At 39.0% G+C, this 72,089-nt stretch overlaps 2 protein-coding genes across 2 annotated transcripts; both read left to right on the plus strand.

Annotated features, from left to right (window-relative positions):
* The first annotated feature begins 208 nt into the window (after window positions 1–208).
* pglyrp6 (peptidoglycan recognition protein 6) lies at window positions 209–9,369 on the plus strand. Its single transcript, XM_059348355.1, has 5 exons — window positions 209–278; window positions 2,784–3,596; window positions 4,702–4,912; window positions 5,919–6,213; window positions 9,139–9,369. Exons 1-5 carry the CDS (start codon window positions 209–211, stop codon window positions 9,157–9,159), a joined length of 1,410 nt encoding a protein of 469 aa, XP_059204338.1. The 3' UTR covers window positions 9,160–9,369.
* Window positions 9,370–10,929: 1,560 nt separating this feature from the next.
* wizb (WIZ zinc finger b) lies at window positions 10,930–55,379 on the plus strand. Its single transcript, XM_059347910.1, has 17 exons — window positions 10,930–11,379; window positions 11,900–12,075; window positions 12,159–12,354; window positions 13,027–13,102; window positions 15,412–15,551; window positions 15,655–17,283; window positions 19,839–20,282; window positions 24,149–24,562; window positions 27,748–27,894; window positions 29,808–30,368; window positions 33,581–34,030; window positions 35,897–36,394; window positions 37,328–37,897; window positions 38,657–38,868; window positions 44,068–44,386; window positions 47,492–47,648; window positions 51,189–55,379. The coding sequence occupies exons 2-17, from the start codon at window positions 11,971–11,973 to the stop codon at window positions 51,559–51,561; spliced, it is 6,291 nt and encodes a 2,096-aa protein (XP_059203893.1). The 5' UTR covers window positions 10,930–11,379; window positions 11,900–11,970; the 3' UTR covers window positions 51,562–55,379.
* The last annotated feature ends 16,710 nt before the right edge of the window (window positions 55,380–72,089 follow it).

Genomic DNA, 72,089 nt, shown 5'->3' on the forward strand with positions numbered 1-72,089 from the left:
CGGTAAGGACAACCAACTCTACACTGACCACACTGCAGGTGCCAGTTTCCCACATTACTCAGTGGGCCACACCAACATACTGAACGCAGGCGTATCTGTATGTCAACAGCAGTTACATAAGCAGCCACTTATTCCGCACGTGAACATGAATATAAATGACAGAGACAATTGAGCAGCAGACAGTTGAAGCTCGGAGCTGAAGGTGTTCATGATGGAGAAAAGCTACTGGAAACAGACCCTTGTCCTGGTTTTTGTGTTGATCAGCACATATGCAGAAGGTAAAGATATTTGTTCATGTTTTCACCCTTTTTTTAGATATAATGGCAGCATGTGCACTGTAAAAAAAAAAAAAAAAAACTGTTGTTTTTATAGTAAAAAAACAGCAGCTGTGGTTGCCAGAACTTTACTGTAATAAATATGGTGCAACTTTTTTTTAATATTACAGTAAAATGATATTAGCACTGTTGATTTCACGTTTAAGAGTGCCATTTTATTCCATTTTTTACTGTATAAATAGAAGGCTTTTCCATCAAAAGAAACGCTGTTCTGCCATATAATTGACAAGAAAATACTTTATTAATGCTGCATAAATTTAAGATTTTACCATTTAATATTACAGTATATTTCTGTTAGAGGTGTTTAGTACATTTAACAGCTAGAAAAGGGATTTTACAAAAAATAAATGCAAAAATTACAGTGATGGCTTTTATATATATATATATATATATATATATATTACAGTATATTGCCAGTGTATTTTACAGTCGAGTAATGCATTTTTTTAAAAACTGTAAAATATATATATATATATATATATATATTAATTTACAGTGTTTCATTGTTACTGAAACTGAATTAACCCATTTATCATTTTACGGTCTTCTACTGTCATGGTTTAGCAGTTTTCCACTGTAAAATCTACAGACATTTTTTACAGTGTGCATTGAGATTATTTGGAAGACAAAACCTTTTTCTTTTACATAAATATGTAGCTAAGATTGCTTACTGTGTGTCTACTTGACTGCTTATTTTACTCTCAAAATAGCCAAAATATTGACTCATTTGTCCATGTATGAGCTCATAAATACATGATCTACAGCTTAAATCTCAGCTTGAATCCGTACTCATTCTTGTTATGACAACAAGAGTGTGGAGCCTCTGTGGGGCCCCTTCCCCTTTAATAAGCCGATTGTCACACCTGTACAAACAGAGAAATTACTGAGTAAACACATGCACCCATAGAGGTTATTACGGTTACATTTACAATATATTTGATGCTGAAACACGACAAGCAAAATAAGGTAAAACTTTAAGATATCACCATGAAACTTCACTACTTCATTATTTGCATTCAGAACATTATTTCTTGTATTACAGGTTTTCTGGAAATGTATGTTTAGATATGGAAATGACACAGTATCTTGAATTAAATATGTGGTTCTTTGTAGATCCTAACCAATATAAAACACTTTTAACTGTTCACAAAATTCACAAACACACATTTATATCTGTAAATGATATGCTATAAAGAATTTCTGTGACATTAAAATGTATTAAATAAGGGGAAAATACATTTGTAGTGAATTATATGGAATTTGCACTGATATAAGTAAAGTAAGGATAATGCAAAGTTACTCCAAGGCTGTTTCCTTTGACAAATAACTTTATTAAACATTTAACATTATTAAACATTCTACATACAATGTATTACATTGTCAACCCATTCTAGAAATCAAAACTAAAAAACAAGAATAAATAAAAATAAAATAAATGGGTAAATAAACATAGACGTTTACAACTGCAATTCCCCCCCAAAAAATGGAACGTTGTATTTATAAAATAAAAACAGAATGCATTAAATGAGTGTATATATTTATAAAAAACAAAAGTTTATCAGTTTGATCATTTGTCTCTGAGGTTGGTGAAGGTTGCAAAGAATTTGCAAATCAATGCATTGTGTTTTTAAGAATCAGGGTCATATATTGTAACATAAATGTAGAAAGCAGATGCCAAAATATTGGCTGATCCAATGGCAAACAATAAGACCAAATAGGGATCATGTCTAAATTTGATTATTTATTTATTTTACAGAAATAAGATTAAGATTTCCCACAACAGGGAAATTTCAAGAGTTACAGCAGCAAAGTGGATATCAAAAACAATAAATAGTAAACAGCAGTATAAACTAGACATATAAGCAAATAAACAAGTAATAAATATAATAAAGTCTAAAAATGTACAATATAAACAAGTACAATAATCTGGCAATCTGGCAACCACAGCTGCGTTTTTTTCCCCCATATATTTCTTTATTGGGTTGTCAGGACATAATACATATTCAATCAGTAAGGGTACAATTCACCCCCCCCCCCCCCCCCCCCCTTTTAGAACCCTCCACCCCCAACTAGAGAGTCACATTCACATTAAATCAGCAAAAAACAATAAATAGTAATGATAATGAGCAAATACAACTCTCTCCCCCTCAAAGAAAAACAGGAGGGGTGAACAGTGGCCAAATAAACAATAACCAAAAAAAGAAAAAGGAAGAATATAAAACAAACAAACAAACAAACAAACAAACAAACAAATAAAGAAAGGGGACATTTAGAGGAGGGATCCAGAATGCTTGGAAAAAACAAACAAAAACTAGCTATAACAATTTGCATATGTTGTGCCTAGAGTTTGACCACCAAATCAGCTGCAAACAACAGTTTTGTTTTCCAGTGTGTGGAGCTGAAGATATGGACTCTAATCTGAATGACAAACGTGTTTCCTGTCTCCAGCTTCCTTTTCCCGGCACATGGATGACTTCATCAGGGTGGTGAAGCAGGTGGAGGCAGGGGCCCCAGGGGCCCAGCCTGTAGCTGTGCTGAGGAGGCTGCGCAGGACTGCGGGCCTTAACGATTCTTTCATTCAGCACTTTCTTGGTAATGCAGACTCTGGTGGTCCTCAAATGCACGCTGGCCTCTCAGTGCACATTAAGAAGGCGGTGCATCATAGAGTGACTGGAGATAATAAAGAGGAGGGTGTGGTTCTGACGTCTGATGGCACCACTGTGGCCCTCACCCCGCTCCTCCTGGGCATCGAAGCCGGCCTCCTCTCCAAGACCCCGGGCCGTGTCCGAGGCCTGTACCGCCTCACGCTGGCTAAAGACCTGCACAGCTCTCCTCTGCCCCCACACCTGGGACCTGACGGCTGCTGGGACAGCCTCACCCGTCCTCAGGTCTTCACCCTGCTGGACGGCCCCTCTGTGCTCACCACGGCCCAGGTCAACGGAGCCATGGACGGCGTGGTCCTCGGCTTGGAGCTCTCTGCTGAGTCCAGACGTCCTCTCAGGCTCAGCAGCCTGCTGACAGAGTACTACTGCCACCAGCTGGACGCCAGGGGGCTGGACGCTGCCCCCCGCCTCATCAGCAGACGCCGCAGGGACAACTTCAGAGGGCTGGTGGCCCCCCCGCTGCTGGTCAGACAGGTGGTGAAGGCCGTGGAGCTGCAGCGGAGACTGAAGGGACGCTCGAAGATGGACGTGAAGGAGAAGCAGAACCTGACGGCTGCTGTGAAAGAAGGAATGAAACAGTTTGTCCACGTGTACATGGGTAGGTTCAGAGACAACGGGCCGCGGTTAGACATGTCTCTGTTTTTGTGTCTCTTTGTGGTTAACTTGTCTCTCTTTATGTCATTCAAATTCAAATCTTTTAAATCTTTTTGTGGTTGTTTTGTGTCTTTTTGTGGTTGTTTTGTCCTTTTTTCTTAGTTGTGGGTCTCTTTGGAGGTGTTTTGCATTTTATGTCATTGTTTTGATCTCTTTAAAATCTTTTTTTGTCCCTCTGTGGTCATTTTGCCCCCCCGTGTGTCAATTTTGTGTCTCATTGTGGCCATTCGTCCCTTTTTGTGTCTCATTGTGGTAATTTTGTCCCTCTTTGTGTCAATTTTGTGTCTCGTTGTGGTCATTTTGACATCTCTTTGTAGTTGTTTTGTGTCTCTTTGTGGTTAACTTGTCTCTCTATATGTAAATTTTGTCTCTCGTTGTGGTAATTTTGTCCCCATTTGTGTCAATTTTGTGTCCTTTTTGTGTTCATTTTGCATCTCTTTATAATTGTTTTGTGTCTCTTTGGGGATGTTTTGGCCTTTTTTTTCTTAGTTGTGGGTTGTGGGTTTCTCTTTGCAGTAATCGTTTCAATCCTTTTGTTTTTCTGTGGTTGTTTTGTGCTTCTTTGTTGTCGTGAGTCTCTTTGCAGCTGTTTTGCGAGTGTTGTGATTGTTTTGGTCTCTTTCAAGTCTTTTTGTGTCTCTTTATTGTCATTTTGCATCTCTTTGTAGTTGTTTTGTGTATCTTTGTGGTTGTTTTGCCCCCATTCATAGTCGTTGTTACTATATTTGTGTCTCTTGAGCAGCTGTTTCACACCTCAATGTCTCTTTGCGGTCATTATCAATCACTTTGTAATTGTTTTGTGTCTCTTTGTGCTCATTTTGCCCCGTTTTAATTTTGAATCTCTTTGCAGCTGTTCTGCTGTTGGTTTTGCATCTCGTTGTTTTGGTTTCTTTACAGTCCTTTTTTGTCTAACAATAACAATAACAATTCAAACCAAAGTAAAAAAATTCTCTCTGCCTTTCAAACTCGGGACAATAAAGTCTGCACACCCTGTACTGAATTCACTTTACATTACTGAGCAGCTCTTGTCTCTTGTTAACCTGTTTCAGAGTGCCCACCCATCATACCTCGCTGCATGTGGGGTGCAAAGCCGTACAAAGGAACCCCCACCAACCTGTCTCTTCCTCTCTCCTTCATGTACATCCACCACACTCACAGCCCGGGAAAACCCTGCCTGACCTTTGAGCAGTGCTCTGCAGACATGCGCTCCATGCAGCGCTTCCACCAGGAGGACAGAGGCTGGGACGACATAGGATACAGGTACTAGTAGGGATGGGAAGAATTCATCCATGATCCATTAATGGTCGTTAAGAATTTGGTCCATCACATAGTATTTTTAATTGATCTGTGTATTTTTTAAATTTAAGTTTATCTATAACTGCTTATCAGAACTCCCTGAACTGAAACACGCTGACCGTTCGGTTTTTTGGCCGTACGTTAATAATCCAATGAGCTGAGAATTAAGTTGGATAAAGCTTTAGTTTGCAAACTGAAAGTTGCAATAACCTCATAGATCGTTTGGACTAGCAACTTATTAAGCCCATATTTATGTTTATTGTTGGGTGGTGACCAAGGTTATTATAGTCAATGAAAACTAACGAAATAACGAAAACTAGAATTGAAAAAACATTTTCGTTAACTGAAATAAAAACAAAAACGAGTTTTTAAAAAAAAAAACAATAACTAACTGAAACTGTATTTTGTGGTTACAAAACTAACTAAAACTAACTAAAATTATAGTGAAAATGTTCTTCGTTTTCGTCTTTGTCAACTTTTCTCATACGTAAACCTTTTTGGTTGATATGAAATCTATTTCATCTATCTGGTTTTATGACTTAATAAACTTATTGGGGCTGAGATGGATCAGACAAAGGAAATAAAGATTAAACCATAAACATTTATTGTAACTTTTTTAAATCTGACACCCAACAAATACCCCATTACAAAAAAACCTCAAACTAACACTAAAACTAATAAAAACTAAACTAAAACTAAGCATTTCCAAAAAACAAAAAATCATCTCAGATGAGTTAGTTTTACGATCGACAGGAAGTCTCTTTTCATCCTTTCAAAATAAAAGCGTATGTTATCAAAACAGGCTTTTAGCGATTAATCGATTAACTGATAAACATTATAGATAATGGAGTTGGCAGGTTTCTTCCCTCGGTACGAGCAGTGAGACTTTCAGTCTCATGTTAAATATTCTGCACATATGAGGAATTTAGCACCAAACTTACAAATGTCTAAGCTTTTTTGCTCTCCTAAGCTTTGTGGCAGGTTCTGACGGGCACATGTATGAGGGCCGAGGCTGGCTCTGGCAGGGGGCCCACACCCTGGGACACAACTCCATAGGCTACGGGGTTTCCTTCATCGGAGACTACGCCACCCATCTGCCCTCCCAGCATTCCATGGGGCTGGTGAGAGATCAGCTGGCGTCCTGCGCTGTCGGCGGGGGGAGACTGGTAGCCAACTTCACCCTGCAGGGGCACAGACAGGTGGTGAACACTTCCTGCCCCGGTGAAGCTCTCTATAATGAGATCAGGAGCTGGGAACACTTTGGGGTGAGCTGATCTCTTTAAACTGCCCTTAATACCCTGATGCAAGACTGTACAGCCATTTTTCCTCAGGGTGTGATATCCCTCAAAACCTCTCTTTACCCTCCTGTTTGGACATGTCATGACAGACAGGGTAGGGCTTATGATTGCAAGAACACCTTGGTATTTGTAGCAGCACTCTATTTTGTTTTCCACATTACCACACTGATGGTTCTTGCAGTATTTCTGGCATAAAGTTCTCTTTGTTGAATAGTATGTGTAAATACAGTATTCAAGGACTGCACTCGACAGAAAAATGACCCCATAGGTTGTTTGGACTAGTAGCTTATTACGCCCATATTTATGTTTATTGTTGGGTGGTGACCAAGGTTATTATAGTTAACGAAAAATAACAAACTAAAGAAAACTAGAATTCTATTTTTTTTAACTAAATAAAATTATAGTGAAAATGTCCTTCGTTTTTTCGTTTTTTCATACATATACCTTTTTGGTTGATATGAAATCTATTTCATCTATCTGGTTTTATGACTTAATTAACTCATTGGGGCTGAGATGGATCAGACAAAGGAAATAAAGGAACATTTATTGTGACCTTATTGAATCTGGCACCCAACAAATACCCCATTATAAAAAAACTAAAACTAATAAAAACTAAATTAAAACAAAGCATTTTCCAAAAATTAAAAACTAATTAAAACTAGCAAACAAACTCTAAAAATGTGTTAAAACTAACTACATTTTAAAAACAAAAATTGACAACGAAATTAAAACTAAAACAAATGAAAAAAACAAATCTATTATAACCCTGGTGTTGACCTCGTCACCACTATTAGTAATTATAACAGGAGTAAAGGAGGAAGTCAGGTGATGTATAAAGAGCAACAAAGTGCACACAGATTGGATTTCGGGGTTGATGGAGGGTCTAACAAACACAGGACTTTGACCCAGAAGACAGCAGTTTGTGTCCTGTGTGAAACCAAAAGTCAGTGCTGAATTATGGTATTTTATGTTTTTTTTGCAATCATACACTACAGGCCAAAAGTTTGGAAGCAACTTAAATTTTCTGTTCATAATGGCTTTCGTAAAAACCAGTATAGATTCTTTGGATTTTTAGATGTGTTTACTACATGATCAGACTTTACCTTTATTGAATTGAACAATTTTCCTTAATTTACCTTTAGGTATACATTAATGTTACCAGACTATTACTGAATAAATGTAAACAAAAGAAAATAAGTTCTAGGGTTGAGAAGATGTGGAAGCGTCACAACTTCAGTGCAAAAGTAAAAAAAAACAAATCACAGTTTCCATTTTTCACTTTAGCTCTTTGGATTTTGAGAGTTTGGATACAGAAACCCCAATAAATCTCAACTGTGTTCATATCTCTGACAAAAGAAACAAGAGAACAGATTTATACATTAAGGAAAGAAGGATACACAAAGTCTAAGCAATAAAAAACCAAATACCTGATAATTAGAGTAAAATGCGTTCTAATAAGTGACTCTTTATATAATAACCATGTTTATTTTGTTGCAAAGTATAGCAATGATGATCTTTTTTTGTACAAATGTGATCTTGCTTCCAAACTTTTGGCCTGTAGTGTATATATAAGAGCACTACATCATGTAGTTAAACAATGATTTTCCCTAAACCTAACCAGGTAGTTTTGGTGCCTTAACCTAATCAACAAACATTATACACATGTTTAAAACTGTGACTGTTTAGATTTGATTATGTGTTGATCTCCGACACGGCACTAATTTAGGAAACTCTGCTGTGAAACATATTAAAGAGTACAAAAAAAATCTATTGTGTTAGGATCTTGAAGGACTTGTGGTAATTTGCATATCATCTTGAGGTGCTTGTACCTTAATTGAGTATTTCATGTTCAGTGGCGGTTCTAGACCAGTTTTACTGTGGGGGCCAAGGAGGGGCCAGTGTTTAATCAGAGGGCACATTAAAAAACAGCAAATATGATTTTTAAGCATTCAAATCATTTATTTTAGCTTATTTAAGAATCTCATTTAAGTATATTTTGAAGATACAAATATATCGATTGAAACAATGACACTCACCAACAATAACCATTATTTTTGTACGACAATGACATTTCTCATTTTTGTGCACAATTACTTCTTTTATTTTGAAAGTGCAGTACAGTGAGAATTTTTTTTTTTATATATACACACACAAGCTTTTATTGCACAATTAAACTATTATACAATATACACATTCTGGGTTCCTTTTGTGTACAATTAGATTTTGTTTGATCAAAAAATAGGTAAGAATTGTTCCGTCGTCTATCATTATAAATTGATAATTTTATTATTAATTTGACACAGGGGGCACAGCAGGGGCCAAGGGCTTCTTAACAGGGGCAGTGGCCCCTGTAGGCCCCTGTGTAGAACCGCCACTGTTCATGTTTTTGTTACATTATACTTCTACTCCAACACAATTAAAGTGGAAATGTTGTATGTTTTTACTTTCCCGATTGTTGTTGTTAAAGTTGTTAGTTTCACCAAAGAGAGATTTTCACTCAGAACTTCTCAGATGGATTCAGATTTAAACCTCAAAGAGGTCAATTTCTCCAGTGCAAATTCAAAAGCAAAGATTTGTCCAACGTCCAAGTTTTTCTTTCTAACACCATTAATCAATTAATTAATCTTACGGCCCCTAGGCTGGGAACCACTGGAGTAAAATATCTAACTGCATATAACATATATAAAACTGGCTCCAGCTACAACAGTAACATGCTGTTTACACATTGATGAATCAGTATAAACAATCTAATTAGGTCATATATGATAATATCAATCAAAGAGTCCATTTTATTGCAGATTTAGTGAGTTTGGTCATTTTGCTGAACATACTGTATTTAACTTAAACTGCTTCACTTCTTTTATCTCACATTTCATATTTCCTTCCTTTTAGGAGGTCAAGAAAAGAACATGATCTACTCGACAAGAAGAGTCTTGAAATAAACCGAAACATAACATAATAAATATTTGTTGAATTTTTATGTTCGGGTTGCAGCCACTTTCTTTAAACACTGTGTTGCATGAAGTTATTTATGTATTACAAAAACAATAGAAACAGTGGATGAATAGAAGCAAATGCATGCACATTAAAAAGGTCCTGTAAGGTAAATGAAACATGGATTTTCATGCTGATACTTTATACTTTTACTTAACCGTCCTGTGTGTTCGTTTTTTCAGCAACAGCAATAACCTGGAGCATGTTTAATTATACAAAAGTGTCAAAAACTAAAAAATCCCAATAAACACTGTTTATATTTCATTATTAACTCCATTACTAACCATTTAAATCAATATTTAGTGCAATGGTGTTCTTTTCCTGTCACAGATCATGGTTCAATGATGATAACTCACTCTTTTTTCATAAAACAAAGGCATGTTATAACTTTTTTATGTATATTGGAAATACCTACATATAAAATATGATGGTTTTACATGGCATTGATTTTTTGGAAAATTTTATGTGTCACTTACATTTTTTCTTTTTATGGAAAAATACTTTACATTTTTTTTCTTTTTTAGATTTTTAAACTTTGAAATGGGCCAATTTGACCCACAACATAAGAGGAGGGTTAAAGTAAAATTTTGCAATAAATTAATTTCATCATTCAGTATTCCAGGTTTTCCTCAAATAACTTGTTTTTGATCATCATACATCCTAATATCTTGTTTTCATTTCTTACTTTTTGGATAAAACCCCTTTTTGTATCACTACGCTTCTAATGTACAAGGACATTTTTGACCCATGTGTGTAAACTTGATGTAATAATACAAAAACTATTTTTCTTCATAAAGTATGAAAGGAAAAATGGATATAATGATCTGTTGTAATAAAAAAAAGAAAAGAAGATATTCAAACACACAGCCAGCATGAAATAAAATGGGTTGTGCATTAAAAGGTGTTAATATGTTGTCGCCAATTCACTAATCACCAATTTAAAACCTCACAAAGAAGACACAAATATTAACTATCCTATTTTGTTAAATTGGTGTTTTTTCAATGGAAATTATTATTTGGTGGCTCTAATAAGTCTCAAATGTTAAAATATGTGATTTTCCAATGTAATCTGGTGGTTCTAACAACTCTTTAAAAGTTAAACCTTAAAAATAAGACAAACATAGTTACACATATACTCAAATTATTAATTTAGTGTATCACTTTTTGTATCACTACGCTTCTCATGAACAAAAACTATTATATATATTGATATATTGATCTGTTGTAATAAAAAAAGAAAGATACTCAAACACACAGCCAGCATTAAATAACATGGGAAATGAATTCTGGTCATTTTTGACCCATGTTGTGCATTAGAGGGTGTTTATATGTTGGGCATCAAAGGGTTAAAAACACCAAAGTTGCCCTTAATAAGACAACATGCAGTTCCATCTCAGGCCGGTGGGGGGCGCCAAACGACCATGTAATAACCAGTAGTAAAGCGTTTATTGATTTGCAACATTAAGGGAATTTTATTACACAAACTAATGACAAACACAATCCAGCGGCCTTTACCTCAAAGTGAGGGATACTTCTGCGGAGTGTTTTATATTTATTATTTATTATAGAAGTCATTATCGGGCCCAAACTGCTGCTAACTGTAACTAAACTGCCACAATTGACAATTAACGCTTACCTGTTTCCATGGTTTCCATAAAATAACGTATGGCATAAATAAACGTCATCACAGTGATGCGTTAACACCGTCCAGTCTGGTATTCATCGCAGAATAAAATGTCATCAGGAATAAAACGCGTTGAAGGAGAAATCTTTCCACATATCAGCGTCACATTGTCGAAATGTGAATAAAAGCTCCGCGCTCGTCAAAGTTCAACTTATTCAACTTGACTCTGGTGTTTTACTCTCAACTCTTCCCGTCACCCTCCCCGTCGACGTTACGTACGCTGCCGTGGCGTGCCTGCAAGCCAAATAACATGGAGTCCTCTGTCTGGCATCTTCAAGGGATCCATGCAAAAACCTGAGCGGCGATTTAGGACAGCAAGTTAGTCCGTGGGAGCAGTGAAAGCCTCTCTCCAGCATCGTGTCGGGGCTTAAAAGCTTCAGCTCCGTCCTCAAACTATGACGAAGGGTGCTTGAACAGCCAGGATTCACTGCGACCCGCAAACCAGGCCGATTTCTGTGAGTATTTGCACTAAAAAAAACTGCACCTTATGGGCGTTTGGGCTTTAAAAAAGCATTGTGCGCGGATGCATTGTTGTTCTAGTCACCTGACAGCGACTGGATCGATACCAGCCAAGTCCTCTGAGGCACCAGACTCCAACCCGTGGGACACCTTGATGTACCCGGGCATTTTCCTGCTTTTTGAGAGGGGCAGCAGGGGAGGACATGGGCCTGAATAGAAAGGCCACTTATTTATGTAACCATTTGAGCGCCCTGGTTCATTCTTTAAGACCAGACATATTGTGAAAATAGGTCAGACAGTCCGAAAACTGCAGCTGGAGGACAGCCAAGGCACGACAGATTCTGCAGATCTGTTACTTTAATATTGTCTCATATGATTTTTGATTTTTCCATACAATGTGCAGGGTGTTATAAAATATTTAGTGTGTGCAGTTAGTGGTGACAGAGTTGGCTGTGAGTAAAAATGATGAAACTTTAAGAAACTTTTATTTTGTTAAGTGTGTTTTCATGTTTCCAGAAGAAGAGGAGGCTGCACAATGTAGGGAGGCTGGTCACCAGTGGGACTCCATACTGTTCTCTGGGGGGACCATGGAGCCAGAAGGGCGACCCCTATCCCCAGGGACCAGTTATGGGCCCCCACCCAACTCGGCACAAAACCCTGTCACCCCCACCCTCATCAACTGCACCTTACAGGTAAATCATTATAAACCTCATCATCGTCATCACGGTCATTTTCATCATCTAACAATAACATTTCTGTGCTTTTTATCATCCAGTCCTCATGTTCTCCAAATGTGAGAGATGGCCTGATGTCTGCCAAATGGGGCCCTGATGGGGATGAGGGCCCCAAGCAGACCGAAGGCTCCCAGCCAAGTGCAGACGCAGGGAGGAGCGCACAGAGGAGATTCAGGTCCTCAGCCTTTCCTTCCTCCCTCAGCTGGGACTCTGACTCTGAGAAAGAAACACTAGATGGTAACACATGGCTTAATAATGTGTCTAAAAACAAGATAACAACACTAAATCTGAGGGAAATGATCTTGCTGCATGGACAGATAATTTCACTTGACAAGATTTCTTAAATTAAGATTATTAAATCTAGAAATAAGCATGTTGAACGCTTTTAATAAGAAATTAACTCTTAAACAAGATCAATTATCTAACACTTCTAAATCTAAAGTTTTTTTTTTATCTTGGTAAGAACCAAATAATTGTCAGGTCACTCTGCTCGGGCCAGTTCATCGCTGCTTGCAGCTTTAATTGATCTTGTTTTAAGAGTTATTTTTATTTTAAGCGTACAACATGCTTATTTCTAGATTAAATAATCTTAATTTAAGAAATCTTGTAAAGTAAAAATATCTGTCCGTGCAGCAAGATAATTTCCCTCAGATTTAGTGCTTTTATCTTGTTTTAGACACACCTTTTTTGCAGTGTGCACAGTAGTGATTACAAAAAGTAGTGAATCTAGCTAATATATGATGCCATCAGTGTACCTATCATTGTTGTCCCCTTATTGTTTTCAGTGTTATGCATGTAGTCAGAAGTCTCTCAGTCAGTATGCACTGTATCTTTGACTGTGGACTGTAGCTGTTGAGCTGTGAAGTCATGTTCCTGTGGTTGTGTGTTTTGTGTGCTGCTATGTGTCAGAGGAGGAGCTACAGCACTTTTCTAACCCTCATGGTCTGGCTGCTCACAGCCCAGGATCTCCTTCTTCTGGACTCAGGTGAGGAGGAGGTGCAGGAGGAAGGGTAGAGAGTTGTTTGGTGGTGAAAAAATACAGAGATCATGAAGGCAGATAATCAGGATTTTAGAAATATTGAGGCCATGTGCCTCTTGTCTCTTGCTAAGCTAAGCTAACTGCATTAAAGGTTCTATGTGTAACTTTTTTCATACATGAATCACTTTGTATTGCCAGCAGATTGTAAGATAATTTATAAACTGAGACATGGCCCCATCTTGCTCGGTTGTAGTTTTTTTTTCAACCTTTTTGAGTTGCGACCCCACCAAAACCGCGACCACTGACCAGCATAAACATCTGTTTTTGCTTGCTCTTTGTGAATGCCCTGATTAATAAAATATGCTTTGTTTATGGTGGAGTTTAGTTTTAATAGCTAGCACTTGGCATTGTCCAGTGTTTTCCAGGTCCTTTTTCTCTCCCCCTGACCTTCTGGGACAGCACCCTGCTCTGTGTTGGACCTCGTGACTTACAAGTTTAGCACTGAATTTTACACATGAAAGCTGCCAAATGCACATAAATGGAGTGCACTTATATAGCACTTTTATCCAAAGCGCTTTACACTAAACACTACGCCCTATTCACCCATTCACACACACATTCATACTGGTGGCCGAGGCTACCAGGGCACACTGGTGCCACCTGCCACCATTGGGAATTCATTCACACACCGATGAACGCAGCATCGGGAGCAATTTGGGGTTCAGTATCTTGCTCAAGGGTACTTCAACATGTAGGCTGCCACGGTCAGGGATCGAACCTCCGTCCTTCCAATCAGTATGTGACCGATCTACCAACTGAATCACAGCCGCCACATTGTGCTGTGAAAAAGAAAACATTTCCCAATGTAAAATATGTTACCCTATTTTGAATTTGTTTTGATTTTATTTTTCTCCACAACCATCTGGCTACCCCCAGATTATCTTGCAACCCCCTTTGGGATCCCAACTCCCAATTTGTGAACCACGATGAATGGGATGTTGATGCATGTTACCTTGTGTGCATGCCTCTCTTCAGCTTCTTTACAGCGTGCAACAGTAGCTAACGTTTGCTTAGAAATGGAGTCAACAAACAACCGGCACCCACCCAGTGTCCACACATGCCTGCCTTCCTTTACATACATTCTGCAGCAACGGCTTGTCGCAACTTGAATTCAACCAGTGCAAAATCCAGCACTGAGGGTCTTAGATCCAGCACTGAGGGTCTTAGACCCAGCGCTGCTGCTGTGACTCCAGGTCCTGGGTTTTGTGCTGGCTGAATTTGAGTTTGCTACAGCCGCTAACTGAAGCTCCATCTTTGCACCGTAGGTGCGTTTCCATTTGGATAAGATGTAGCCGCTGGGAAAGTTTCAGGCCAAGCCCTCTCAAATGGCCATTCACTTGGCGTGTCTCCATTACAAAAAAGGGCCCCAGCGGGATTTATGAGACTCCGGAGGTGACATATGGTTTTAAATCGTTGCGTAATCGCTTAGCGAAAGTTTCGACCGCGACGTCAGATACGCAACGGATTTAACACAGGAGACGCACCAAACGTAAACAATAAGGAAGGACAGGCGGAGATGGAGCTTGATGTGTTTCTTGTCGCTGTGTTCATGCACATGGCGACGATGATTATGGATGAGAGGAGACGAATCCTCGAAGAGCAGTTCGATAGGAATGAAAGGGACACATCCCGCTTAGCGTTCAATCCAATCAGCAACCAGGCTTTTTTCAGGGGAGAATAAATAAATAAATAAATAAATAAATGGCTGGTCAAACGGCCATGGAATTCAGCTAGCACAAAACCCTAGCGCCTCAAATACGTATATAACAAGGATTTTCTAAAAGTTACATATAGAACCTTTAACACTTCTTAGCTGACTGTAATTATTGCTTTACTAACTGAACTCTATGCGTACTGCTGAAGTCCAAATTAGACCCATGTATTGCATTCAGACCCATAAAATACAGCGTTACTGTTTCATTTGCCAACTTGAAGGTCTAAATGCTGTTTCAAGTTATTTTCCACGCTGCAAGGAAATAAATTATGGGGGAGAAAAACATAATCCTGTATTTTCTTTTTTATTTAGTGGGCTTGAAAGTCTTCAAATTCAAATATACTGAGTCTACGAATACTGGAGTCAGCATAAAACTCCCCCAGTTTGCTAAAACCCACATAAACGGACATAACCTTAGTGTGAGAATAAGGAATAAGAGCTTGCACATGGTCTGTGTAATGTTGACTTGTTTTAGGCAGAGATGCTGCGTTAACTTGTTCAAATATGTCATGTAATGCTTTTGCTTTCCGATGCTGTCCAGACTTGATAGTGAAGATGACCAAGAATCTGCAAAACTGCAGCACTTGCAGAGCGAGACTGACTCATCTACCCCTGTGGAGGGGCACAATGAGAGCACAAAGACAGAAGAGCCAAATACATCTCAGCTTGGCCCAACAGACTGTAAGCACCATAAGGAAGAAACCAAATCCTCCTGCACACTTGATATCTTTCTTTTTATCTTAAGGCTCCTTCCATTCATAATTCCTCTGTTTTCTTTTCACAGTGTCAGACAGCAAAGTGTGGAATGTATCCGAGGGAGCCGAGCTGTTTCTGTCCAAAATAAAACCAAAGGATGGTTGCCAAATGGAGGAGGAGGCGGATAATAAGGAGGAAGAGAAGAGGCCCAAGGGAAAAGAAACTAAGGAGCCTGAGAGAGATGTGTACACCTTCCCTGGAGACTCAGACCCCGAGAGTCCCCCTCCTGCCCCCTGGGCTCATTGCACATTCATTCAGCGGTGCAGAAAGAAGAGGGTGCTGCTCAGGCCCTTCTCCGGACTTGGCACCTTGAAGCGCACATTGCCTGAGACTGGCAAGCGGGCCAGAGGGAGTCCTCAAAAATTAAAAACAACAGGGACGGCACAGTCGAATCCATGTGGAGGGGTGTATGACTTTGAGGAAGTCAGCTTTGGAGAGGCAGCGGTGGAAGAACCGATAAAGTTCAGAGAGAGAGAAGGGAAAAGCGACAAAGAAGAAAGGGGGCGAGAGCCAGGCAAAGAAATCTTCACCTGCGTGGAATGTAGCATTTACTTTAAAAAGCAGGTCCACCTGCAGGAGCACATAGTTGAGCACTGTCAGAGTGGTGCAGGGTGTGGAAGGCGGTTAGGAAAGGGTGGCCGTTTCCGCTGTATGGAGTGTGGATGGAACTTGCCGAATCGGCTTGCACTGGCCGAACACCACAGAAGGCACCAGGAATCCCGTCTGAAGATTTTGGAGGAGATTGAGAAACTGAATGAAAACGGGAAGGCAAGAGAAATTGAGAAGCTTGACAGTAAGATGGTGAAGCATACAAGCTCAGACCCAGCTATTATGCAAGATCCAAGCCCAGCCTCGATTCCAGGCAAAATGTCAGACCCAGAAATAGTCACAACTCCACCTCTTTCCCCAGCCCCAGTTTCAACACCAGATGCAGACCCAGCAGTTATTGACTCAACTCCTCAGAATTCAGTTCGAACTCAGGCTCAGGCCCGAGCTGCGCCTGCCTGCCGCCGACGCTTCGTCTGCACCAAGTGTAACTTTAGCACAAGAACCCCCCAGGCACTGGCTAATCACAGCAAGACTCACAACAGAAAAAAAACCAACATCCGGGCTGACTCTCCGCCCCCTGGTTCACCATCATGTTCGCTAGCCTGTGGTCACTGTGCCTTCCTGACCTCCAGTCAAAGTGTAATGAGGGAACACCAGAAACTTGTTCACCCGGGACAGGCCTCCATCGGTGGGGTGCAGGATGAGGAGACTGGCCAACATTCAAGGTCTAATTCGGGTGCTCAAATTTCAAAGCCCACCCTGGATTCTGAGCGTCTCTCTGGGTCTGGATCTGGATCCTCTCCCAATGCAAATCAAGGCAAAAGCCAGCAAGGAGTCACTGCCTCTGAGGACAGCACAATGCCAGAAAACGCTGCGGCAAGGCCCACCAGCCAGGTGGTCTTTAAGTGCGGTGGGAACAGGAGATTCAGCAGGAGAGGGAAGACTTGGACTGATCTGGCCAAGTTTCTGGATGATGACAAGCTGACTGGCAGTGAAGAAGAAGAGCAGGATGAAGAGCAGAGCACAGAGATTGATACTGAGTGTTCTCAAAAAGACACCGACTCACCTGTTGGAGTGAAACCACACACCAGAGCACGATCTAACACAGGTGAGACTCGGTGTCAGATCAAAGACTATAATGCTGAGGTTAATATCAAATCAAAATCAAAATTACTTTATTCATCCCCAAGGGGAAATTCAGTTAGTCTGGTAGAATCTCTTGAAGAATGAGACAGCCTGATGGCTGTAGGAGCGATATATCACACAAGTCACATATGATCCAACGTATTATAATGAATGTGTCCGTATTATTCCTACAAATTTGAATGCACCTATGAAATATGTGTGACAATCGCTTTTTTATTATTTTCTTAGGTGTCAGCACCAAAACTACTTGTTTAAGGTTCATAATTCTACTTCCAGCAAAACTTTTGTTATAAATGTAATATGTAATGTAAAAGGTGTTGCTAGTCCCAGCAAACCTAGAGAAAATTAACACGCAATTCCCCACAACTCTATTGAGCATTAAAGCGATTTTAAAATGAAAAAAATGTCACTTTACGACCTGCAACTTTTCAACTTTTCCTGTTTTGGTGGACTCATTATTGTGTTGTTTTTAGAAGGCAGCTTTTTTTCAGCACAAAAGCTATAACAAATCTACTGTACGTTTTCTGCCCAGCACCAAACAGCTGGCAGTAAAAGTTAGAGACTAGCTGGTGAATATAGAATAGCATTTAGCAGCTAAAAAGCCAGATTTGGTGAAGACCGAAAAGGAGCTTCAAGTTAATATAATAATATGGACTTGAATTTGCTAGGAGGACTGAACACGACTCCAGTTGACTGTTTGCAAAAGCTCCGCCCCCTTAGTTATTGTTGCTATGCCTTACAAGCTTCCAGGACTGTCATCAGCAATGGAGCGGACTGGCAATGTTTTTGGAGTAATACCTCCGCAAGGTAGGCTGCCCATTCACAAAATGCAACAAAGACTAAAATAGGTTGATAATGGCCTGTTGGGATTTTATGTTCAACACTGATATATACAGTACAGGGCTGTACATTTACTTTTTTTTGCTTATAGCACTGGTGCTACAGAGGTTAGATAGTTTTGTAGCACAATCCACAAAATCTCTATCACTGGAATGTAACTATAGTGACAAAGGTTCAAGTTCAAAGTTCAATTTATTGCCATATAGTGTAAAACACAATTGGAATTCTTTATAGCCAGTCATGCATGGATGTGGTTGACAGACAAGACATTTAAGACAAGACATGATATGACAAGATAACAGTGCAATGGGATTGAAAGGTGCTGTAAGTAATAATAGTGATAAGGCAGGAAGGACACAAGGATGGTACAAAACAAACAAAACAAGCAAACCACAACATACAGAGAGGCTACAGCGGCCATGGACGGCGCCATCTTTGCACATGCGCACGAGCCAGGAACAACTAAAGTATCGTAACCATTTGGTCCGTATATTTCAAGTTCATGTCTTCAAAAAACACCTCATCTGTAGGCTACACTCTAGAAAACATGTAAAATAAGATGTCACTGGTGTTAAGATGGTAAATCATCCATAGCACAGACTGATATAGCATGTGCTATAGGCTACATCTGTAATTTTACTGTACTTTGACTTATTGCGAAGGACTGAATAAATATGGAACCGGACCCGGTGTGTTGATAACGACGGTTGAAAATGGTAATTTCCCCCGAAAAAATCAGCAGCCCCCATTGTTTTACAGCGAGGAGATGAAAGTGACTGATCCATTAAAACGGTAGCGCTAGGCTAATTCACCGGCATTAGCGTTCTTTTGCCGACTCTGCTAAACCCAAGGCTAACGTACACGGCTAAAACAATATACAGTTTGAAGATTAGACGTTAGACTCTAGCTTCACACCACTTCATTAATGGGAAACACAACATGATAATTTATATTAGTAGACAATGTGAAGACACTAGCTATTAGCACTGTACAGCCCTGCATTATGTTAAGTTCCTAACAACATTGCTAGCTAGCTTAGCATGCTAATTTTACACACGGTGTTAACATTAGTTTGTTGGACGAGTTATACAATAGTAGTGGTAAGAATACTAGTTGACAGTTAATTTTGTAAAGACAGGACTCATTTAATTACTTAATATACTGTTTAACTGTTTACAGATTTAATTTTGAAAAATCTAATCACTTTAAATGTATCATATATTTTATCATAGTGGAGTAGAAGTAAAAAGTAACATAAAATGGAAATACTCAAGTGAAGTACCTCAAAATTGTACTTAAGTACAGTACTTGAGTTTCCATGTACTGGTTACAGCGCATGTAAACAAATAAACTAATAACTAATAATATGTCTTGCCCTGTTGCACTTTGTAGCGATGTTGTTGCTGTTGCTTTGCTTGTTGAGGGATACTAATATTTAACTTGATGAGTAAAATGTCATTATTATAAATAGGACAAATTTGGTTATTGGTCAATATCAAAAAAAAAAAACCAAGTTGAAATCGTAGCTTTGACACATTTTATTAAGTAACTTGACTCAGACGGACTTTATCTTGTCAAAGGAACCCTACTGGAGCTCTGACCTAAAAAGGTAAGCATACTGTTTAAGTTTATATAGGATTTGTCTGTTTATTCAGAATGGATTTTTTTTCTTTATAGATGACTGCCCAGCACAGCAGAGTGCTACATCATCGCTCCCTTCTGAGAAGTGTGTGAAGGACGAAGACAAGCTGGAAGTGGAGAAAGATGGAAAGGTTTTCTTTTTGAGGAGGAGGAGCAACCGGGTTACTGCTGCTTCTGCAGAAATTGACAGTGACGATGACGACGACGACATTGACGAGGAATGTGTGCGACGTTTCCTGTCAGAGGGCATCTTGGATGAAGACCCAGATGAGATTGATGGGGACTCGGAAGCGCTCAAGAGTGTGGAGAGGAAATGCCCCTACTGCCCTGATCGATTTCATAATGGCATCGGGCTTGCCAACCATGTGAGAGGCCACCTAAACCGTGTGGGCGTCAGCTACAATGTGCGTCACTTCATATCTCCTGAGGAAGTCAATGCTATTGAGAAGAAGTTCTCATATCAGAAGAAGAAGAAAAAAGGTCAGTGTCCTGTTGTATATTTTTCTTTAGGCTGTGTAGATGTTGTCTGAGATACAAAAGCTCAGGCATTTTTAATATATGTTTGAGACAATGACCCTTGTATACAGAATCCATAGAATATATTAGCTATCCAATAGTTGCCACTGTTTAAGCTTTAAATTACCTTTCTGATGGCCAACACTTTATTTGAACTGCTTTCAGAATTGGTTATTCCAACATAAAGCAGTGATTCCCAACCTGGTGAAGGGTCAGAACGTAAATCGGGGGTTGTTAGATTAGATGATAAGAAAAAAGATAGATAGATTACGGTGACCCTGAAGTGCAAACCACACCAGCAATTCACACAACACACAAGCAATTCACACAACACGCCAGCAACTCACACAACACGCCAGCAATTCACACAACACACCAGCAATTCGCCACAACACGCCAGCAATTCGCCGCAACGCACCAGCAATTCACCACAACGCGCCAGCAATTTGCCACAATGCACCAGCAATTCACCACAATGCACCAGCAATTCGCCACAACACTCCAGCAATTCAGCTCAATGCACCAGCAATTCACCACAACGCACCAGCAATTCACCACAACGCACAAGCAATTCACCACAACGCACCAGCAGTTCGCCACAACGCGCCAGCAATTCACCACAACGCGCCAGCAATTCATCAAAACGGAAAGGGTAGGTACATATTGGACACTGATCCTCCTCCTGATTGGTTCCTGCCGTCATTCGCTTCTCCATAGTCAAACCAGCCGCCCCTATATTTATATGTAGTGCGCCCGTATTGTGATATTTATGGTAAATTCATTAAGCTTGTTCGGAGAGAGCTGATATGAAGGATAAACACTTTACTGTCATTCTTTCTCACTTTGCAGTCTAAAACTCTTACCTGCAGAGAGGAGATGAAGTATTAACTTTACATGGACACTCCACGTGACATAATGAAATTGCGACGCGCCGAAAATGTATTTGTTGTGTCGGCGTTTTGATGAATTTCTGGTGTGTTGTAGTGAAATGCTGGCAAGTTGTGGTGAAATGCTGGCGCGTTGTGGTGAAATGCTGGCGGGTTGTGGTGAAATGCTGGAGTGTTGTGGCGAATTGCTGGCGCGTTGTGGCGAATTGCTGGCGCGTTGTGGTGAAATGCTGGCGCGTTGTGGCGAATTGTTGGCGCGTTGTGGTGAATTGCTGGAGTGTTGTGGCGAATTGCTGGCGTGTTGTGTGAATTCCTGGCGTGTTGTGTGAATTGCTGGTGTGTTGTGTGAATTGCTGGTGTGTTTTGCACTTCAGGGCCACCGTAATAGATAGATAGATAGATAGATAGATAGATAGATAGATAGATAGACAGACAGACAGACAGACAGACAGACAGACAGACAAAAATGAATGCGTTAAAAAAATTTACGCATTTTAATCACACTTATTTTTGCACCGTGGAACATTTCTCACTGGATGAGTTTCAGGTGGACCGATTATACTGGAGCACCAACTAGCGTTCATGAGGTCAGACAACAACAAACCACAGTGAACATGAACGAAGAAGCTGATGAGAGCGCTTTGGTTGGCCCCGTGGATGATGGGACATTTTGTTACAAAAAACCAATGGATGGAAGCGTTGATAAGAGCATGGTTGTGTTGCTATGCAACAAGGAATTTGCATATCACCGCAGCACATCGAGCCTCAAGTATCACCTCAATGCAAAACATATAGCAGCTAGCGTGGACGCTAATGTGGTATTCAACGGTATACTTAAAATCCATATGAAAAAATACTTAATACTTCTCACTGTTCTCAGGTCAAATATTTAAATGAGATTAAAATGCGATTAATTAATTACAAAGCCTCTAATTAATTAGATTAATTTTTTTAATCAAGTCCCGGCCCTAATAAATACACATAGGTAATAAATAAATACACTAGCAAAACACTTGCTAGTGTATTTGGGCAACATTAATGTGTGCACCAAATTTGATGGCGGTCCATCCGATGTTTGTGGAAACATTTCAGCGAAACTCAGGATTCATGCAGGATTCATCCTCTGGGGACCATGACTGTCAGTAAAAAAGTGAATATCAATTCATGCAATACTTGTTGACATATTTCAGTCAGGACCAAACCCTTTCACCAGCTGACCAGCGTTTTCTCATGATGTTTTGTATGATAACATAAAAAAATCTATGCAAGACGGTTCCTATGATATTGTACAAAATAACGTTTTTGTACCATTGTATAAAGTGAGGACAACCCAAAGTTTCACAACCCAAAGTTTAGTCCGTTTTAATTTAACTCTGGTGCGGTTAAATCCTTGTTACGGTTTGTTTGGTTGCATCTGAACGCTCCAATCGTACTCTGGTGTGCACCAAAACAAGCGGTCTGAGACCACTTACAGAGAGTGTCTCAGTCTGTTTCCAAATGGACCCTAGTGTGGTTTGATTGCACTTTGAACATAATCCGACCCATTTAAAGGAAATGAACCAAAACACAGTGGATTGTGGGCGACCTGCGTGTGAGATGTACACAGATAATATTATAAAGATGAATTTGTGTCCTTCAGTTTCACTCTGTAGGCTACCATTGAGCTAAAGCTAATTTGTCATTGCAGAATTATCAACATATTGCTCAAAATGATTTAATATTTACCTTCAGGAGCATCAAGGCTCTCCTTCTCTGATTATACAGCTGTCTGATCGCTGCATGTTGTAAATAATGGATCAACATTATCAACATTATTGACGACCCGGAGCCTTACCAGGAGCTCGTTCTGAGCGTTTCTCTCCAAATTGGTTTGGTCGGAACACCAAAACAAATTACGGAACAATTAAAGGTACTCGGTTTGCACTCGGTTCCAGGTTGCTTTGTTTACAATTTTCACCGCCAACTTTTGAACCAAGGAGTCTAAGGCCAAACAGTTTAGGAGCATGCCACAGCTGTCATTTACACACTGCAAGAAAGCTGTGTCTAAAAACAAAATAAAAACGCTAAATCTGAGGGGAATTATCTTGCTGCCAAGATTTATTAAATTAAAATTGTTAAATCTAGAAATAAGCATGTTGAACACTTAAAATTAGAAATTAACTCTTAAAACAAGATAAATTATCGAACACTTCTAAATCTGAAGTTTTTTTTTATCTTGGTAAGAACCAAATAATTGTCAGGTCACTCTGCTCGGGCCAGTTCATCGCTGCTTGCAGCTTTAATTTATCTTGTTTTAAGAGTTAATTTCTTATTTTAAGTGTACAACATGCTTATTTCTAGATTTAATAATCTTAATTTAAGAAATCTTGTCAAGTGAAATGATCTTCCCATGCAGCAAGATCATTTCCCTCAGATTTAGTGTTTTTATCTTGTTTTTAGACACACCTTTTATGCAGTTTGCATGTTAAATATGAAACGACCAACAGCAGCTGACTTTTTCCCAAATGTTGAACGTTTCCTCTTAAAGGCACACTATGCAGGAAATTATCGCTCACTGTTTATAAACACATATTCAACCCTTCTCTCCGGGTCAGTGGAAGTCAAAGCAAACCCCAGATTCACTCTTGATGGAAATGAGCTTTGTCTGCCTGCCGTGTTTCCTCGCTGTATTTGCATTTTTTTGTTGATGTTGCCGCTATTTTTGTAGCTCTGTGCTTTGCTATTTAGTAGATAATTATCCAAAATGTGTCATAATACACTGCATAACTACATCATGATACTGATGCGTAAATATTCAGAAATCATGCTTTGTTGCCTGGTGCAAATTCCACGGCTTACCTCTTTGCATTGACACACCTTTTTTGCGGGGCAGTTCTAAAGTATCCTACCGCCCATTCGGTCACATGTCTAAACGTCCACTTGTGTTGCCTGTGCTCTCCACAGTTGCCAACTTTGACCCGGACACATTCAGCGTGATGCACTGTGAGTTCTGCAGTGCTGGCTTCGACACCCGGGCCGGCCTGTCCAGCCACGCCCGGGCCCACCTCCGTGACTTTGGCATCACCAACTGGGACGTTACCATCTCACCAATCCACATCCTGAGGGAGTTGTTCTCCAGCAGGCCCGATCTTGTAATCCCCACAGCTCCCCCTCGGAGCCCCGGCTCTTCACAGGAGGAGGGCGAGGAGGAGGAAGAGGAGGAGGAGGAGGAGGAGGAGAGGGAAACAGAGGACGAAGGGGAAGGAATCATTGAGGTAAAGCTAGAGGGGGAGACAAGTGAAAGGATGCTGAGTGATGCTCTGCCTTCACCTTCTCCTCAACACTGCAAGAAGGAGGACGGTGCAGAAGAGTGTGAAGGTGAGTTTTTGTTTTTTATCCATCCTTAAAGTATGAGACAAAGGGCCCCTGGGCTCAGACCTCTAAAAAGGACCCACTATTTCTCCTACATAGGAGCAAATCAAAAGCTTTGTTGTGATTTGGCTCACTTTGTAATCATTTTGCATCTCTTTTGTCTCTGTGGTGTTTTTGTCCTGTAGTCATTTTGTGTCTATTTTATATTTTTGTGTCTGGTTGTGGTTGTTTTGCCCCATTTTGGGTTATTTTATGTCTTTTTGTCATCGTTTTGTGTCTCTCTGGTCTTTGAGTGTCTCTTTGTGGTCATTTAATGTCTCTTTGAGATCATTTTGTGTCTCTTTGTGGTCATTTAATGTCTCTTTGAGATCATTTTGTGTCTCTTTGTGGTTGTTTTGCCACACTTTAGAGTCATTTTATGTTTTTTTGTAATCATTTTGTGTCTCTCTCTGGTCTTTGAGTGTCTCGTTGAGGTCTTTTTGTGTCTCTTTGTGATAATTTAGTGTCTCTTGTAGGTCTTTTTGTGTCTCTTTGTGATAATTTAGTGTCTGTTTGAGGTCTTTTTGTGTCTCTTTGTGATAATTTAGTGTCTCTTTGAGGTCTTTTTGTGTCTCTTTGTGGTTGTTTTACCACACTTAAGAGTTATTTTATGTTTTTTTTTAAATAATTTTGTGTCTCTCTCTGGTCTTTGAGTTTCTCTTTGTGGTCATTTAATGTCTCGTTGAGGTCTTTTTGTGTCTCTTTGTGATAATTTAGTGTCTCTGTGGTCATTCAATGTCTACTTGAAGTCGTCTTGTGTATCTCTGTGTTCATTTTGTGTCTCTCTGAGGTCTCTTTGTGGTTGTTTTGCCCCTTCTGTAGTTATATTGTGTTCCCTTGTAGTTACTCTGCATCTCGGTTGTATTATTTTATTTCTTGGTTGGTATGTGTCTCTTCAAGTGACATTTTACAAGTGAAGGCCAGGGGGTCCTGACACTTTAGACCGCTGGACCTGGCCCCTGGCCATTCTGTTGCTTGTTTCTGTGTTTTGATAGTTACCACCGGAGATCTGGCACTTTGAATACTAAAGGGTGTACAGACTTCAGTAGTGATACCTGGAGGGATGGAGAGGAATGTTACAAATCCATAAAGCAGTGGAGAAATATGAGTTTAGATGCTGTTACTGTTGTTTTAAAGGCATCTGTTTGTTTGCTTTTTACTGGGAAAAGGGGACTGCCTGACCTGGGTGACACCGCTGTGCATTGTGTGAAGTGTTTTTATCAGGATGGTGGCTGTCGAGAAAATCAGCCCTAACAGAGTGTGTGTGTGTGTGTGTGTGTGTGTGTGTGTGTGTATGTGTGAGAAGGAGAGAGAGAGAGAGAGAGAGAGAGAGGGAGAGAGAGAGAGGAGGAGAGAGAGAGAAGGAGAGAAAGAGAAGGAGAGAGAAGGAGAGAAAGAGAAGGAGAGAGAGAGGGAGGAGGGGAGAGAAGGAGAAGGAAAGAGAGAGAGAAAAGGGAAGAGAGAGAGAGAGAAGTAGAGAGAGAGGAGAGATTTTTGATTGATTTGATTTAGCAAAAAACACTTTATTAACATATTTTCGATAACTTTTTAAAGATATGTTAAAAAAAATAAAGTGCAATATGCAATTGATAAAAATAAATAAATAAATAATTTATATGTTTAGTTCATGTTTAGAGAGAGAGAGAGAGAGAGAGAGAGAGAGAGAGAGAGAGTCCCTGATGCCCGCGGTTGATGTGGCACTCGGTGCATTTATCCCAACCTCCGCCTCCACTCGATTGGTCACGCCTTAGCTTAGCGGTGCATATGGGGGCAAAATGGCTGCTTCCACCTCCCCGTAGACCCAAACAATAGCGGAAAACTGTCTGGCTTCAGCTGCCGGAGTCCGATGCACTGCGGTTGCGGACCGGTGAGTACCGCGCGCTGTAATTCCCGTGCACCGCGTGCCCTCGGATCACACGGCGGCGGAGCACCGCGCGCCTCCCGCCGCATCTTGTGTCACATCGTAGCAGACAACAGCCATTAAAACTCTTCATCATGTGAGACTATGTAAAGAAAAATCAATGTCGCGCAGCAGCCATGCAGGTAGCCAGTGACATGCATGTCAAAAGCTCATAAAGCGGGTCATTGTTATTGTTTCGGGTGTTCCCGTTTTGCACGCGTGGATAAATAGTGATGATTTTGGTTGTTGTGATTTTGTTGTTCCAGTTTTTCTTAATGTCTGAGGGGTTTTTATTGTGCCCGTCTGGGATGACGTCCAGTATTTTCAATGCTGCAGGATCTCTAAAATTACCTACAGTTGCCCAATCCTCGCCATTTTACTTTGCTTTGATTTTTGATAGAGGACACGCTGTGCTTTCAAGTGCACCCATTAATGCATGTTTTTATAATAAACTAAGAGGGAGATTGCTCAGGAAACATGGTAACTTTATGGAGTCAAAGCAGCGATAGCCAGTAATCTTATTACAACTTATCCGGATCAACGAAGTATAATCGAAGTATCACTTTTACTTCAAGTGTCGGGTTGCTCGGTGTCACTCTGCCTCAATGGATACAAAGTCAACTTAGCGGTTTGCTACTTTGTTCCGTTTTTATAAATAGCCGGCTGATTATTGTCTTCATTATAATAGATGGTGTTATAACGCTGCGCTCCGAGGTGTCACATCGCTCTTTTACAGTCAAGAGATGAACTGACAAGCGCAGAGCCGCCCACCAGACAAAAAGCATTGTCTGTCTCCACGTCTCTTTTGATTTACCGATTTGTCGCAGAAAATGGCACTTTTGTCCCAGGAATGCCTGACTGCGGGGAACCAAGACTGCCATGTTTGTTTCATACAGTAGTGCATTTATACTTTTTTTTATGACAGGGCTTCATTATTGAATTATTTTCATGTGCATCTCCTTACAGAATATGTTATACTGCGCTGTTATTACAAGGACTGATAAATTATAGGCAATGAGCTCACAAGACTGACTAGTTTTTTTTCTGTCAGCCTGCGTCTTTTATTTATTCTCAAAGCACTTAAAGATACATTTATGTGCTTTCAAAGGCTGACTTATTCCAAAAGCATGGGAATAAATATCCGATTTATCAGACATAATTATATATTTTTAAGATGATTTATTATCACAGTCACTTATAATTAACATGGCATTTTTTTTACACTTACATGAACACTGGCTGTGTGTTTTAGGTGAGGAGGAGGAAGCAGCTGAGGAAGAGGATGAGGAGGAGCTACAGCGTCCAGCTCTGGATGCTCTGAGCTCAAGCCCCGGGAAAACAGGGCTGTGCAGCGCAGACTCCCACAGCCTCTCTCCTGGGGAGGATGCAGACTCCAAGGGTGAGGGAGGAAAAAGGGACTGCTGACCCCCAGAGTGTTGACAGGGGATTGGATTTGCTACAGCAGAGCCTTATCATAGCTGTCAGTGGGGAAAATTGTAAAACTGACCTTAGGTCTGCCTTTAAGAGTGGCGACGCTACTTCAGAGAGGGCTGTCCCCTGGGAAACCCTCAGAGGTAGACAGATGTATTTAGGAGCTAATGAGAGCACCTCTAACACTGGCAGACTGAGTGAGGATGTAGACGGGGAGGCTAAGTGAGGTGACATGTCCCCTGGGATATCTGCGGCCTCTGAAAGAAGACGAGCCACCTGCTGTCGCTTGGCAAACTTTGCGTTAATGCTGCGCTTGGAGAGTCATGAAAGAATACATGAATCCTGAACAATTCTGCCCACTTAATGTGGTGGGCGGGGGGGCTTTAAGGGGAGATAGAAGGTCAACAGTAGATGCACACAGAAGTGGTGTACGTCATCAGATTAATTTGAGATGCAGCCCAGCATGTGTGTCAACTCTAGGCATACATCTGAAATCTATTTTAGTTAATTAATCAATTTGAGGGGCGCCCCAGTGGCACACCTGGTAGAGGTGTCGCATGTCTTCCCCTCTGTCTCCCCTTTTCACTCTGTCTCTATCAATAAAGCCCAAAAATGGCCAAAAAATATCTTTAAAAAAAATTAATCAATTTAAATACTTAGATATAATATGGTGGTGTAGTGGTTAGCATTCTTGCCTCACAGCAAGAGGGTCGCTGGTTCAACTCCGGCTGGTTCGACTCTGTGTGGACTTTGGGAGTTTGCATGTTGTCAGCGTTGGTTCACACCAGGTTCTCCAGCTTCCTCCCACAGTCCAAAAACATGCAGCTCTAAATTGCCCGTAGGAGTGAATGAGAGCATGATTGTCTGTCTCTATAGTCTGGAGACCTGTCCAGGGTGTACCTCGCCTCTTGCCCAATGTCAGCTGGGATTGGCTCCAGACCCCCACAACCTGGATGCGGATAAGCGGTTAAAGATAATGAATTAATTAATATCTTTGTATTATTTTATAGGATTTTTTTAGTTGATACTATTTGTTACACAGGTTCGGTGCTAAATTGAACCTCTTTTCTCTCTCCTCTGACTGCTCCAGGTCTCTGGTTTGTGGTTGTAAAGTCTAATTGTAATTGGAGGTCACAGCAGGTCATTTGAAACTATAAAGTTAAAAAAAAGCTTTCATTACAATGAAATGGCTACTATGGGTACTAACTTCATCATACATGAATACAGTTGTTCTCATTGATTCCACAAGAGTCTCGGCTTTCCAGTCATTCCCAATTTATGTGGAAATATTCAAATAAATTAGGTGAAAATAACACATTTGTACTGCCTGAGAAAAACAGCATTGTGTTGGGATAAATGGGGCGTGTCTGTAAGGTGGAGACCAAGGTTATTATAGTTAACGAAAACTAACAAAATAACGAAAACTAGAATTGAAAAAACATTTTCGTTAACTGAAATAAAAATAAAAGCGAGAGTTTTTTTGAAAAACGATAACTAACTGAAACTGTATTTTGTGGTTACAAAACTAACTAAACGTATGTAGGCAAAATGTATTGCGACCTCTTTGAATCTGGCACCCAAAAAATACCCCATTACAAAAAACTAAACACTAAAACTAATAAAAACGAAACTAAACCTAAGCATTTTCCCCAAAAAATAAAAAATAACTAAAACTAGCAAACTCACTGTAAAAACTCATTAAAACGAACTAAAATTGAAAACAAAAACTGACAACGAAATTAAAACTAATGAAAAATCCCAAACTATTATAACCTTGGTGGAGACTCATGGTAATAGTTACTTTGAAACATTTATTACATGTATATGATGAGGCTTATTTATAAACTCTTACCACTGTTCTTGCCTCTTTTGCCTCTGCAGTCCACAACTTGAAGTGTGAGGTGTGCGGAGCTCAGTTTGAGACGAGGCGAGGACTGTCCTGCCACGCCCGCTCCCACTTGCGCCAGCTGGGCATCACAGTTTCAGAGAGCAGCGGCACGCCCATCGACCTCCTCCACCGAATCGCCAAGGAACGCAACATAGACAGCCAAATAAGCTCATCTCTTCTGGAGCCCCTCTCTGCCAAGAACTCCTCACCGTCTGTTCCTCAGAAAGATGAGGAATTAGAAGACATGGACTTAGACGAGAAACCCATCCCTCTCTCCATCCTGGCCAAAGCAGCCAAAGCAGTGCCACCCTCTTCCTCCTCCACGCCTACACCTTCTCCTGGTGCCTCTCCAGCTCCGCCTCATTCTGGCTCCCCTCCCTCAGTAGTGAGGAAAGCCCCCATTTCCTCTCTGCTGCCTGTGTCTTCCCCCTTGCGCTCACCCGAGCACAAGTCTGGGGGAATGAAAGGCTTGATCTCTAACCTCTCTGCCCCGGCCACCGTCACATCCAAACCCCTCTGGGCGCCGCAGGAGAATGACGCTCCTCTCAACCTCAGTAAGTGTCTCTCACACTATTGTAGAACTGCTCAATGTTCCTGTGAGTCTTGGTTTAGTTATTAGACAGGCTGGTTACAGATACCGTACTTCAATACTTTTATTCACCAACTGAATTGCCTCCATGGAGTACCAAAAATGCCTAAGCCAATTATAAGTTGTAATAACTGATAGAGGTGTGAATCAGCAGAGGCTCCATGATACCAATGTATCCTGATACTTGAGTTACGAAATGATATTATTGATTTTTTTAATTATTTTTTTTACGGTTTAAGAACATATACATTCACAGCTGGCTGTGGCTCCGTTGGTAGAGCGGCCACCCACCGATCGGAGGGTTGGTGGTTTGATCCCTGTCCATGGAAGCCTACATGTTGAAATATCCTTGAGCAAGATACTGAACCCCAAATTGCTCCTGATGCTGCGTTCATCGGTGTGAGAATGAATTCCCAATGGTGGCAGGTGGCACAATTTAGGGTAGCCTCTGCCACCAGTATGAATGTGTGTGAGAAAGGGTGAATGAGCACAGTCTGTTGTGTAAAGCGCTTTGAGTGGTCACAAAGTGACTAGAAAAGCGCTATATAAGTGCAGGTCCATTTACCATTTACCACTTACAAACATACATATAGACAAACATTGGGAACATGAGGTCAGGAGAGGACAAAAACATAGAAACAATATATGCACATACCTATTTGTTCATATGCATATACATGCAATTACACACAGCATGTGGTACAATTGCTTGAGTGGAATATTTGCAACGTTCGTTAATGGGCTAAAAAAAAGGTCAATTTTTCCCAATGTCTTTCCCCCACAGTCTTTTGTAGCCTCAGGTTATAGGTAGCCTGATATTATTAAGTTTGAAGCATTTTGTGATATTGCGATAAATATATTGCGATTTAACTGTTTTTGTGTCCACAAAATTACATTCAATCAAGAATTATTTTTGCCAAATAAGATAAAATTCTCAGTCTATTCATCTCACTTCAGTCTTTTTATTTCTCCACAATGAGAGTCAAACCCACAGACTGACCAACAAAGTATTCAGTCAAAGAATTGGCGGTTCTACAGGACCAATTCAATTTAATCCAAGAAGTAAATGTTCAAAAGGGGCTGTGAATTGTGCAAATAAAGTGTAAATTACAACTAAAGCAAATTGAGTCTGTTTTTTAGTTACCTATAGTAATGATAGTGGTCAAAATTACGTGAAATCGCAATTTTTCGGTAAAAAAAAATGCTTTTTATAAAAATGTAAGGCCAAGGAACGCTAACCCCTCTGCTTCTGCTGCCCACCTGCCTAAGACCTCTAAAAACCCAGGGAAAACCCTGAAACTGAACTGAACTGAACTGATATCAAACATGTATAGACGACAACAACTGCAGCATTTTATCAAACTTTCCTCAACTTAAGCTTTTTTTGAATGAAGCATAAAAAGGCCGAACTTTGCAGCGTTATTTTGAAGACTTCCCGACACAATATCCTGACGTATAGATTCATTAGATCTTCTAGTTTCATATGATACCAGTATCACCAGTGTATTGCTAAAATTGAGCCCACTATGGCCTCAAGAATAAGAAAAGGTGAAAATACTAACGGCCCGCCGACGCTAAATATCGATTCTTGGCGGCCATGAATCAATATAATATTGCCACGCAAAATATTGCGATACTATGCTGTATTGATTTCTTTCACCCACCTCTAGTAACTGAGGAATAAATCTTATCATTGTCAGTGAGCCAATGAGTTATCAGAATGCTGCTGTTAGACTGTTGTAGAGTCGTAGAGGCATGCAGGAAAAACACTGGAAACAGAACTTGTGTGTGTGTGTGTGTGTTGTTGACCACAGTACGTGTTGCATTGGTGTAAGGGATCTGGAAAGTAAAAGTAGAGATTTGTACCCTAATGTTATATTTGCCCGTGGACAAAATGAGCACCAGGCTTTCTTTTAGAAGATCTCTAATTTTACTGCAGCGGGGAGACAGTCTGCCTCGCTCAGTCCTGGTTCTGGCTCTGGTTCTTCTGTGCCTCCTTTCCCTCCAGCAGTCCTGGCAAAACGGCGTGGGCCTCCAGCAGCCTGCCCCCCGCTGAGCTCTCCACCTTCCATCAGAGCTGGATCTGGTTCTGTCCACTGTGGGCTGGTCACTGCTGGAGGCCCCGCTGGAGTCTGAGCTAAGAGACTTTGTCTGGTTTTGTCAGAATATCACCTGGCAGCATTGTGGCAGGCATTAAGAATAACTATACAGAAATAGCCCATATTATCGCTGATCTCAGTGCTTATGTGGGTCACATAGAGGCAGAAATATTAAATTAACCCTTTACTGGGCAAATAACCATATTTGGTAACATCAGCGGACATCCAAAATAGGGTCCCCATGCCTCGCCATGGATTTCTCCAGCTATTCAGTGAAGATCAGGCTACGTCACAGATACATCGCATCTGACCAATCAGTACAATAATGATAATATAATAATAATAATAACTCAATTGACCCTAAATTGCAACATAAAAATGAAACATTTTATCCAGTGCTTTTATCCAAAGCGCTTTACAATACACACTATGCTCATTCACACACACATTCATACTGGTCAAGGCTACCAGGGCACACTGGTGCCACCATTGGGAATTCATTCACACACCGATGAACGCAGCATCGGGAGTAATTTGGGGTTCAGTATCTTGCTCAAGGATACTTCGACATGTAGGCTGACATGGTCGAACCTCCAATCTACTGGTTACTGGACGAACGCTCTACCAACTGAGCCGCAGCCTAGGTACTTTGTGTTGAAAGGACAAGGCTGGAATTAGTCTATATTTTTCATATTGTTGGAAAATACATTAAAAAGACCAAAACCAACAATGCATACTGGCCTCTTAGTATTCAGTCTTAATATTCTGTCACTTTTCTACCCCATTTATGACTCTCAGCTACTTTACTCCTACTGAAGATAGAAATATGGAGTGCACTTATATAGTGCACTCCATATTTCTATGGGGGCGAAAAAAGTCACAAAAGTAAAAGTCTTGAAATGTCCTCTATAACACTTTAGGGTTGGAATTTTCTAATTCTAAGTATTTTATCGAGTGCCCCATAAAGGGTTAAGGACAAGTTTAAATGGTCATGTTGTTGATTTGATAAAACTGGTATCAAGGTAGTATCAACTTTTTGCAGGATACCCAGCACTTGTTATTTCTCCTTCATGTGCAGCGCTGGAGGTGGACCCCAACAAGGACATCGTTTGTCAGCTGTGTGGAGCCTGGTTTGAGACTCGGAAAGGCTTATCGAGCCACGCACGAGCCCACCTGCGGCACTTTGGGGTGGAGTACTCTGAATCCAAGGGCTCTCCCATCGACCTCCTGAACCAGCTCATCGACACCGACGACTTCAAGCACAAAGCCAGTGCACTGCAGCTGGACAGCCACGAGGAGCCACGGGGCCTCATGACCACGCTCTCCTCCCAGAAGCAGTCCCTGCTGAGCCTCTCCTCCTCTGCCTCCTCCTCCCTCCTCTATAAGGTGACCACAGCTGGAGGTGGGTCCACATCCAAAGCTACCTCTTCCTCCGCCTCCTTACTTGGCCCGCCTGCCAAGCGTCTCAAGTCCTCTTCCATGCGGGTCTTCCGCCTCAGCAGCGGGGAGCTCATGGCCCTACCACACAGTGAGTGCTGTTCACAGGATTGATTCAACACTTGAGGCTAAATCCTTTACATGAAGTGGGCATTACCTATCAAGGTTATAATAGTTTTGGATTTTTCTTCAGTTTTAGTTTTTGTTTCGTTGTGAATTTTTGTTTTCAAATTCAATTAGTTTTAGTTTGTTTTAGAGTGAGTTTGCTAGTTTTAGTTTAGTTTTTAGTTTTGGAAAATTCTTAGTTTTTGTTTAGTTTTAGTGTTAGTGTTTTAGTTTTTATTTGTAATGGGGTATTTCTTGGGTGCCAGATTCAAAGAGGTCATAATACATTTTGCCTTTATTTCCTTTGGTTTATCCATCTCAGCCCCAATAACGTTATTAACTCTTACAGTTCCCAGTGTTTTGAATTTTGGTTGGCATTTTCACTATAATTTTAGTTAGTTTTAGTTAGTTTTGTAACCACAAAATACAGTTTCAGTTAGTTATTTAAAAAAAAAAAACTTTTTAATTTTTTATTTAATAAAATTCAATAAAATTGAGGCAACAGATTGCATGCAATATTATTAATTAAATATAAAGTTGAGTTAATAACAACTAACTAAAATAACAATAGGAAGTGACTGTCAATTAAAATATTATATTTAATGTGGTCAAAATAAGTAGATTCTATCTCAAACATTTTTCTATTAAAGTTACTGAAACAACTGCCTCAAAATCAAGGACGCATTTATATTTAATACATTTTATCAAATATAAATTACATATATTTAATAATAATATTATTACAGTGAATATTTAATATTTTTAAATTTATGAGAAAAAAATCTCAAATTAACGGTATAAAAAGTTACAAATTTGTGAGAAAAAAATCCCATTAACGGTAAAAAAAGTTACAAATTTGTGGAAAAAAAAATCTCAAATTTGTGACCAAAAAATCTCAAATAAATGGTTGACGAGATTAAAGTGGCAAATCTACGAGAAAAAAAAAAGTGCAGATTTATGAGATTTAAAGTGGTGAATGAAGTGAAATAAGTAGATTCTATCTCAAACATTTTTCTATTAAAGTTACTTAAACAACTGCCTCAATATCAAGGACGCATTTATATTTAATACATTTTATCAAAGTAAAATGAAATGACTAAAGAATTATTTATTACAGTGTATCGGTCCCAAAAAACCTGACCATCTCTAATACTAATATATGTAATGCTCTTTTTGTTTAACCCATTTAGGCCTAACGCCTGGAAAAAATGCCTGTAAAACCTTTGGGCGATTTTAAAATAAGCCCCTAAAACCTGAAGTTTTTTTTAGTAATTGTTTGTTTTTTTTGGTAATTCTGCGTCTTTTTTGATAATTTTGTGTCCTTTTTGGTAATTTTGTGTCTTTTTATGGTAATTCTGCGTCTTTTTTTGGTTATTCTGTGTCTTTTTTGGTAATTCTGTGTCTTTTTTAATAATTTTGTGTCTTTTTTAATAATTCTGTGTCTTTTTTAATAATTTTGTGTCTGTTTTAATAATTTTGTGTCTGTTTTAATAATTTTGTGTCTTTTTTGGGTAATTCCGTGTCTTTTTTTGGTAATCCTGTCTTTTTTTGGTAATTCTGTGTCTGTTTTAATAATTTTGTGTCTTTTTTAGGTAATTCTGTGTCTTTTTTAAATAATTTTGTGTCTTTTATTGGTAATTCTGTGTCCTTTTTGGCCATTTTGTGTCTTTTTTTGGTGATGATTTCAAAGTTCTGGAAAAGTCCCATGTTGCATTGCAACACTCCCACATGTATTCTGATGCATATCATTGGCCAAGAGACCGAAAATAGGACGAAAAAAAACTCAAAATATTACAAAACGACGTATCAGCTTTCCCGGCTTTAATGGGTTAACGCATCTCTAATCTTTTAGGTGAACCTCCAAAGGAAATAGGCTGCGAGTTCTGCGGGGAATATTTTGAGAACCGTAAAGGCCTCTCCAGCCACGCCCGCTCCCACCTGCGCCAGATGGGCATCACTGAGTGGTCCGTCAACGGCTCCCCCATCGACACCCTGAGGGAGATCATCGCCAGACGGGGCCTGCCTTGCGCTCTTCCTCTAAAACCTCTCAAAACCCCACCTCCGTCCTCTCCCGGACCTCCCCGTTCACCTCTGCCAACCTCCTCGTCTCCTTCGGCTTCCCTCCTCAGTCGCCTCCCCTTCGCCTTCGCCCGCCCCTCCAGTCCTCTTCAGTCTAAGTCGAGCTCAGCTCCACCGACGTCGACTAGCGGGATGATCCTGAAGCTGAAGCCTGAGCCGGTGCAGCTGGAGGTGACCGCGCCTGCAGCTGTGGGGAGATCTGCCGGCTTCTCTGCTGAAGCTCTCAACTGTAGTTGGAGCAGCTCTGACAGTGTGTTCCCCCTCAACTTAGGTAACTTGGATCCTTTGTTTGTCTCCAGGCTTCATTTAGCAATTTAAAGGAATTGTTCTACATTTTTTGGGAAAATACACTCATTTACTCTCCCGTCAAGTTCGATGAGACGATTGTTTCCACTCTCATGTCTGCACTGCAGAAAAAGGTGTGGCTCAAAACCAGATAAAAACACTAAATCTGAGGGAAATGATCTTGCTGCATGGACAGATAATTTCACTTGACAAGATTTCTTAAATTAAGATTGTTTTTTTTATTTTGGTAAGAAACAAATAATTGTCAGTGCACTCTGCTCGGGCCAGTTCATCGCTGCTTACTGCTTTAATTTATCTTGTTTTAAGAGTTAATTTCTTATTTTAAGCGTACAACTTGCTTATTTCTAAGTTTAATAATCTTAACTTAAGCAATCTTGTCAAGTGAAATTATGATTTTTAATCGAGAACTTTTATGTGCATTTTCAAAAGTTTATCAAATTTTCAAAAGTTTATCAAATTTTTTTGGTAACGCTTTATAATAAGGCCCTTAATAACCATTAATTAACAAGTAATAAGGCATTGTTCTCCCTTTAGATCCGGTAGTTGCAAAAAGCATAGTTAACTTATAGTTAACTTATAATAGATGAGCAATAAAGTATATTTTAATATCAATAAGCAAACAAAATAAGATTAATAAAGGCATGGCAAAGACATAATGGGTGGGTCATGGGTGTTTGTAATGCCATTATTAACACTGATATAAGCTTATAAACACACAATAATGTTAATAAGCATCTTGTAAGGACTTACAATGGCCTTATTACTTGTTAATTAATGGTTATTACAAGGACCTTAATATAAAGCGTTACCATTTTTTTTCCATCAAGCTTCAAAGTGCACATAGAAACTCCTTGATGGAAACATGACTGTTGACTCTATCCCTCTGTTATTTTCACAGCCATGACCCATGAAGTGGAGCCGACAAGAGATATCCGCTGTGAGTTCTGCGGGGAATATTTTGAGAACCGTAAAGGCCTCTCCAGCCACGCCCGCTCCCACCTGCGCCAGATGGGCATCACTGAGTGGTCCGTCAACGGCTCCCCCATAGACACCCTGAGGGAGGTTATGCACAAGAGAGGGGTGGGCGGCACCTCTAACTCCAACCAGGGGGTGAAGAAGGAGTCGGGCCACGGAGCCAGCAGCCCGCTATGGGAGAACACGGGGGGCAGCAGCACCGCAGAGGGTCTGGCTGTTTCAGCCTATCATTCCTCCAAATACCGCAAATCTCCGCTCAGTTTGCTGCAGTCTGGAACGAGGCTCCATAAGCAGGGTCTGGGGTCCACATCTGCTACCCCACCTGCAGGGAAGTATTTCAGGCTGTCCCCACTGGGGAAGAGGCCTCTGTCTGAGGAGGCGCAGTCAGCGGAGAGCGCCCACTCACCGCCACATCAGCTGAAGACCTTCTCACCTCTGCCACATGATTTCTCCTACAAAAGAAAACCTTCCCCAGACAAGCACGGACACCAGGGTGAGTCACTGTTTCTTATTATGCTGAATCTCATCTCGTAATGATCATATTCTATAAAAGGACTGTAGAACCTGATAATGTAATAAATTCCAGATAATGTAATAACCCCGATAATGTAATAAAAATCTGCACTTGAGTCCATTGAAAATGTAATAAAACCTGATAATGTAATAACTTCCTGATAATGTAATAAAGTGCATTTCCCAATAATGTAATACACTTTTTACCAATAATGTAATCAAGTATAGCACCAAGCACCTTTAGATTTCAAGAAGCTGTTGAATGCATTCGTGTGTCATGGATACCTCTTTGTGAAAAAACGGATGAACGGGTCAAAAGTTAATAAACATTCAACTTTGACCTGTTGGTGGCGCTAGAGCTCTTGAGCTAGAGTTGCCTACACAGTATCACCACTTGAACTCAAGTAATGGGTGGTCTGCTGTTAAATTATTACAATATTGGGGTATTATTACATTATCAGGACTTGCGAAATGAAGGCTAACCTGATAATGTAATAACCTCCCATTAATGTTATACTTCATTACATTATTGATAAAAAGTGTATAACATTATTGGGAAATGCACTTTATTACATTATCGGGAAGTTATTACATTATCAGGTTTTATTACATTTTCAATTGACTCAAGTGTAGATTTTTATTACATTATCGGGGTTATTACATTATCGGGAATTTATTACATTATCAGGTTCTACAAGGACCTCTCTCATCTCTTTACTCCCTTTCTTGTGTTTTCCAGATCCCAGTTGTGAGCTGTGTGGCTTCTACTTTGAGAACCGTAAGGCTCTGGCGAGCCACGCACGAGCCCACCTGAGGCAGTTTGGAGTGACTGAGTGGTGTGTAAATGGATCCCCCATCGAGACGCTTAGCGCATGGATGCGCAGCAGGCCGCAGAAGGTGTTGGAGATGCATCGTAGCTACATGCAGGGCAACCGCTCCGCCCTCAAGAAGGTGAGGAGGGGCAGTCTGTTGGTGATTCATTTTAGTGTGGCGACTGGGTCAGTGCAGGTGGATTATTAACCCATAAGAACCCATGGTGACACCCGTGTAACAAACACTTTAAATCTTCTAGAATCTCCCATATTCAGCTTTATGCTTCACTTTAACTCATTAAATCCCTAAGTGACACATACTCAACACCCTGGTGTGGTGGTCATGTGACTTTGACAGGAAGTGACTTCTCCGAAATGTGGCTGTGACTGGAAACAGAAATGTGAAAAAGTAGCTCATTTCAAAAAGATTATTTTTTGTTATGAGGCTAAATTCTAACAATTCTAATCCGTTAATAGGATGTCCTGTATTACATTTGACTTGTTCTGACTGTATTTCCCGAACAAATTAAAGTCACAATTTTGATATATGTTATGGAGATGCAAACAAAAAGGCAAATGGTTATTTGTTTTTATTTATTATTGATGTATTATTATTTTATTACTTAAAAAGTAAAAGTAAAAAGTCTGAAAGATCATTTGTTGTTAAAGAGCACTATTATATCACAATTTGGATAAATGTGGAGATGCATAGAAAAAGGGAAATTTGTTTTTCCGTAAGCAGAAAATGTGTCTAGTTTTTTTACATTTTAAAATAAGAAATATCATAAAAAAATAAATACCATAATCCAATCCAATCCAGTTTATTTGTATAGCACATTTAAATGACAAAAACGTCTCCAAAGTGCTGTACATAGAATCAATAACAAAACAAACATTTCCATATAACAATCAGCAATGAATAATAAGTGTATAAATCTATACAATACAATCAAACAGATAAACATAGTAAAACAAATAAAAGACGTAGTTAAAAGTAGTAAAAGAAATAAAAGACACAGAGGACCACAAAACTCACACAAAGTTAAAAAGCCAGGGAATAAAAATGGGTCTTAAGACATAAACGCCCAATGTAACATCTATGTCACATCACAGATCTTCAGACATTTAGGGGTAGTATATTTTTAAAAACATAAATGTGTTTTATGTGGTCCACTTTTCTGTTGTATATCCCCCATAATTTTCATTTCAGGATAACTGGGTCTGGGTTCTTATGGGTTAAGAGAGCCGAGCTCTCAGACTTTACTGGGCTTCCTCTTTGTCCTCTGACACTTCAACAAAGTATATTGTTGCCGGTGTGAAGCTTTTTTTCTCCCAGAAAATATCAGTGGAAGAACTTGTGCCTCCCACAAAGCTCAGCAGCTATACAACACAAGATCATAACCTACTGTGCTACTTTTCTGACACGCTCTCTTTCCTCGCAGTATCTTTGAATAGGCGTCATGCTCGGAGATCTAACATTCCTCAGCTGGTGGCTCGACAGACATTTTGTGTCTTGGAAAGCTTCAGAGACGTGTTGTCTAACAGCTTTGAGCCTTACTGTAGATCCTGTGTCTTTACACCCGGCAAAAAATCACTGTAGGGACAGATGCCAGAACAACTCAGCTATTGACTTGATAGTTGCCATAGTAACCAGGGTGCCTGGCAGCTTATGTTTCATCCTCAGATAAATTATGGCATGCTGTTGATAGAAGAAAACGTACGTTTTTTTTTCATTTTCTTTCTTTCCCTCCTGAATTAGTTTCTGGTGCATTTGCGTCACTGTCACACCTTTTCCCTGAGCTGTGATGTGACACACATACAGAATGGATCACCTTTTAAATGTCCTTGTAATCATATTGTTCAGGCTTTATTCTTTCTGAACAATTGAGCCCACGTAAGCTGCAATTATTGCACTGAACTGCTGGTAGCATCTTTTACAACAGACATATAGGCTTTAGATTAATCACAATTAATTTGCATTAAATTACATTTTTCCGACAGAAGAGACAAGTTTCTCCACAGTGCAGCTGAAATAAGGGAATAAATGTGCTACGTTTCTTTGTGATAGTAAACTCAAAATTTTGGGGGTTTGAACTGAATAATTAATTTAAAGACATCATATGATGCTTCAGGAAATTGTGATGGGCATTTTTTCCAGTTTTCACAATATGGTATAGACCAAATGATTTAATTGAGAAGGCTTTAGATACATGAATCAATATTGAAAATAAGTATAAGTTGTTGCGCTGCAATTAAATTTCAGAAAAGAGTAAAAAAACAAAAAAACTGATAATGTTTATTAATATTTTTTTGTAATTTGTATTTTATTGCATTTTATATAAACATAGTCACATTTTGGTCAACAAATCAAATGACTTTAAATAAAATAACAGTTTTGATAATAATAATTAATTGGAGAACACACTCACAAATCATATTTATATTCCTACATTAATATGCATTCTACTCTTATTTGATTTATAAGCAACAAATTGATTGGATTAATCATTTATGATTGTTAGGGCTCTTTAGACCAGCAGCCATAATATACTGCCAGTCAGAAGTTTTTGACCTGTGTATAGTTTTGTATCCATAATTACTTTAGCAATTTGCATGTGTAAAACTACTGTCGGGTGCTAAACTCATTATTACATCAGTACTACAGAGTACCAATTGAAGTTAAATCAATGGGTACCTAATTTCGGTACCTGAGGGTGCATCTGGTTTAGACAGTGATTGTTTTCCACAGCATGTTTACTGAATGAATGGGGAAAAAACAATGCAGAAAGTTATCTACTAGTGGTCGTCTGATATGGGTTTTTGAAGGCCAATGCCGATACCGATTATTTTGACATCAGTCTTAACCCATCCCTGATATGTGCTGCCGATTTTTTTGGGCCGATTGTTGAAGCCGATATTGCCTTTTCTCCCTCCATTTACATGATAAAAATGACACAATGATAACAAATGGTACACAAGTCTAAACAAAAAAGAAACATTTATTAACAAAACAAACAAAACAGTTGGATAGTGTATGTTGTTCTAGGCCTCGAGGTGGTGGTTTTTCTTTTTTCTGGTATCAGCAGCAGCTCATCAGAGAATAGCAGATGTTTCACCGAGCCTTGCCTGGTGTTGGCTCAGTGAAATGGGCTAATTGATTGGTGAAGCCACACACGTATCGGCCGATGCCGATACAAGTAAAAAAACGCATATATCGGCCTGATATATCGGCCGGCCGATATATCGGTCTACCTCTATTAGCTACCATGTCTCTTTCCTAGTTTAAGTCACAGTGAGTCAGTGTCGAGCTGAAAGTTGTTATGTTTTTGTAAAATGTTACACAGGCAACGCCTGCTGCAATATAATGCCATACAGAATTATTCACAGCAGCCTTCTGATGCAGCACCAGTCCTCCAAAAGTGAACTGAGCAATACATTTTATATATTTATAATGACTGTTCAGTGCGTTTAGATGCATATTGATTGGTTAAGCCACAGTGCTAAAACATTCCTTAAAGCACTGAACACCCTCCACGGTGTTTGTAATTGCAGCTGATTGGACCTCTGGGGCACGTTCAGCTTTTGTTTAAATGGAAATGGTGGTTCACTTAACACCCTCTTTCTAATATGGTGGGGTTTCATCAAAACCTCATCAGAATGTTTTTGCAGACTTTTGCAGGGTCCAAATGAAAGACATGACATGACAGAGAATTTCCTGCATGCAAAAACGCAACAATAAAATATGATTGGTTTTTAAAAGAATATGAGCTAGTGTCCTACAAAGAGACAACCTTGCTCTTGGCCTGGTAGAAACCTTATGTTGGATAAGCCCAGTCTCATTAAACCTGCTAATGTAATAACATGTGAGAATTCTAAGAAGAGTTTGCAGACTACTGAGATTTATACACACCAGTGGTGTAAAAGTATTCAGATCCATTACTTAAGTAAAAGTACTAACACCACACTGTGAAATTACTCCACTACAAGTAAAAGTCCTGCATTCAAAACTTACTGAAGTAAAAGTACAAAAGTACCAGAATCACAATGTACTTAAAGTATCAAAGGTAAATGTACTCGTAATGCAGAATGGCCCCACTTAGTGTTATTATTCTTGGTGCATTTATGTAAGCAGCGTTTCACTGTTGTCCAGGTAGGGCTCATTTCAACTACACAATATAATGTTATGTGGTTTAATTTATAAACGTGCATAATCATTTTAAAATCATGTCATATTTTTTGTGTTAAATCTAAACCTGAAAAGTAACTAAAGCTGTCAGCTAAATGTAGTGCTGTAGAAGTAAAAAGTTGCATAAAATAGAAATAATCAAGTAAAGTACAAGTACCTCAAAATTGTACTTAAGTACAGTACTTGAGTAAATGTACTTACGGTAGTTACATTGCACCACTGGCTACATCATTAGCTAACATTAGTGCTAGCTACCTAGCTTGGTTAGCGAGGGATAATCAATCATTTTCATGGTTCAAGTTTATTGTCCAACACAGGTTTGCACAACAAAATGCAGATGTAGTGCCATAACATAAACCGTCTTGCGTATTCTATAAATTATTTATCAGTAAACACCATCTACCGAAAGGAGTATTTTGACACTTATTCCCATTCATTTACTTTTTTTTTAAAAGAGTTAGACAAGAAAGCTTTGTGGCAAAAAATGCGGTAGCTAGCGACCGATTAGCTTAGCTTAAGTCTCTATACTAGACAAAAAATAGTCCAGAACCCCATGTGACACCACACCATGTGATATTTTTTATACATCTTTGTTTGGACTAATTAAACAAGAAAGCAATTTGGTAATAATGAGTTATCCTTAGAGGCTGTGATGTTGGGACAGAACCAGGCTAGCTGTTGTCCTGTTTCTAGTCTTTATGCTCAGTGGTGGAAGAACTATTCAGATCCTTTACTTAAGTAAAAGTACTAATACCCATACCTGTCCAAGTACCCATGTAGTGGAGTAAAAGTATAAAGTTACATAAAATGGAAATACCCAACCATACATACCTCAAAAATATACTTAAGTACAGTACTTGAGTAAATGTACTTAGTTACATTCCACCACTGTTTATGCTAAGCTAAGCAGCTGCTAGCAACGACATCATATTTACTCCAATAAGATAAATTGATCCCATAATGTCGAACTAATCCTTAATGATTAGAATAACTAATGCCACCAACGTTAAAGAGTATGTTTGATATTTTCTGCATTATGGCCTGACCCTATTAGTATTAGCACTAGTTATGTTTAATATAGCATCAGGGTAATTACAGCAGCTCAAGCGTCTCTTGTGCTGATTAGAAAACTCATGTGTGCCCCTCTTCCAGAAGAGCAGCTCCCCTCTCTCTGTGCCAACGGATTCTGATCATATCCTCCCCATCTCATCGCAGAAGGCTTCCTCTTCCTCCTCCTCCTCGTCCTCCTCCTCCCAGTGGTCTTCTTCTTTGGCCGTCAGCCTGGTGCGTCCGCTGAGCCGCGAGGTCAGCCAGGGCTCTTCCAGGACTGCTGAGGGTGAAGCCGCCACCAACCAACATGCTGCAGTCCGGCCCGGCCGCAGCAGCCCCAGCCCCTCACGGCTCGCCGCCGGCAACCTCCCGCTCCAGGCACAGGTGGCACGTAGTGAGCTGAACGTCCGCCTGCCCAGAGGTACGTCAGGCTGCAGCATATGTTTGTCACTGAGTCAGGTGCATGTACAGGTGCATCTCAACTAGGGATGGGTACCTTTCACATTTGAACCGATACGGTACCGATACCCGCTACCTGGGAATCGGTACCGGTACTCAACGGTACCAATATACTGTACTTTTGCGTTTGTTTATGTGGTAATAAATGTTAATTTGTTCAATAATAAAATCTCAAAATTTTTCAATTCAACATATTTATTTCTCAAAAAATAAACTTTAAAAAATATATCAAAACAATATAACATCCAGGATGAGCGGCTGTCAGAGGAGCTAGCCACTCTGGGTGAGTAGCCGGGTAGGATGATGGAAAATGATATCCAAGTGGAAAAAGTTAATCCAGGAAGCTGAACTGGTTGTAGAGGAGTAGCAGTGGATCATGTGAAGGATAGATTGCACACAAAACACAAATTTATACAAATGTAATTTTTCCTTTAATTATCAAACATGACGTCAAGAACCTGTGTGTTGCTTGCCTGTTAAATAGTGCGATCATCAGCACGCTTGTTAATCAAAAAAATCGAATGAAAACAGGTTGAAATCAATGATCAGTTTGAAGGAAATGCCATTTAGGTACCGAAACATGGTACCGTTTGATTTTACATGAATCGGTACTCGGTACCTATAAAAGTACCGAATGTGGTACCCATCCCTAATCGCAACCAAGGTTATTATAGTTAACGAAAAAAACTAACGAAATAACGAAAACTAGAATTAAAAATACATTTTCGTTAGCTGAAATAAAAATGAAAACGAGAGTTTTAAAAAAATATTTTGTGGTTACAAAATTAACTAAAACTAACTAAAATTATAGTGAAAATGTCCTTCGTTTTCGTCTTTGTCAACTTTTTTCATACATAGTCTAGTGTTTCTATTTCTCCACCACTGAGTGTGTGTATTCCTGCTTTGTGGGCTTCCAGGAGAAGCGAGAGTGAAATTACCGTAATAACACCATGTTGGCTGTAAAGAGAAACTTCTCAGCTTTCAGAAAACATTGGAATTTTTCCAATAGCGTAATCCGTTTAGTTATTATGGTAAAAGTGTCACCAGTGCAACACTCTAAACTTTGGATGTTGTGCTTTCACTGTGTGCAAGTGAAAGCACAACATGAGCACAATGCACAATGTGCTTCTCCTGGAAGCCCACACAGCAGGAATACACACACTCAGTGGTGGAGAAATAGAAACACTGGATTATGTATGAAAAAAGGTGACAAAGATGAAAACGTAGGACATTTTCACTTTATTTTTAGTTTAATAGTTTAATACAGTTTCAGTCAGTTATCGTTTTTATAAAAACTCTCGTTTTATTTTTATTTCAGTTAACGAAAATGTTTTTTCAATTCTAGTTTTAGTTATTTTGTTAGTTTTCGTTAACTATTATAACCTTGATACCCACTAATGTAAGTTTTATGCATTGTCAAGTGAATTAACTCTTGTTGAGGTAGAGCTTGTGAAAAAAAACACTATTATTTGAGTCTAAAAATCTCAAATTACTGATATTCTCTGAGGTTGTTCGGCTGTTTTTTGCCACGCTTTAGCTGCTAACAGTGTGACTCTGGGGATGGTTATGTCATTTGGTCACACTGCAAAAGAGGTGTGTCTAAAAACAAGATAAAAACACAAAATCTGAGGGAAATGATCTTGCTGCATGGACAGATAATTTCACTTGACAAGATTTATTAAATGGCGATTAGAAATAAGCATGTTGTACTAGCATGTTGTAAAATAAGAAATTCACTCTTAAAACAAGATCAATTAAAGCTGCAAGCAGCGATGAACTGGCCTGAGCAGAGTGCACTGACAATTATTTGTTTCTTACCAAGATAAAAAAAACCTTTAGATTTAGAAGTGTTAGATAATTGATCTTGTTTTAAGAGTTAATTCCTTATTTTAAGTGTACAACATGCTTATTTCTAGATTTAATAATCCTAATTTAAGAAATCTTGTCAAGTGAAATTATCTGTCCATGCAGCAAGATCATTTCCCTCAGATTTAGTGTTTTTATCTGGTTTTTAGACACACCTTTGCAGTGCAGTCCACCAAAATATATTTCAACACCTCCTGGAAGGATCACCATGAAGTAGACTCAAAGGTGACTGACAGCAGCTACAGAAGAGCAGGTTAACTGCAGGATACATGAGATGTAGGGTAAATAAAAAGGCTGTTATGATAAAAGAAACACACTGAACGCAAGGTGCTTTATCAGGGGAAATAAATGAAATGTTGGGAAGAGTCACAACACTGTGCTGGCCTTTGTTTTCACTGACAGTGAGTTGCCTTTTATCTTTTGTTTTTGACATTGAAGTAGCTTGGATTATTTTTTACATTTTCTTTGAAAGGAGTCAAAGGCATGGGAAGCTCATTTCTGCCAATCTGATGGAAAAAAAGATACTGTAATTCATTTTTGAGAAATTGTAACTAAATAATGACTTTGTATGTGATTTTTTTTTTAATCACTCAGTATCTCAAATGAATTAATTAAAAATCTTGAATTAGTATGATGCTGGGTCAGATACTAAGCCGGTATTTAGATTATCTCAAGATGAGTGAGTCACAATTTTAAGATGACTTTCTCATTATTTTTGAGTTACTAAATTAATTATTTCAACATGTCTTTTTGAGGAAGTGTATCATTTAGTGATACTAAGTCATTATTTTGAGAAAGTTTCAAGCCATTATTTAAAGATGAGTCATTTTGAGTGTTTTAGTCATCATTTTGACATGCTTGTTCATTATTTCTAGCGGTTTCTCGTTATAATAACTCAAGGGATTTTGTTTTTCATTACAAGGAATCTTATTTTTGCTAGTGGCTGGAAATTGGATTCGGTAGAAAGGGCCACATTTTTCCATCAGATGCATTGATGAATGTTTGTACGTAATTTACCTTGGAAGTCTGAAATTAACGAGAAAAGAGAGAGCAGTTTATACGTCCGCCTGGTTTGAAATAAAACTCCACCTTATGGGCTTTCAACTAAATGACTGTAATAACTCTAAAAGAGCATTACTGGACTGCTGCACTGATATAAAAGCATTGTGGCTCAGCTCGTTTGTCTCCTCCTCTGGCTCAGGTTTTGAACGTCGACCCTTGAAGCACCCGTCTTGCCCAGATGGAACAGAGAGCCCTCCTAAACCCCCTCGCACAGGCACTGTCCCCGCCCTGGTGCCCAAACCACCCTCCTACCCACTGGTCAAACTGGTGGGCAAGTTCTACACCCTGAAGTGCCGGTGAGTGAAGTTACATACAGCAGGGCATCCCGGAGCCCCAAGAGAAAATGTTCAGGGCCTTTTCTTTTTTGTAATTAAAAAAAATAAAATAAACGACAACAATAGAATAGACAGCATTGGTATTAGGGCTGGGTGATATGGACCAAAAGTCATATCCCGATATATTTAGGCTTGTAGAACCTGATAATGTAATAAATTCCCGATAATGTAATAACCCCGATAATGTAATAAAAATCTGCACTTGAGTCCATTGAAAATGTAATAAAACCTGATAACGTAATAACTTCCCGATAATGTAATAACTTCCCGATAATGTAATAATGTGCATTTCCCAATAATGTAATACACTTTTTTACCAAAATTGTAATAAAGTATAACCCCAAGCACCTTTAGATTTCAAGAAGCTGTTCAATGCATTCGTGTGTCATGAAGGCTAACCTGATAATGTAATAACCTCCCATTAATGTTATATACTTTAATACTTTATTACATTATTGGTAAAAAAAAAAAGTGCCACAACAACAATAGAATAGACAGCATTGGTATTAGGGCTGGGTGATATTGACCAAAAGTCATATCCCCATATATTTAGGCTTGTAGAACCTGATAATGTAATAAATTCCCGATAATGTAATAACTTCCCGATAATGTAATAAAGTGCATTTCCCAATAATGTAATACACTTTTTTACCAATAATGTAATAAAGTATAACAACAAGCACCTTTAGATTTCAAGAAGCTGTTGAATGCATTCGTGTGTCATGGATACCTCGTTTGTGAAAAACGGATGAACGGGTCAAAAGTTAATAAACATTCAACTTTGACCTGTTGGTGGCGCTAGAGCTCTTGAGCTAGAGTTGCCTACACAGTATCACCACTTGAACCCAAGTAATGGGAGGTCTGCTGTTAAGTTATTACAATATTGGGGAATTATTACATTATCAGGACTTGCGAAATGAAGGCTAACCTGATAATGTAATAACCTCCCATTAATGTTATACTTTATTACATTATTGGTAAAAAAAAAAAAAGTGTATTACATTACTGGTAAATGCACTTTTTTACATTATCGGGAAGTTATTACATTATCAGGTTTTATTCCATTTTCAATTGACTCAAGTGCAGATTTTTATTACATTATCGGGGTTATTACATTATCGGGAATTTATTACATTATCAGGTTCTACAAGGCTGAATATCGATATAAGATATGTATCCTGATATTTTTATCTGAAAGTGAGAGGAAATGTTCAGTCAAAGTCAAATATGTCACAAGTAGTTTTATTGAAACCGTTTATTTAAGTGAACATAAATACTGTATAACAACACGAGTACCTTTTTTTTTTTTTTTTTTTTTAAAGTTTTTTTTTCTGTTGCCTAGAGGTTAGGAATCGGGTTTGTAACTGGAGAGTCGCCGGTTCGAATCCTAGGACCAACAGGTCAAGGACTGAAGTACCCTCGAGCAAGGCGCCTAATCCCCCTGCACAGCTCCCCGGGTGCAGTAATGTGCTGCCCACTGCTAATAATATAATCTAAATCAAAGTTCCATAAAGTGCACATTTAAATAAAAAAAATATCTTGTATATAAATAGCCTATGAAATTAAATAGCCGTTCGTTTTCATTTTTTTGGAAAATGCTTGGTTTTAGTTGAGTTTTTATTAGTTTTAGTGTTCGTTTTTTGTAATGGGGTATTTGTTGCGTGCCAGATTTTAAAAAGTCACAGTAAATGTTTCCTTTATTTCCTTTGGTTTATCCATCTCAGCCCCAATAATTTATTAAGCCTAATTTATAATTCATTAAGTGTTTATTAAGTCATAAAACCAGATAGATGAAATAGATTTCATGTCAACCAAAAAGGTTTACGTATGAAAAAAGTTGACAAAGACGAAAACAAAGCACATTTTCACTATAATTTCAGTTAGTTTTAGTTAGTTTTGTAACCCCCCCCAAAAAATACAGTTTCAGTTAGTTATTGTTTTTTTTTTTTAAACTCTCATTTTTATTTTTATTTCAGTTAACAAAAATGATTTTTCAATTCTAGTTTTCGTTATTTCGTTAGTTTTCGTTAGTTTTCGTTAGTTTTCGTTAACTTTAATAACCTTGGTGGGCACAAACACTAACACAGGCACAACCTTGGACATTAGATATTGTCATACTCAACCCCTTCCCCATGTGGTCTGTAACTTTTTCCCAGAGTGGTTTTATCAGTTTTCATTCCCAGAATACATGTACAAATGTTCCCGTCTCTGTATGACACTTCCAACACAAGTTCTTGGCTAACAAGCTCATCCTATGCAGTTCAGAGGGGGTGAAATAAAACCTTTATATCATTTAAACTGAATAACCTTTCCCCTGGCCTCCTGTATGTAGTTTGTTCAGGGCCTTCTTTTAACATTTTGAGACAGCAGCATTAATAGAACTGTCTGGCTAAGTTTTAAATAGTCCTATAATCCCCATCACCAATCCCCACCCCCACCCCCTGCTGAGCACTACTCCACTTTTAGTTGCTAATGCACTATATAGAGAATAGTGAAACATTTGGGATTTTTTGGCAACACAGATGAGTGCTTAACTCTATGGAGTCTTGGGCTATTTTGTCCATGTTTGAATCCTTTTCATCCTGCCTGTATACACCACTTAAAATGTTTAAATGCCATGTTGGTATATATATTTTCACCTATATGACCTAATAATAATTGATTTTTTATTCTGACTTACTGGATCAACATTTTGAACCAAAAAGAAACAAAGAAAAACCCACATAAATGTGATCTTGTGATTGTGTGTGATCCTGTTATCCAACTCTGGTTTTTATTCTAGTGGGACAATTTTGGTCATTTTGTGTATTTTTTAGTCATTTTGTGTCTTTGTAAGTCATTTTGTGTCTTTTTTGGTCATTTTGTGTCTTTTTTGTGTGTTTTGTAGTTATTTTGTGGCTTTTTTTAGTCATTTTGTGTCTTTTTTTGGTCATTTTGTGTCTTTTTGTGTCTTTTTTGTCATTTTGTGTCTTTTTTGGTCATTTTGTGTCTTTTTGTGTCTTTTTTTAGTCATTTTGTGTCTTTTTTTTAGTCATTTTGTGCAACATAAAATGTGATTTTGAATCTTTTTTTTAACTTTCAAAACACTGTCATGCTTAATAAAGAATTTTAAATGTTGCGAATGTGAACAAAGATTGCTTTGATTAGAATATAACATCCAGTTCTATCATTTTATACAAAATATATTTGAGCTTGTCTCCAGTTTTACTTGGTATATCATCATCAAACTGAAACTGGCCTCATGGAGTTTACAGCCAGAACTTTAGAGGTAAATTTACAGTAGGGCTCCACGCTGCTTTGTTTTCTAGTCTGGATGTCATGAAGAAGTCATGATTTGGAGCTTTTGGAGACTCCAGAGGGTTAAGTAGTGATATAAAAAGTTTTAACAGAATCTGCTCTTCCCAAGGGAGTCACTGAGTTTAACACTGTCACTTTGTATTTCATTTCTTTGTGTGAAAACGTAATAATCCCGTCTTTAATATGTTTTTCTGTCTGCTTCAGGTTCTGCGAGGTGGAGTTTCATGGTCCGCTGTCGGTGCAGGAGGACTGGATCAGACACCTCCAGCAGCACATCCTCAAGATGAACTACAACAAGCTTCCCGCGCCCAAAGCAGCTTCCGCCGAACCCCAAGTGGACGAGCCGGCCTCTCTCCAGGCCTCTGCCCCAGCCTCCACCTCTACCTCCAGTACCACCTCCACCACGCCCGCCCTCACCTCCACCCCGACCCGCACCACCTTCCCAAACAGCCGCTCCCCCACGCCTCCGCTGGCCGAGTGTGCTCCGCCCGTCACTGCCACAGAGATTGTAAAGGTCTCAGAGGAGCAGCCCACCCTGTCCCCAACTCCTCTTGCCCTCTCCACTCAGACAGTGTAAGCTCAAATTTATCACTGTCATTTAACCCCCCTCCTCCCCTTTAGTTTCCTGCCTTTATAATATCTTTTCGTCCATCTGTTTCTTTCCTTTGGCCTTCACAAAGTGTTGCTGAGGAGGAGTGTTTCCCCTCCAAAGAGCCCTCTGAGCCCCAAGCACCTTTGAAGCAGCTTTCTAGACTGTTACTAAGTCCCGTTACCATGGGAACGAAGCTCTCCTGGCTTATCTGCGCAACAAGGATGGGTGATTGTTCAAAGTGTTAGAGGTTATGAGGAGAGATGGACTGATGTTTTGTGTTTGCCTTGTTATAATTGAATGTCCAGGTGTTGACGTGGACCGTTGCTGTACCTCTCCTCCCATTCGCTGGGGGATTCAGGGGTTAACATAGCCCTTTATCAAACTTCAACCCCCGTTTACGACAGTTTCGCCCCCCTCTCCCTTTATGAACAGACCGGTGAGTCTTTGAGCATTTTCTATCAGCACGCTGGTAGCGCTGACCTCTCACCCAAAGGTCCTGACTGAGATTAAAATGACATTAATAATCATACTAGTCTTGTGAGTTGAGACTTCAAACGTGGTAACACTTAGTGTTAAAACAAGCACTTTCAATGTTGACATTGTCACTTAGCACTTACTGAAACGCCCGTTTAAAATGGGTGAAATTTGACTAATTCCAATTGGTTAAAGGAGCAAGAAGCGGAAGCACAAAAAGGGAAAATCCCCCTTGTTGACTTTATAATGTAATTCTTTTCCCAAAAAACATACATTTTGCTTGAATGTAGCCTAAAGCACTTATTGATACCTTATATGCACACATTCATACACAATCAGCCCCCTCATGATGCCCCAATTCGCTCTACAAGGGGAAGGCAACCTGCAGCTCTCCACTGGCTCCCTGTGGTTAGACAAAAAATATATAGAAGTGAATAATTGTTATTTTTCAACTTTTTTTATTTAATTTATCATTGTAGGCCTAAAGTGATTCTTACATTCTTCAATTGTAAAAAAAAAAATGTGTAGCTCATATACTGAATAAAAACAAAAAGTTTTAACATTGTAGTAAATTAAGATGTGCGTCCTAGCTTATGTACGTGTACGGCCCGGCGCCTTGTCCCCCAACTTCAGTACCAGTGGCTAGCCTTAAAGTCATTTCAGCTAGCTTTGGACTCCAAATCCACAGCTAGCCTGGGTTCCTTCAGTGTCCTGACTCTCATTTGCACTTGGATCCTCTCATAATTCTGACAGAAACATGTTAATAATTGCTCAGTTAGTCCGATAAATAGAGCCCGACCGATATTGGATTTTTGAGCCTAAAAACCAGTCGAATCTGCCAAAATCGTGTTTTATTTGCTCTGGTAGATACCTCTATTGGGCCCCATCAACAGTTTATCTCATAGCAGGTGGGTTTGATAGGATGACTGACGTCCAGCTCAGCTCACAAAATGTAGAATAAACTGTCAAACTAGGCATCCGTGTTCAAATATAAATCAGGATTGTGTTACTGCGATGCCGGTTTCTCTCCTCAAAGGTTTTCAGAAACACATTTTAATGTACTTTTCAGCTGTATTTTGAGAAACTTTATGACCAAACCTGTCACCCATTACTCTGATTTCTTGGGAAAACAGCCTTGGAATTCAAATTAAGATCTAGTCTGGTGATGCCAGGCTACCGTGTTAGGAAGTAAATCATTCCCATATTGATATTTTGGCCGATATAGCATATATACATGTAACATTATCTCAACACCATTCTTTATGTTATCACATATTGGCAGAATGGGTGAAGTGGTTTGCTAAATTTGCTGTTTTATGTTCAGAAATGCAAATACTTTTGTTACACAAGCTGTGTTGTGACTTTTACTTTTAGCTCCTCTGTGTTGAATGAAAACATTTAAACTGATACAATATATATGTGACAGGCCAATATCGGCTAATAAAACAGTCCCATGTATCGGTCGGGCTCTACCTGTTAGTAATGTTGGAAGGTTAAGTTAGACTTAATAAATGTAACCTTTACTGTAAGGCTTAAAAAAACACTCTTGCAGCGCCAGAGAACCTTTTTCTTTTCTTTCTTTTGGGCCAAAAATGTCTGTTTTGATAGTAAAGGTTGCCGATCCCTGTACTATACCATTGATAGTTCTACCTTTCACCCTGTCACTACTCTACAGTCTGCTGCTTTCAGCAGACAGGGCTGCTGTTGTTCTGTAACGTCCCTTTTTGGATTGGAGAAAGGACCATGGAAAACGTTCAAGGTTACACTTTTCAAGTTTTTCCATTCACAGTGTTGCCATTTTCTTCCTGCCTTTTTCAATTCAACCCGAGTTATTATTTATTTATGATTATGCATCTGAATGTGGTAAGCTAGGTCATTTTAAAGCTAAAGTAGAACTCTGGAATGTTTGAAAATAGGTCAGCGGTGCACTTTTTACACAAGTGCACAATGTGTGTGTGTGTGTGTGTGTGTGTGTGTGTGTTAGTTTGTATGTTTGTGTACATACATAGCAAATGTGCATTTGTTTCCCAATTTAAAGAGAAAGACAGAAGTAAACCTGCTTGATAGGAAGACACCTCCTTTGCTCAAAGTGGACTGAAAGTGGGAGCCTGTCTGTATGTGGTGTGATCAGGACTTAAATGCATCCGTCGTCGTGTTAGGATGTGCCAAAGAGTCTGTTTACTTCCTTGTCTTGCCTCTGTAAAAGCTGTTTACATTGGACCTGATGGTGGAGGAAACTCTGCACAGCTACCGAGTTCCCTGAGGCTCCACACTGAACAATGGACTGAAGCAGCCGAGATCTGCGCCACCACACGCACCGCTGAGGACTCGGAGCGGCTTCATGGGATACATGTCGTTACTGTAGACTTAGATTATTCCAATTAAACATGAACACAAACCAAACTTGCTTTCCAGCCGGGCTCTTGAACTGCCAGCCCTCGGTCCAAACACAGAAACACGTCTGACCTCGGGCTCCTGAAGTCTGCCGTCTGTTTCTTTCTACATTGCTTCAGAGTGCGTTCATATCAACCCAGAACTGAAGCAATAACTAAAGGGTCCATGTAGGCTGGCGACCTTTTGAAGTTTGTTCCAGTGTTCAAAAATGACTGTTCCAAACGATACCCAAACCCTTTTATGGAGTATAGATACATACTATATAACTACATGTACTTAAGAAGCTGTTGATGCTAGTAGAGCTATCAGCAGTTCTATTAGCGAGGTAGTTAAAAAAAATAAGTGATCTTAATTCCTCTATTGTGATTTGATTTCAACCTTTGATGCTATGTATTTTTTATTGCTCTGTGCATTTCTGTATTTGCAGTCCTGCAAGGTGAATCTTTAGAGTATTTTTTATTTTTATCCGTTAGTCTCTCGGAGCTAAAACTTTGGTGCTGGTGAGAATGCGGCAGGTCAGGGGGGAGCTGGGCGAGTGACTGAGCGTGAGGAAGACATTTTAACGTGATTGTCATGTCCTTGTGTCAAAAGGACTCTAATACGCAGGACTTAAAGGGGACCACTTTGCACACAGTGAGATATGATCCTCCTGCATTCACAGGGTGATAGATGCCGTGGCCTCGTGCAGGTCTACGGCTGTGTTGCTGTGTGAGATGCAGGCTGGTGCATTAGTCTTCCCTTTAGCCTCAGCTGGTGTAACCGGCTGTTTTGTGCGTGTGTGTGTGTGTGTGTGTGTGTGTATGAGTGTATAAAAAAGACAGTGAGATGAAATGAAGAAAAAAGATGCAGTTGAGGAAAGAATCGTACTGTACACAAAGGGTTAAGTTTTAAGTGAATCAACTCCAGAACAAACAATAAATGTGATTTCAATTTCAGACACTGAGCTGACGCCTTTATTGTGACATTACAACACATCATAATGCATAATGCTCATAATGCTCAAAGCATTGTTTGTGTGAGGTGGTGATCAGTTTCCAGCCACTAGGGGGAGGTGTGGTATCAGCTGTCTGTTGCTGGTTATTTCTAAGCAGAATTGACTCGTATACACCCTTAGATGGATGGGGAAAACAGGAGTCAGTTTGGAACTTAATTGACCACAATGGGGAAATTGTCTTTGGCTTAACCACACAGCGTACATATAAAAACAAAACAATACAGTTAATTGAGGAAAGTTATCTAGTGCAAAACAACACAACATGACTTTAAAAGACAAGAGTTTCACACTTTATTCATTACCCTGGAAACGAGTGAAAAAACAGTCTCTTAAATGCAGTGGTGGAAAAAGTGTTAATATCCTTTACTTAAGTAAAAGTACTAATACCACACTGTGAAATTACTCCACTTCAAATAAAAGTCCTGCGTGCAAAACTTACTGAAGTAAAATTACAAAAGTATCCGCATCAAAATGTACTTAAAGTATCAAAAGTAAAAGTACTCTTTATAGAGAATGGACCCACTCAGATTGTTTTATATATTCCAAATATATTATTGTATTATTTTTAATGCATTTATTAAAGCATCTATTTTACTACATTTTGAGATAATTAAAACGAAGTATAAAGTTACATCAAATGGAAATACTCAAGTACAAGTACCTCAAAATTCTACTTAAGTACAGTGCTTGAGTAAATGTACTTAGTTACATTTCACCACTGCTTACGTGGATAATGAGTGCTTGAAATGTTTGAAATAAAAAGCTGCTGAAGATTATGCAATATGACTGAAAGCCCCAGAACAGCTATTAAGTGGAGTAAGTGAGGATGTTGTTTCCATAGAGGCAGTTATGAAAAAAACTAGAACATTTCTAAAGAAATTTTGATTGTGTGCTTGCCTCTGGCCCTTGATTCTCGTTGCTTAAATCAGCAGTTAAACAGGGACTCTGTCCTGAGTTCACAGACACCTCAAACAAGTTTCTAGGACAAACGGTTCATTGGTTATGAAAGGGGAGGTGGCTAATCAAAAGGGGCGGGGTAATCAATCACCATTTAAACAGGGACTCTCTATGCCGAGTAATCTGACACCTTATACAAGTTTCGAGGCCAACGTTCATTAGTTATGAAAGGGGGCGTGGCTAATAAAAAGGGGCGGGGTCATCAATCAACAGTTAAACAGGGACTCTATCCGGAGTAATCTGACACCTTTGGTAGCTAAGCAACCAGGTGGAGTTGACCAATCAGAGCAGAGCAATCAACTGAAATGAACTGCTGGTGGACACAGTTCCGCAACAGTGAGCAGGCGATAACACATCTGCACGTGCATTTATTTCGTGTCACGCGCGCAGATTTCAACTACCGCGCGCACTTGTTTGATCTTCGCGCACATATTCAGCAACCGAGTGAAGCAGATTCTCCCCCGAGCGAGGACTTTTGACACATTGGGGGCGGGGCCAAGGCTGACCCCGGGCCTCTTATGATTGGTCATTTTCCAGCCCTCCATGTGGGTGCCTTTTCAGTTTACAGCTGGTAGTGGCGGCATCATCTAAACAACAACAGTTGTTTCATGACGTTCACGACCACAACTCTACGCTTCATCACTGGTAATAAAAGGTTAAAAAAAATGCTGTATCTTGTTTCTAAATGATCATACAGTAGTTAAAGTGTTAGAACCATAGGTTTGCCCTGACACGGAGCAGAGACCTGCAGTCCAGCGGTGCAGCCTGTCTTGACTTGAGTATCCAGTTCTTCGTTGACCTTCAGCATTCAGTTGTTTGTCAAAATGCTTTTGTAATGTTGTAATTAGTATTAATCATGTATTTATTTATTTTTAAATCAGAGAATGGGAGAAAATAGATTATTAGTACAAGTATTGCTGTCTAATTAACATGTTGTATTTATTTATTTTGTAGGCTAAAACCTGAGAAGCCATCACCATGTTGTTGTTTAACATCAGAGTAAGTATTTCACATTATGCAGATTTTTCAGCATGTGGTCCTCAATATATAGGATAGAAGTCACTGTATTTTCTGACTTTTCCAGGTTTCCTGTGTCCAGCATCTTCAAGACAGACTAAGCTAACTTTTCATATTTTTTGCACATTTATATTTAGGTTAGGTAAGGAGTAGGTTAGGTTTATAGTAGAGTATTTAGTTTGTATAGTTTAGCTTTTTATGCTGGTTTAGGGACAGTTAAGTTAGCAAATTAATTTAGTTCAGATCACTTACAGTTGCATATTATTGTGTTATTTTGTGAGTTATTGTTGTAGAGGCTATTGTATATTGCAGGACCAAGTGAGACGAGGAAGACCACTGCTTCCAAGATGCCGCTCAGTAAGTGCGTTGGACAAGTCTCGACCTTGCAGATCCTGCCCCACTTAGCCCAACCACTTCCGACCATGGGGTACCTCAAAGACCTCCGTCAACCAGCCGGCTGTGGATGATGGATAACGGACCCACAACTCCTTCTCCAGTCTACAAGGTATGGGTTTGTTTTTTTCCCCATCACAGTGGACACATACATGGCCTGATAATATAATCTGCTGTCTTAACTACTTCCTTTGAATAATAAAATATTAATTCACAATTGAGTATTTATAAAGTATGAATAAATTTGGTATTGTGTGTCATCAGGTTCTGAAAATACAGACACCCCCACAGTCCAAGAACAGCTGGATGACCTCTGGACCCACTTGCCCCCGTTCACCAGTTGAAAAGATAGGCTTTTTTTTTAATTCTTCAATTGTTAATTCTGCACAAAGTGATACACAAAACATGTATTCCATTTCAACAAACGCAAACATGAAATGTATATTTAAATACATGACTTGCATGCAAATCATACTAAACATCATCTTTTTTTTTTTTAAACCAACCATTGCACACACTTCCATCCAAGGAGAGGTTACATCTTGATGGTAACTTTTTAGATTAACAAAACTTTTGTGATATTTGTAATTGTTGTTGCTGGGGAGGGGGCGGAAAGGGTAATTCTAAACATTGCATGCAAGAGACCAACACCGGTGTCTCAGGGGAAAGCTATCTGTGTACATAACTATCAATCTACTTGGTTGCTTCAAAATTTTACGATAGTTTTGCAAATCCTGACCCAGAGAGAAGCACATCAAACAAACAAAAAAAGCAATGGTAGATTTTCAAGGCCTTTCAATGACATTAACATTATTTTCAATGACATTAATTTTGCAATTAACATTAGTTTCATCTTCTAAAACTTAACTATAACGACATTCAAATGTAGATTACCACAAACACAATAATAAACTTCAAGTCTCATTGGATAAAATAAAAAATTATTGACAGTCCTGAAATGATGGGTTAAACATCCTTAATAAGCCCACATTAATAATATATTAATTTCAGGTGAAATATTTATTTTTTTACTTTAAATTCTAATCTCATTTAAAGTAATTGATACTACATTGTATTTTTCATATGAAATTATGTAAAAACAAAGTGAAAAGACAAGATAAGTCTAAAACTAAAAAGTGAATCTAAAGGTTGCATGTGAGATGCCGATACCAACGTTTCAAATAGCTATCTGTATAAACAACTACATGAATTTACATACTTGGTTGCTTCTTAGGCTTCAAAATTATACTATAGTTTTGCTAATCCTGACTTAATATTTAGACACCACCTGGAGAGGAGCACATTAAAAAAAAACATTAAATCTTGAAATAAATAGTGCATATTTATTTGCTCAAAGAAAGCTGACTGATGGTAGATTATCAAGGCCTTGATAATGATATTAACATTATTTTCAATAACATCATGATAATTGCAATTAACATGACTTTTATCTTCTCAAACGCAAATAATGACATTCAAATGTAGATTTCGACACACAATAATATTAAACTTGAAGTCGCATTGGATAAAGCAAATAAATTCTTGACAGTCCTGAAATGATGGATTAAACATCCTAAATGAGCCCACATTTCTAATAAATTAATTTCTGGTGAAATATTTAAATTTGAATTCTAATCTCATTTAAAGTAATTTATACTACATTCTATTTTTTATGAAATTATGTTAAAAAAATAATAATTATGTGACAAATATTGTTGTAAAAGGATGATTAACAATAATAATAATAAATCTTCATACCACTTTATTTAGCTTCCCCACTGGCCACACAAAGAACCTCACATTGAAGAGCCACAGCAAAGAGGGAGAAAACCTATTTTCTCTGTGAGGTCTCAGTGGCAGTCGCCGGTTCACATGGTCTCAGTGGCAGTCGCCGGTTTGTTTTTCGTTAATTTTGTGTCTTTTTTTTTGTTGGTAATTTTGTGTCTTTTTTAGGTAATTTTGTGTCTTTTCTGGTCATTTTGTGTCTTTTTTTGGTCATTTTGTGTCTTTTTTGGTCATTTTGTGTCTTTCTTGGTAATTTGACGTCTTTTTTGGTCATTTTGTGTCTTTTTTTGGTCATTTTTTGTCATTTTGTAATCAATTTGAGTCCCTTTTTGCCTAATTTTATGTCATTTTTTGGTCATTTTATGTTTTTTTTTTTAAATCATTTTGTGTCATTTTGAGGTCAATTTGATTATTTTTTGGGTAATTTTGTGACAAATCCCAAAGTAGCAAGTTATAACTTTCCAAGGAGTCTCTGGCTTGAAGCTGACTGTTACAGGAGGTCAGAATGGACCTTTAAACTTATAGCAAAGGACTTAGATTAAAACTAACAATAAAATATAAAAAAATATATAAATGCACAGACAGAGAGATGTTTTAGTTGTTCTCTGCTTCATTATTTGTCCAAAATTCATCGCATCAACTGAGTTTGTATGATCTGAACTGTGAGATTCTGTTCAGTGAGGGGGGGTCACAGACAACATACATGTTAAATTTGGGGTCGCGACCATTTTATACAGTCTATGGTCGCGACTCACAAAGGTTGAGAACTACTGGTCCAGGGTATGGTAAGTTACACAGCTATCTTTTTTTGCCAAGTATTTAAAGAAGAAAGTCAATGAATGCCAGATTCCTATTGGCTGAACAAGGGAGAGTTGACTGGGGTGTGGATTTTGAACATTAAAATATAGACTCAAATAAAGCAGACAATTTTTATGGCAGATTGCCACACAACATGGGCTACTGCAAGCAAAAGTGGCCCAAATCTGTTTTGGTTTTTTTGCTTATATGTATATGTATCTGTTTTTGTTTTGTTTTGTAAAGTATGCAACACAGATCACATGGAATCTAATTTTTTTTCAAATCAGAACTGGGTCTCTTTGTGATCCTAAATCGGATATAGATCTGATGTTTTCCAGTGTGACCTCAGGCTGAACAGTCATGTCGCATTTCACAGTGGTCACAATTCAGGACTGTAAGTTCACACGCAGTCTGATATGAACCACATTTATAAAATAATGTGAACAATGTGTTTTTAGCATAACATAAGAAAACATTGATGGCAAAGCCTTGTGAAAAGCGCTCTAAAACATGCACAGTATCATCTTACGGCCTGATGGTGTCAATCTCAGCAGGACACCATCCTTTTATCTCACACATCTTGGTGGTGGAATTGAAAGGAACACATTTCCCTGTCATAATTCCTGTGTAGAGAAAGAAAAGCTTTTATGAAATTTGTTATTTTGAATAACTATGTTTAGTTACAGTTATTGACGTGCATGAGTGCAATTATAGTTACGATTTTAAATGTATTCACATCAAATAGTGATATAATAAGAGAGAAAAAACAGAATATCTCACCATAACCTCTTGGCTTGTTGAGGTGTCTAGTGCAGTCACTGTCCTGGTTACAAATATACTTCTTATCATTCTGAGTAAGACATAATCACACATAAACACACATTAAAATTGAATAAACAATGACAGTTTTTTCATCAATTTAATTATGGTGTGGAATGAGCCAGGGGTACTTAAAGTAAGAACCCACAGAGCATCATCACCCAACCCATGGAGATTTAAGAATCTTGATTTTAGTTATGGCCCCAACTTTACTGTTAATGAGCTGTCCCCTTAACTATAGAACATGACACAGAAAGGCAGTGCCGCCCACCTTCCTACAAGTGTTGATTGCACTTAGATTTTATGAAAAGGCAGCTTTTTAAATAAATCAGACAACAGCATAAGTGTCCCTTGCGGACGCCCTAGCCAGTAATGGGCCTACTCACTGCTTACTCACTGGCCCACCCAGCCAAGTTTGATAAAAACATATTTCTCACAACGGCTGGCAGCTCAAACTTAAACAGTACAAGTTAACACTGCCGTGAGACAACAGAAAGTCTAAAGGCCGGTGTTGTGTCCTTACTGGTTTCCACACTAACTGGTTGCCGTAGGCTATGATCTGCGCATTTTCTGTTACGCATGAGCTGTCCGTGGTACTGAAACCACTGTTAATGTGAGAATTCTGTCTGATGCAGGCCTATGTTATGCTGTGCGTTGACACCTTATCTACCGTTTAATACTGTTGAGCATGATTAAACGTGCCGCCTTTAATATGGCTATAAAAACGCTTATTGCATTTTGTTATTTTTGAAGGTGTGGGGGATTGGGGGTGCGTCAACACGGTTGGGACATAGAAGGGGGTGCGCGGCTAAAAACGTTTGGGAACCACTGAGTTAGAGTAAAATGTTTTCAGTTAAAATGTCTGTGTTGGAGGGGGGGGGGGGGGCTTTGGTAGCTATGCAACCAGGTGGCCAGGTGGAGTCGACCAATCAGAGCAGAGCAATCAACTGAAATTAACTGACGGTGGAGACAGTTCCGCCACACTGAGCAGCCAGAGGTCGACAAACTGGAAATTCTGGCCTCGAACAGAAAGCATTTTTGGCAAAACCACAATAGCTATCATTTATCCGACTTCACTTTGAGCGTCCTGAGTTCTTTCTGAACGTCTACATATGTTTTTTTTAAGAAAAATGAAAAAATAGCTTTGTTAGAGCGATCTAAAAAATACTGTTACATCTCCTTTTTTCAGAAATCTTCCTGCATTTTTAATATGGGGCAGTTGGTGCGTGTTGGTGGTGCATCTGTGCGTCCTACGCCCAAACTATAACTCTGACAGCTTTACCAGAGGATTGTGAGCGAGAAGACAAATTTTCCTACGTTTCTATGTATAAATTATTTCTGTAGAGTGGAATTTGCGGCGTGGAGCGCAGTTTTCAAATGTATTTTTTTTTAAATTTCTTCTCTCCCTCTACACTCTGCGTGATGAGATCATCACTCAATCCCCAGTAGGCCCTCTGAACATTCCGTGCAATACACACACGACAAAATCGTCCTCCCCATTTGTTTGGAAAAATGGAAATGTTTTCACACTTCATGCGAAAACTTAACGTGCAATCACTCTGAAATTTCACAGGACTAGAGTTAAATTCACTCACCTTCTCTGCTATAGCAGTGAGTGCCTCGCTGCTAAGCCGTGGCACTAATAAAAATAGACCCGGTGAATAGTAGTTTGTGTGTTTTTGCAAGCAAGCACACAAAATAAGAAATAGACCCGGTGAATAGTAGTTAGTATGCTTTTGCAAGCAAACACGCAAAATAAAAAGAAATAGTCCCGGTGAATAGTAATTAGTGTGCTTTTGCAAGCAAGCACACAAAAATAACATTCCAAACTACCACCAAAGGGTAGTTTGTAATGTACTTAGTTACAATCCACCACTGACTATGTGTAATGTAGTGAAAGTCTTCACTCGTAGAGGTAAAACCCACATTTTTCACAGCTTCCCAACATTTTTGGATTTTGTGTTGTATGTTGCAGTGTCTCCCTCACAGACTGGGGCCAACATGTGCCATATCATCAAAGATGCTAAAACGGCACCCTGTGGTGCACCTCTGCTTGTGGAAATCTGTGATCCACAGGATAAGAGCACCATGACATTTATGTCCATGAGCCTTCATATTTGAATTGAAAGCCAAACTATAATCAATAAATATAAAACATCTGTTGGATGTGACTGGCTGTGAATAAAGCTGGATTAGGATCCCCACGTGTGGTATTGACAGATGACTTAACTGTAACTTTATCCCTCAGTTTTTTCCACACTTCCTCTGTTCTTCATCTGTTCACAGATGGACATGCCTTTATCCACACCATTACAGATTCTCTATGTTGTTGGAAGCTTCTTTCACCGCCTCGGATTGAAAGGCTGATGATTTAGTCTCGGGCAGAGCAGAAGAACAGCTATAATGGCTTTGCAAGTGCAATTTCACTCTCTTTTGATCTCAGCTAAACCCCTGAGGGAAATATCTGTCTTTTTAGCTGCTAAACGCTCCACTATGTTCAACAGCTAGCTCCTAATTTGTCTGTCTTTTAACAGTAAAGCTGCAGGACAGAAAACCACAACAATGAACTGTGAAATGCTAAAAAGCTCTGCAGAGCTGATGGGAACTGCAGACTTGGGTTTGTCATTACAATGCCACACATACAAGCTGCCATGTGATCCATTGTTAATATAAGAATATTGATTACAGCTGCTTTAAGTACAGATTTAACGTGGCAGAAGGAGTGTTTGGTCCTCAGATTAGAGAGGAGACAAATAAACCTGATGACAGAAAGACTTTAATGGCTTTACCTCTTGTTTTATGAGAGTAATTCCCTGATCCTGAAGCCTGTGATGCCACTTCCTGGATCAATTCTTATTAACCTGACTCGTGTCTTCAAGAAAAAGCAATCATTCTGATCAATGATGGACTTAATGAGTTCTGCTAAATTAGCTCCACAGTGGGAGACCTTTGCATTTGCAGTTAATTCTAAGAACTTGTACTATCACTCCTTATTGACTGATTTAAGTGGGCAAACAATGTAGTGGCTTATCCTTTTGGCCAAATACACTGGAAGGTAATGCACGGCTTATGTAGACGATGGGACCTACAGTGTTCCTTTCACTTTGTTTTACTTGGACGTGCAGCTCCAACACTTATCCATGTGCTGTTTTGTGATCCTGAAGCCATCTGTTTGGATCTCATTGTTTTTATTCCCTTTAGTTCATCCAGTGATGGGAAACTCACTAAGATAACACTATAGAGGCTTCACAAGAACTGAGTTCAAGACCTAAACTACAGATACAGAGGACCAGGGACATTAGTAACGCCTTTTGTTTTCAGTAACTCATTTGTGCTATCTCTTAACCCTCTGGAGTCCACGAAACTTCTTCATGATGTCACGACGTAGAAACGAAGCAGCATGGAGCCCTGCTGTCAGCTTTTATCTAAAGTTTTGGCTTTTCCAGAAGTTTCCATGTCCAATTTAATGCCTCAACCCTTTTTCAGCAAAGGTAAAAAAAACACCTTGACCAAGTGTAGTAACATGATTTTACTTTTTTGCAGAGATTTTTCTAATTTTGCAGTGTGCATTCAGCATTTATAATGCAATCTTTTGTGTTTACTATTTTTTTGTGTGTTTTTTGTAATTTCTTTGTGTGTTTTCATGTGTTTGTGTGTGTGTTTGTGTGTGTGTTTTTGTGTGTGTTTTTTTGTGTGTTCCGTCTGTTTATGTGTTATGTGTGATTTTTTTTTTTTTTTTTTTGTGTTTTTGGAATTGCTTTTGTTTTTTGTGTGTTTTTATGTGTTTTTTGTATTTTTGTGTTTTTTTGTGTTCAAAATGTTGATCCAGTAAGTCAAAATGAAAATAATAATCAGGTCATATAGGTGAGGTTGTGCTGAAAACAATGATACTAACACGTCATGGAAAATATTTTTTACTGGTTTATACAGGCAGAATGAAAAGGAGTAAAAAAAAACACAAAATAGCCCCAAACTCCAACCCTATATACCTCCTACCTATATACTATATATATATATATATATATATATATGCCCATCCCCACTAGGCTACAAGGTGGTGTAGTGGTTAACCCTCTGAAATCTTGAGCTATTATGTCCTTTAAAAAATCTATTAAAAGATCTTCACCATGCCATGTGTTGCTATCCGTTTTTCAGCGTTACCTCACCTATATGTCCTGATAATTAATTTTTAACTTTGACTTACTTGATCAAAATGTTGAACCCAAAAGAAACTAAGGAAAAATAAAATCTCATCTTTAAAATTATGTTTCATAACACAGAATTTTAAATATTGCAAATATGAATACAGGTTACAAATATAACATATAACAGGTAAAATGAGGATAATATCTAGTTCTATATTTTATACTAAATATGTTTGACAATATCTCCAGTTTTACTTTGCCGAATATCATTAAAAAAAAAATCTGGCATGGAGTTTCAAGCCAGAACTTTAGAGGAAGCTGATGGCAAGGTTTCCATGTTGCTTCATTTTATGTATTCAAGTCATGAAGAAGTAATATGCAGGTGTTTTCATGGACTCCAGAGGGTTAACACTCTTGCCTCACAGCAAGACTCCAGTTCCGGTCCGACTCCCGCCTGCAGCTCTTCTGTGTGGAGTTTGCATGTCCCCTGTGTCACCGTGGGTTCTCAATGGGTACTCCGGCTTACGAAAACATGCACTTAGGTTTAATTGGTGACTCTAAATTGCCCGTAGGAGTGAATGAGAGCGTGATTGTCTGTGTCTATGTGTCAGCTCTGTGATAGTCTGAGACCTGTACAGGGTGTACCCGCCTCTCACCCAATGTCAGCTGGGATCGGCTCCAGCCCCCAGAGACCCGGGTGCGGATAAGCCAACATGGTCTCACAGGAATCCGTGAAATAGCCACGGATTTGCTAAACTCAAAATCTGTGGTATAGCCACGGAATCACTCAAATTTCCATGAAACTGACACGAATTTCGCTACAATTTAAGTTAATGACAGTCATATCCCGTGGCTATTCCAACATACAAAGTGATTATGTACATTCACTGAGTGAATATTTAGAAAATAAAACATATATTTCTCGCTAGAAATGTGATCAAAATCCATTTTTATGCAGAAACTAAGTCAAAATGATTTTTTCACTAAAAATGAGAGAACTGTCCACCATGTTTTTTGTTCTGACCGCCGGGACCTTGAAAGTCACGTGACTTGGAACACGAATAGCCACGGGATATGTCATTAACTTGCATTGTAGCGACATCCGTGTCAGTTTCACGGAAATTTGAGTTATTCCGTGGCTATTCCACGGATTTTGAGTTAAGCAAATCCGTGGCTATTTCTGGGATTCCTCTGAGACCAGGTTCGGATAAGCAGTTAAGGATAATGAGTGCAAGTGCCAGTCGAACCTCAAATGGTGAAAAAAAGATGACAATATGACATTTTTCATTTTTCTCATTCCCATTGCCCCTCTGTTTACCCTGCGGACCCTCCGCCTTACTTTTCACCCTTCATGGACTTCATGGGTCAAACTGACAGCTAACCTATTGTTCTAACACTCTTAAAGGTCTCCTGAAAGCTGTTAGGATTTTGGTGGTTGCAGTGTATCTCGAAAATGACTTGGTTCATTAAAAAACGATTTTATGCGCAAATATTTTCATGAAAACTCATGTGGAAAATATTTCTGTGGTTTTCTTTATTTTTTATGTCTGCTCTGCTGCTTCGGAGACTGACACAGTGACAACTCCGCCAGTTTTTCCTGCTACTGTCAAGAGCAATTCCCATCATGTAGATGACAAATGAAAAAAAATGCAGTCCTTTGGGGGAAAATATGAAAATATAACATATCCAAATGAAAAAGGGGTCACTTACACTGTAGTTAGTTGTTTAGTTTGGACGTAAACAAAGAGAGAACGATTGCACCATGCTGCTGCAGCTGCAGATGTTACACCCTGTGACCGCCTGCCAATACACAAACACCTTGTGCACACAAATATCAAGGGGCTGCAAATCAGAAACAAAGCTGCAATAAAATTTAAAAAAAAATCATCATCTTTAACCAATGAGAAGCAGACGGAATTCATTAGAAGAGCTATTTGTTCTGTAAATAAATAAATGTGTTGGATTCCAATAGGAGCACATGGTATTATGTGTGCTGTAATGTGAAGACACGTTTTAGTGAAACATTTATCTGTGGATCTGACACAAGCTGTAAACATTCAGAAATAGCACCAGCAATATGCATAAACAGCTCAATCCCTAAGCAGAGCAACAACTCTTTAGGGGAATGCTATCGCTGCATGGTCATCAGGTTCATGCCTGCAGCCATAGCTTTTTTTTGTTGTAATGTTGAAAAATACAGTTCTGGACATGAATTTTGGTAAAAGTAGGAAGTCTTATCAGAAGATGTTTTGCTGGCAGAACCAAACTGGTGATCTTTTAATGTACAACAGCTCCCCGATGATCATGATGTTGATCAAAGTGAGACAGAGTAAATTGCTGGAGCTGTTTCCTCAAAGTCTCTTATCATGAACCCAGGCAGCAGCTTTACAACTCCCTTTAGACACACACAGCCAGTATGACACATCTGACTGCTACAAGGCCAAAGTGAAGCAAAAGCTGAGACAATAGTGATATTTCTGCTGTTTCTTCCAAACAGATTCTTTGTCACTTTCTGTCTGCCACCTGTCGCGTCCTGTTTGCCAAAGTGTTTTCCTTTGGTCTTTGCAGGCTCTCAACAATCCAGAGTGAATTTGTCCTAATCACTCCCATCTCTCTCATCTGCTGTTTACACTGCAAAAAGCCAGCTCTTAAAAACAAGGAAAAAAAGTACAATTAAGTTTATTTTGCTTAAAAATAGCAAAATTATTTGCCAATGAAACAAGAACATTTGGCTTGTCAAGACTTTCCAAAACAAGTAAAAATATCTAATCTCAATGAACCCACAAATACCTTAGAATTAGTGTATTCTAACTAATAACAAGTGCGTTTTTCTTGATTCTAATGAAATACACGTGACCTATTTTCTCAATATGTTGAAAAATATTCTTGAATTAGGTAAATACTAGAGCCATCATCTTGACATAATGACATGCATAGGCATTATATTTCTCGAAACCAGCAAAGTCATACTTGATACAGCTACAAATACTTTTCTCTGTATGTAGAATATTTTCCTTAAAATTCTTGAAATAAGGCAAAAGTCGTGGAAACAGTGAAACAGTCTAAAATAAAAAATGCTGACTAAGAAGAAATATCTTATCAGGCAAAGAAATTTGCATATATCCCCTTGATCTAAGATATTTCATCTTACTTAGATTTCATAGTACAAAGATTGATAAGACTCGGGGCATTGATGCACTCCTCATTTAATGATATCATTCAGCTGACTTGGAATTATATTTTCCTGCTGTTCCAACACCGGATGTGGCAGTCACGAGGCTTTAACTACGACACCAACAATCTTCACACGCTCCTTATGAAGCAATTTGAGGCTAGTGGTCGTAGAAATTATAAAGGGAGCAAAGGAGGAAGTCAGTTGATGCAGTATAAAGACAGACAAAGTCCGTGTAAAGAAAAGGTTGAGTTGGCAGGTCGAACACAGGACTTTGACCCAGGAGACGACGGCTCGCGTCCCATGTGAAACCAAAAGTCAATGTTGAGTCATTTTTAACTTACATCAATTATGTAACGTACATAACGTAACGTAGGTTAATGTAAGTTATGTATAGCTGTATAGTTATACTGCCCTACAAAGTCTAACTGCAGTAACTACATTTTTGGTTGAAATTCAGTTATAACTAAAAATGAACCCCTTGATGTCTGTTTTATCTTGTGACAAAGTTTTAGATTTCAATTTTGCTTTATTTCAGAGAAATAATGATATAAAAAACACAAAATTCAACTCAAAACCAAGCAGTAATTGCACTTACCATGGTCTGCTTTGGATAATTATACTAATTTAAACATAAAAATAATAGAAATTATAAGTTTATTTGAATGGGAAATTATTATCTAGATAATGATTAAGTAAAATAGTGAGATAAAATTATATTAAGACTAAAATATAACATTTATTTATACTATTAAGTCTAAAATACACAACTCTTTGAATAAAGTTGTTTAAGACTTTTAAATACACTGATAACAAAATCTATTTGAAAATGTTTATTCACTGAAAAAAATATATAAAAGCTGAAAAAAGACAACAATATTGCAGTTACTGCACTCTGTTTGTGCATTACTATTAGAACCTTTTACAGTGATGCAGTAACTACGTTTTTGGGGTCGAAGGTCAAATAAATCATCACGATTTTTGAGCATAAAAATAACATCATCAATACATGTAGAAATAAGTGTCATATCACTTACCTACATGTAACCTGTTTGGCTGGCCAGTTAAAAAACGTGAAAAAACATTAAAGCATTTTTTCTCAGTTTTACCCTTTGCGTAGTTACTGCAGTTAGACTTTGTAGGGCTGTGTAGTCTGGCTAACGCCAAACTATATCACAAATGAGATCTAGTCTGGAGACCACCTGTTCATTTTCCGTAGAGGAGGCATGGTTTATGATCGTCCAGAGCCGTTCATTGCGCACGAATGTCTATCATAAGCATCTGTACATAGCTCTTAGCCAATCGTATCACAACGACCAGGGTCTCGCTAAACCTATTAGCTTAGCCACTAACGGGGCTAGTTGGTAGATTAGGCTTTTGCCAAATCCTGTTGGAAGCAAGGCTAAAACATCCTTTTTGGTGGTGATAAAGGAGTGTAAAGCCAAACGTTGTTCTTCTTTTAAAATAAACTTTGGCTCTAAACTATCTAGAACACTGTCTACAGCTAGATCAGAAGAGAGCTTGGCATCTGCTGCAGCCATGTTGGATCTGTAAGCAAAGTACAAGCTTCCGTCTGTCCAATAGTACGCGTCATCCTCTTGCTGTCCCTCCCCGTTCTGTGACTGGATCCCTAAAACGGCTAAGAACCGGCCATTGACACCATACTGCCTTGAAGTTCAAAACGAAATTGAGCCCGCAAGGCAGCATGGGTATACCTAGGCTAAGTTATGTAAGAAATTTACTCATTTTAACCCAAACCATGGTATTTTCCTCATCCTGACCAAGTCATTTTGTTGCCTAAAACTTACTACAACATTTCCCTATGTCGCCTCGTCTTAAATCATGCAAGATCCGCAACTGCACTAATTAGCAACAACATGCTAATGTTACCTACTCTCAAAACAGATACCATACACTGCTTTACCAAGTAGCAAGTAAAATATTGGTAGCACAAGCCTCAATCATAGACTGTATATAAATAATGGACGTAGTCACCATGACGTCACCCATTGGTTTGTGGACTGCCCGTTGGAAGCCTCAAGTTCAGCGTTATACTCATCTCGCCATCTTGTTTCCGATACGCGGAGCAGACCATAATTGGACTGTGGCAGAGCACGAGGGATCTGACGACACTGACTTCACGCCTCTCTACACCGGCAACCCGACTGAGAGAAGCCGCTGCTAATTCATGTTAGCATTAATTGGAGCATTAACTGGGATGTTAGTTTTCGCTAGCAAAAAAACAAAAACAAAATGTATCTTTCTTACCTCAGAAAACTGAGCAGCGACTCCTTGGAGTGTCTGTTAGTCAAACCAAACGCTGAACAAGACATTTTTACTGAACAAAACGTTCAAATGAACGATGAATGGTCATTAAGTGAAAATACAGTGAAAGGGTCAAAGTTATGACACCAAATCGGTAGACGTCCTCTTTTCTATCTATAAAACGTTATATATAACTTTATTGACACGTTGCCGTGGATACGCATTGCTCTGCTTCTCTCCTGGTGACGGCTCGCCTTGTCAGTTACCTGTAGCCACGCCCCAAATCATACGATTCTTTATCTTCTATTTTCTTCTAAATGGGGCCATTATTAGAACTATTGACATCAAATTGTCTTGAAGATGATTTTTTACTAGCGGTTGAGACCATAATGTTGTCCTGAAAATTTTTTCTGAGGTAATAAATCAAGTGAGAAGTTTTCAAATTTTGCACTGAAATGAATGGGCAGATTTTTTTTGCAGCCAAACTTAGCACCCCCTGCTGGAATTTTCGGTGAATTGCAGGCTTAATGCACTTCCTGGTGGCTTCCATGCTCAGACACGGAGATTGAGGCCTGGTCTCAATCTTGCTGAATAAAAAAGACATAGACCAGAATATATATATTGTGTGTTGGTGCTGGGATGCTGGTCACTAAGTTGGAGATACCATATACGCTCACTTTATTAGGTACACCGTTTCAACTGCTCATTAACGCACATATCAGCCAATCGTATGGCAGCAACTCAATGCATTTAGACATGTAGACATGAGAGTGGTCAGAAAAAGAGAAAATAACAACTCACATAACCAGTTAGCAGCAGTTCTCTGGGCCAAAATGACCTGTTAATGCCAGAGGTCAGAGGAGAATGGTCAGACTGGTTCAACAGGAACTCAAATAACCACTTGTTACAAACAAGGTATGCAGAAGAGCATCTCTGAACTCACAACACGTCCAACCTTGAAGCAGATGGACTACAGCAGCAGAAAACCACAGCGGACACTGTATTCAGTAAAACTTTTTAACACACAATTTTTTATTGTATTTTTATTGTATTTTTATATTTTATTGCTTGAAGTATGCCTAGGTTGTCTATCTATCTATCTATCTATCCATCTATCTATCTATCTATCTATCTATCTATCTATCTATCTATCTATCTATCTATCTATCTATCTATCTATCTATCTATATATCTAAACACACTTCACCTAAGGCCAGTGAGTGTATTTTGTCTCTGTAAACATAATTTTGCAAGTACAACAACTAGCCTGACAGCATGTGATTCTTTGTCAAGCTGAATA

The sequence above is a fragment of the Centropristis striata genome, chromosome 13 (assembly GCF_030273125.1).
Source record: "Centropristis striata isolate RG_2023a ecotype Rhode Island chromosome 13, C.striata_1.0, whole genome shotgun sequence".
NCBI classification, from domain to species: Eukaryota; Metazoa; Chordata; class Actinopteri; order Perciformes; family Serranidae; genus Centropristis; species Centropristis striata.

Coding starts and splice junctions, on each gene's coding strand:
- pglyrp6 (XM_059348355.1), top strand. CDS start 209: ATGATGGAGAAAAGCTACTGGAAACAGACCCTTGTCCTGGTTTTTGTG. Junction 3,597..4,701: donor GTTTGTCCACGTGTACATGG/GTAGGTTCAGAG, acceptor AACCTGTTTCAG/AGTGCCCACCCATCATACCT. Junction 6,214..9,138: donor GGAGCTGGGAACACTTTGGG/GTGAGCTGATCT, acceptor CCTTCCTTTTAG/GAGGTCAAGAAAAGAACATG.
- wizb (XM_059347910.1), top strand. CDS start 11,971: ATGGAGCCAGAAGGGCGACCCCTATCCCCAGGGACCAGTTATGGGCCC. Junction 17,284..19,838: donor CAGAGCACGATCTAACACAG/GTGAGACTCGGT, acceptor TTTTCTTTATAG/ATGACTGCCCAGCACAGCAG. Junction 37,898..38,656: donor AGACAAGCACGGACACCAGG/GTGAGTCACTGT, acceptor TGTGTTTTCCAG/ATCCCAGTTGTGAGCTGTGT.